This window comes from Pleurodeles waltl, chromosome 4_2 (genome assembly GCF_031143425.1).
Source record: "Pleurodeles waltl isolate 20211129_DDA chromosome 4_2, aPleWal1.hap1.20221129, whole genome shotgun sequence".
Classification (NCBI taxonomy): Eukaryota; Metazoa; Chordata; class Amphibia; order Caudata; family Salamandridae; genus Pleurodeles; species Pleurodeles waltl.
Genome location: NC_090443.1, coordinates 272,205,013 through 272,277,101, shown reverse-complemented (window position 1 = coordinate 272,277,101; position 72,089 = coordinate 272,205,013).

Genomic DNA, 72,089 nt, shown 5'->3' with positions numbered 1-72,089 from the left:
GTACATGCTTCACAAGCTTACAGACTAAAACCCCTAGACATAGCATTGTGTGAAACGGGTGTTGGACTACAGATTCCCCCATAGCATTTTGGATTGATTGCTTCCAGATCTGCATTGGCCCTTAAAGGTGTTCAGGTTTTAGGGGGAGTTGATGCAGATTACCAGGGAGAAATCAAAGTTATTCTGTTAAATAGTGGAGAAGTTGACTTATTCATACAGATTGGAGACTGAATTGCCCAACTTGTCATAAGTGCAGTGTGTGGAGGTTTGGTAAGGAAGAGGACTGCCCCAGCCCTTCTGACAGTGCAAGGAAAGGGAAGCTGTGGTGCAGCAGATAAAAACGTTAGTGCTAAGGTGTGGGTTGAATCCCCAAATGGCCCTCCAGAACTTGCAGAAATTATAGCAAATGACCCCAATAATCTCCTGATGATTATAAAACAAGTAAAGGAAAAAGGAGAGCACATTTCAGATGACAAACGTTATTTGCAACAAAAGTCATACTTATTTCTTTTGCAGATCCTACTACGACTTGCCACTGACCATGAGTGTGCAGTGTGGTCTCCCTTCTGGTGTTTGTGTGTGGGGTCAGGGGAGAGACCGCACCCCCAACCTGAACCTGATTGATAACCCATGGGCAACGCTCCTGCTGTTTTTAAAGTACAAAACCTATGGATCCATTTTGCGCAAATTGCGTCTCCTATTCAAGTTCTACATGGGAACAATACAGAGTACCATGGATGTTCTGTCAACTTGATTGATTACATTCTTCCACTGGAACTAACCCATGGCTTGTTATCATCTGATGACTGCTGCCAGTCTCATTAAGCAAAATTGCCAGTTAGCTGGATGTTTTCGTGTAGAAACCTGACTTTCACTTATATTCCAGCAAACCTTTCAGGTGGACCGTGTACCTTTACATGGTTAGAATTCATGATGTTTCCATCTAATTCTATACCAAATTGCTATCCTAGAGACACTATTCAATCAGTTATTATCCCAAACAGAATATACAGGTTTCAGTCTTTTCATTGTCGGTGTGTCTGATTTAAAGATTTATCAGCTCACTACTTTACTCCACTTCCATCACTTTACAGTGATTGCTTTTATTATTGCATTATGTTGCTGTATACAATGCAAACCTGATTTGCTTATAACGTTTTTGTTTTTTCTTTTGACATGAGAGAAAAGTAAACAAAGTCATTGGTCAAAGCATGGAAATGTATTGAAAATAGGTAGGTTTGACCACTGACTTTGCGTTTCAACACTGTGCATATTAGTTGTTCAGTGTTCACCAGTTGCAGATTACATTTTGTATTCAGTTTAGCTGCCTATTGGCTTTATCGTGTCATTAGACATTGCAGTTGAGACATTGCAGATGAGCTGTGTTTTCCCACATGGTAAACTAAGCTTCCTTCTTCGTATTTCTCTCACCAAGCACGAACAGTTCTTGATAAGAGAGCACATATTTTTTGTTTTCTACAGTGATGGGAACAGGTCAGCCTTGGAAGAGGAGCCTTGAAAGGTTGGCCAGTTGCAACATTTTTCTTCCAACTCTGACCTACAGTAGCCAGCATGTTTTAATATTTCCATCTGAAAGGGGAGGGCATTTTTGAAGGCTCCTTCCATGATTGTTTAAACTATAAAGAGGTGGCCCTGCTCAGTAGCGAGGGAATTTCTTCGACCTCTGTCAGGATTGGACGTCAAATGATTGACATTGTCCCGTGAGGGTGGATATCTCTTTCTCACAGTTGAACAGGGGTCATCTTCCTGCTGGCATGAGAAAGATGAAGAGCTTGGCAGGCCCTACGGTGATGAATTTTTACTTTATCCTTTGCTTTGCAATTATGCTACAATATAATCACATATATTTGCTACGTACATTGCAGTTGAGAGTCACTGTGGTATATTTTCCTTTCATTGCTGTGACTATTTTTAAATGTGTGCCTTCGACCTACTAATCTCCTTCATTTTTTTAGGAACCTCGTGGTGGAATAAATATAAATGTCTTCTTTAAGAAGTGCATTCCAGAGATTTTTGTCACCTCGGTCATTAGTGAAAGCAAAACACACTCATGGACCCACTCACAGACCCACTCGGTGACGCATGCATAAACTCACATAGCCACACAGATACTCAGTGTGAGAAAAGGCCTCTTTTAACATGGTTGCCCCCCACATTTTGCTTGGAAAATGATGTGGTTTCAAACTGTAGGTGCCCTGGGCACCTGCCAAACAGGTCCCCAGGGCCAGATCTCTTTCTCCAAAACTGTACAATGTATTGGCACTTCAGCCACCCTTGTAAGTCCCTAGTAAATTATACCCTTGGTACCTAGGTACTGAAGGGGACCCCCCAGAGCTACAGCACAAATTGGGTCACTCTGGGAGGTCCCACACCGCCTCATGCAGACTGCCATTGTAAGTGCATGACAAGGTGTATTTAAAAGTTGCAAACTCTACATGGTACTCACCAAGAGTGCCCTGTCTACTAACACTGCATGCACTATAGGTAAGTCACCACTCTGGCAGGCCATACAGCCCTAAAGGCAGGGTTCACTGCAATGCATGTGAGGACATATGTTTGCATGAGCAAAAAAGCCTCTACTGTGTCTTTACAAAACCTTGAGACAGTGTAAGTGTACAGGGAAGCCATAGCAAATACATGTGTTGGACACTGGTCATTTGTGAGTTCCCCAGCTACATGATGGGGTCTCTGAATACTGGGTTGCTTGATATCAAACAACTCAGAATAATAAACCCACCCCAATGGCAGAATGGATTTATTATAACATGTACTCAGAGGGTACCTTAAAGGTGCCCCCTGCAAACCCTAACAACACTTGCATGGTTGCTGATTGGTTTTTACCAGCCTGCCACCAACAGACACATATCTGGACTCCTAGGGTGAGAACCTCTGCTCTCAGGAGCCAGAACATAAAGCCTTTCCTTATTGGAGGTGTTCCCCCTCCTCCCCCAGGCAGCCACTCAGGTCCAGTTGTCAGCTTCAAAGGCTTTACCACCTTTGAAACCTGTCATCTTACTCTGTTGCTAGCAGCAGAGATCCACCCAACAGTTTTTCCCCCACTTTGAGTGGCCAACCCAGCAGCAAAACCTAGTCAGAGTAGGAGGAGTGCCCTCTCCTCAGCCCGCACCACTCCCCAGGTATGGCAGGCGAGGTGACCACTCCATTTCATTTTCGTCTACCTTGGATGGCAGGAAAATAGCCAATCAGGGTTAGGGATGTGACCTCTTCCCACTGGAACTGGTAACATAGTGGGTGTAGCCACCCTAAGGTAGGTGGTCCATTGATCACTACCACGTACTCCCCTTAATGCTCATTAAATGAAGCATCTATTGGGCATCATTAGACCTGCAGATTAGATTCAATGGACTCAAGACGATCAGTGACAAAGAAGATCTAAGACTCGAGAACTGAAGTCCTGCTGCACGAACAAAAAGGCACCAAACCATCCCTGCTACACCCAGGACTTGACAGTCACTGAGGGGTTGACTGGACATTGGATGGACTCTAGGAAACCCCCAGATGTTCTCAAACCTTCCAAAAATTAACAAGAACCTCCTTCTGAGTAAAAGCATCACTCCCTGCACCCTGCAGGCAAGAAACCAGTGAAGTCCAGGTCACTGACCGCCGGCTGACCAATGAACCGGACACAGCAGCCTGATCAAATTCTGCTTGATGGACCCAGAGGACAAACCCTGCCAGTGTGTCAAGGTTGGTGGCATTGCTACCTTCAGTGGCTGATACAAGCCATAGCCCGGGTTACTGGATGCCCAATATTGAACACCCAGAAGAAAAGTCCACTCCAGACTCTCCAAGGACAAGAAGCAATCACCAGTCAAAGGGCTTCAGGACACCCAAGAACCACACCCCATAGTGCCCCTGCTGATCTGCAATACACCCTCAAAGTGACCTGCACCTAGCTGTAACGACTCCTTGGCACATGACCCTTGGCTGACCTATCTGCACTGCACCCAGCCTCCCTGCCCCCTGCATCGGAAAACCAGCTGTGCTATAGGAGTCCCTAATCCCTTGCAACCTCCACACTCCAAGGGGACCCACCGGACTTACCTTTAAGTCCACCTGTGCAGTGTGTTTCTAAGGGCCCCCTCCTCCATTCTGCACTAGCTCCAAGACTTTAAGCTGCTACTCCTGCTTGAACTGAGAACCGCCTGAACTTCTTCCCTAACTGGCCCACAGGACATCTCAAATACCTCGAGGTAAAAACAGAAGGTGACACCTGTGAGAGGATTGCCTGATTTTATATGTATTTTTAAAGATTTCTCCCATTGATTCCTTTGGTGCATAATTACGCATAAAAGATTATTTTTGCTAAAATTTGAAAAGTCTTACCTGACTTTGATGATCTTGGTCTAACACGTTTTATAGGAACACGAAGTATATTTGTAAATTAGTCTCAAGCTATTCTTTTGAGTGTCTATCCACATTTATTGGCCCTGTGAGTACAACAAATGCTTAGCACGTCTCCAAGATAAGCCTAACTGCTTACCCGCACTACCACTGAAAACAGAGCATTAGGTGGTCTGCTTTTTATCTCTGGATACCAAAGTAGGGTTGCTTGGACTCTCTGTATGGTGCACATCTTTTTCTTACACTACATAGAGAGCCAACCTACTACAATCACACACCCAGTCACAGTCCTTCTCCGACACACTCACACATAAACTCACTCACATACTCATGCACCTTCTCACAGACCAACTCAGTAACTCATGCACTCACTTACACACCCAAACACCGAGTCACAGACCCACTCAGACACTCATGCTCCCACTCACACACCCACTCAAACACTCATGCACCTACTTATAGACCCACTCACAAACCCACTCAAAGACCCACTCATACACCCACTCACAGGCCAACTCACATAGCCACTTGAGACCCATTCAGACACTCACACCCCCACTCACAGATCCACTCACACACTCATGCACCCACTCACACACCCACTCACAGACCCACAGAGACACATGTAACCCTCTCACAGACCCACTCAGAAACTCACAGACCCATTCACAGATCCACACAGACACTTGTATACCCACTCACAGACCCACTCAGACACTCATGCATACACTCACAGACCACACAGACACTTGCATACCCACTCACACCCCCACTCAGACACCAACACACCCATTCGTAAACCCACTCACACACTCATGCACCCACTCACAGACCCACTCAGTGACTCATGCACCCACTCAAATCCACACTCAGACACTCACACACCAACTCACAGACCTACTCACACACTCATGCATCTTCTCACAGACACACTCACATATGCTCCCACTCACAGACTCATTCAGTCACTCAGACACCCACTCACAGACCCACTCACACACTCAGCACCCACTCACAGACCCACACAAACACTTGCATACTCACTCACATATTTATTCAGACACCAACACACCCATTCACAAACCCACTCACAACTTAAATACCCACTCACATACCGACTCAGACACTCACATACCCTGTCAAAGACCCACTCTCAAACTCATGCACCCACTCACAGACTGGCTCAGACACTCACACATCAACCCACAGATCCATTAACACACTCATACACCCACTCACAGATTCACTGAGATGCTCATGCATCCTCTCACATATCCACTCAGTGACTCACATACCTACTCACAGAGCCATTTAGACATTGACACAGGTATTGAGAAAGCTATTGAGACAGGTATAGATTAAAAAAAAGACATATAATTAATACGTTTGGTGTTGTGCATTCAATGTGTGCTTTTGGATTGCAAATCCACAATGGAGTCCAGAATGTTTGGGGAAAAAAATCAAAGTGTGTTTGAAAATTAACTAGTGTTTGGGGAACAGGGTGCTGTATATTGTGTGTTTATGATTAGTACATATAAAAGCAGATGCAGAGTTTCATGTTGCTCAGAAACACCATGTTGCCTTTGTCCGTGAAGTGAATACCATCTCTTCTATATATTCCATCCGTGTCAAAGTGTAGGTTATTATTTTAGATAGAGTTCATGTTATGGTCTCTGGGGAATGCTGAAACAGGTATAGTAACATGTTTCCTGGCTGTGTCTATCTGTGGACATAATTCAGTTGACCACTTACATTTCTGCATTTGGCATATTTTAGAGCACACAAAGACAGTGTGAGGGAAACGTTCCATTAATTGCACAAAGATATCCTTCATTAGGATTTCCAGTCCCATCCCAGTCAGGATGCCCAGGTCATTATCACTACAGTGCACAATCATGAGGCAATGAGGTATGGAATCCACAATGATTTCAACCAATGAAGTAATTGCTGCCACTTTAACCCTCTCTCACCAACCTAAGTAATATCCACATTAGGCAAACCCTGTCAATGCCACTCTTTCTAGCATACTCACTAACCCAAAAAGCATAGTTATGACCTACAATCCACACTCTAACCATTTTGAATGAGCAGAAGTAGCACACGGGAGAAGGCTGCAGCTCAATGAGGCAGTTTTCAAAATGTAATTTGGTTAAAATGGAGATCTGCTCCTGGTCTAAAACAGCACACATTTCATTGGATGTTGTAAATGCAATGGTAGATAAAAATAGGTTGTGATTTCAAACATTGTCAGCAGATCTGTGATTGGCTCTCATTATTTCACAAACAAGTAATGCTATTTTGGATATGCTTACATTCTGAAACTGTCAATCACACCTGTTACAGAACAATTGAAAGCTAGTATGCTGCTGACATACAGTGGGTGTTGTGAACTTTTCAACTACTGGTACAGTGGAGTGTTCCAAAAGAGGATGCTATGGAAGCTGAAGTGAAAGACTGTCAAATCAAATCATTAGCATTTATAAAGCGCGCTACTCACCCGTGCGGGTCTCAAGGCGCTAGGGACAAAGGGGGTGGTTATCGCTGCTCGAACAGCCAGGTCTTTAGGAGTCTCCGGAAAGCGGAGTGGTCCTGGGTGGTCCTGAGGCTGGTGGGGAGGGAGTTCCAGGTCTTGGCCGCCAGGAAGGAGAAAGATCTCCCACCCGCCGTAGAGCGTCGGATGCGAGGGACGGCGGCGAGTGCGAGGCCAGAGGAGCGGAGGGGGCGGGTGGGGACGTAGAAGTTGAGCCGTCTGTTGAGGTATTCCGGTCCCTTGTCGTGGAGGGCTTTGTGTGCGTGGGTGAGAAGTCGGAAGGTGATCCTTTTGCTGACTGGGAGCCAATGCAGGTGTCTCAGGTGTGCGGAGATGTGGCTGTTGCGGGGTACGTCGAGGATGAGGCGGGCTGAGGTGTTTTGAATGCGTTGCAGGCGATTTTGGAGTTTGGCGGTGGTCCCAGCGTAGAGGGTGTTGCCGTAGTCCAGGCGGCTCGTGACGAGGGCGTGGGTCACGGTTTTTCTGGTGTCGGCGGGGATCCAGCGGAAGATCTTGCGGAGCATGCGGAGGGTGAGGAAGCAGGCGGAGGACACGGCGTTGACTTGCTTGGTCATGGTGAGAAGGGGGTCCAAGATGAAGCCGAGGTTGCGGGCGTGGTCTGCGGGGGTCGGTGCGGTGCCGAGGGCCGTGGGCCACCAGGAGTCGTCCCAGGCGGACGGGGTGTTGCCGAGGATGAGGACTTCAGTTTTTTCAGAGTTCAGCTTTAGGCGGCTGAGCCTCATCCAATCTGCGACGTCCTTCATACCCTCTTGTAGGTTGGTCTTGGCGCTGGCGGGGTCCTTGGTGAGGGAGAGTATAAGTTGGGTGTCGTCGGCGTAGGAGGTGATGATGATGTCGTGCTTGCGTACGATGTTAGCGAGGGGGCTCATGTAGACATTGAAGAGTGTCGGGCTGAGTGATGAGCCTTGAGGTACGCCGCAGATGATCTCAGTGGGTTCTGAGCGAAACGGAGGGAGGTAGACTCTTTGGGAGCGGTTTACGAGGAAGGAGGCGATCCAGTCCAGGGCCTGGTCTTGGATCCCGGTGGAGCGGAGGCGGGTGATTAGGGTACGGTGACAGACGGTGTCAAAGGCAGCCGAGAGGTCAAGAAGAATGAGGGCGACTGTTTCACCGTTGTCCATCAGGGTTCTGATGTCGTCTGTGACTGAGATGAGGGCGATTTCAGTGCTGTGGTTGGTTCGGAATCCGGTCTGTGAGGGGTCGAGCAGGTTGTTGTCTTCCAGGAAGGTGGTCAGCTGTGGGGAAAAGGGAGTTAGTAAAGCATAGATAAAAAGTTCAAATAAGAGTTGAGACTCCAGCAGCATGCACAACCAAATTGGGCTTCTAAGACTACAAGAAAGGGTTAACAGCCACTAGCCATTCAGATATGGGATAAGCAAAATAAAATCTGAAACACATCTTTTGATTTGTTAACTAAGACAGTATCGCTGAGAGCAAAGTTGAATAGGTTGCCATTAATGGTTCCTTGGTGTGAGAGTGGTGTACCATTCTTATGCTGAGATTTCATGCTTATAAAAAGAAAAAATTTAAAGTGATATTGTGACAGTATATTATCTAGTCACGAAAGCAATTTAACAGGTATGTGAAGTAGAGTGTATGTTTACTACAAACCTGTATTAACAGCTATGTCAGTAGATAAGAGGGATAAAAGTGTATATGATGTAGACAAAAGTATAGTGTGTCGGACACAGCCAGTGAGGTATTGATAATTTTATTATTTGCGAAAATGATTAAAACTAGTCGATTTTAAACCACACCTTTTTGCATGGTACAGCAAATTTTATATGCAGACTTCTAGTTCCAAGTTTTTGTGGCATTTATAAACACTTTCCAAGACTTAGTAGTCCCTTTTTACAAGATATAAGTTAAGTCTAAAGTAGGATATATGCAGGTTATAGGGAGGGTTGTAGGTGCTTCTAAAGTAAGAGATATACTTGGAAGTTGTAGTTTATCACTTCTGCACTTTCAGTTCCAAACTGTGCACTATAGGTTCACTGTCTAACGTATTCTGTGTGCGACAAACCTGTTCTGAAAAGCATAGTCGTACTCACCCACTCAGACAAAAAGATATTTAGGAAATTATGGGCCAGATTTAAGAGAAGTGGTACTACATTACATGTAGCGCCACTTTTCTTGCGGCCCCTTGTGCCCCCCTACCCACACTATGTGTGTGTCGCAGAGTAGGGGGCAATAGCATCAGAATTTCTGGCACTATTGACGTACCTTTCAGAGTTAGCGCCAAAATATTGGCACTAACCCAGAACAGTGCACAGGGGTGCCATTAAAAACAATGGCATGCCCCCATTTAACACCTGCTTTGAGCAGTCATTAAAAATGCCAAAAACATGACACAAGGAAATCTTTTCGATTTCTTTGCACCATTTTTACGGTCCCACTAACAAGGGAACGCCCCTCCTGCATACATTATTCCTGGTGCAGGCATAATGTGGAGCAAGGGGTTACAAAGTGGCCAAATGCATGCATTGCATCACTTTTATACATATGGCACAGTGTTTTTGGCCTAGTTTGCCACATTAACATAAAAATAAATGACACTAATGTGGCACAAGGAGGCGCTAGTGGCTCTTAAATATGCCCCTATATATTTTAGAACATATTCACAGAGAACATCCAGGCACCCACTCACACTTACATTAAGGAAGCCAGGGACACTCACACCACCAGGCATATACTCCTACATATACTAACATGCAGAGACACACTGATGCATACAGCTACACCACAATATACACACTGATATATACGATGACATACCGTGGGACACACTCATATATGCACTGAGACAACCAGGCACACAATTATATATACAGTGATACAACCAGGCACACACTGATATACAGTGACAAAACCAGGCACATATTCATGAATCCATTGATACACTTAGGCACACACTCATACATACAATGGTATTCCTAAGCACACAGTAATACATACACTATTACACCCTGACACACACTAATACATACAGTTACACACTCAGGTATAAACTGAAACATTCACTTACACAATCAGGTACACACTGATGCATACAGTGACACACTCACTCACACACTCAAGCATACACAAACACACTCAGACACACAATCAAGTATACAATGACACACCCAGGCACTTACTCAAACATGCTGACACACCCAGGCATTGATACATTAATTGAAACAACTAGACATACACTCATGCATACACTGACACACCCAGGCAAACACTGAGACACACACTGACACACCCAGGCACACTCTGATGCCTATGCTGACACACCCTGCCAGATACACATACATACACTGTCATCCCCAGGTACATACTGATGCATATCCTGACATACCCAGGCACACCTGTTTTCATACACTGAGACTCCCAGCAAAATGTTAATGGTTATATTGAGACACTTAGTCAGACACTCATGGATAGACTGGCCCACCTAGTCACATACTGATCGATACAGCAACACAGCAAGGCACATACTCTGTCACACCCAGGAATAGATGTACGCATATGCTAACACACCCAGACTCACACTAATGCATTCACTACCATACCCAGAGACACACATATTATAAGATACTGAGGCACACACTGATCCATACATTGACAGACTAAAGTACACACTGATGCATATAGTGAAACACTGAGTCAGTGACACATCCAGACACATGCCGATGCATACACTGACAAAGCTAGGCACACACTAATGCACACAGTAACACCCTCAGTCACACACTGAGCCATATTCTAAAACACCGAGGTATACACTGATATACATTAATACACACAAGCAGACACTGATGGATACGCTGACACACCAAGGACAGACTCATGTATGCACTAGCATTCAAAATGACACACATATACATACACAGATACACTCAGTCACCCACTGATCCATGCACTAATACATCTAGGCACACACTGATGCATAGGCTGAAACAACCAGGCATAGACAGATGCAAACACATATGCATACACTAATGTACTCAGAGACATACTGATGCGTGTGATAAGATACACAAGTATACACTGATATATGCAGTGGCACCCCTAAGTTCACACTGCTGAATACAGTAAACACTGAGCCAGACTCTTATGCATATAATAACAGAGGCACACATACTCTACTTTAAATATGAAAACTAACAGATGTAGACTGCCTACAACATAGTGATGTGAATGTTTGTATTAGAATTAAGTGCTTATGATACATAATTGAACAGTATACAATGGCAATGTAAATATATAGCTTTGATTTCAGACATCTATTTGTATGTAAAAACAGGCATCAAAAATGCCAAAAAAACTGAAACACAAAAGAAACCAAGGAAAACATACTATCAACTTGCAACAGAGAATTCAAATGGACAACATGTGGACAATGTGGTTAAAGAGAAAAGAGCTGCTGGTAAGAAAACCAAAACATTTCTTAAAGTTGTATGTGGGAAACAGTAAAGTCTGCAAAATCAAATAAATAAAAAGTCAAGTTTGAAATCAGCCAAAAAAGGCCAAAAATCACATCAGGATAACAGTAAGAAATTATAGAAGAAAGCAGATAACTTAACCAGAAGACAGCAACAGTTTATGGACATGAGAGTTAGAATGTTCTGTGGCATCGTAATTCAGAATCTTATTAAAATTAAGAAACAGAACAAAAGGAGAAGAGAAGTTTCCAACAGAAGCAACATGTTGAGGCTGTAGTTGATAGGGCATTTGCCTTAAAGAGAAAGCTTTTTATTTTGATTCCCACAAGAATGAAAACACTGGATAAAACAGTGTTGTGTATGAATGGATGAAGCCAAAGGAAAAGTCTTGTTAATAAAACTACTGTTGTGACATTTTTAGTGGTGAATGGAAGCATGGCTCCAGTACAGAGCCTTTCTTTAAGGAAGAAGGGTACTTCCAAGAGAACACATAAGTGCATGCAGTTGATTTAACTGGCCAATATTATGTGGTTAAAGATGGTAGTCTTATTGAAAAAGAAGAGATTGTTTCTAGGCATGTTGAAGAAGTGATAGCTGAAGAGGTACAGGGAAAGCATAGAAATGGAACTATAGCAGTATTTGTAGAATTCAACAGCAATCAGTTGATTTATTAAGAACTTTTATATGTGATTTTCCATGGAGACGTCTGAAACAAAAAAATCAGTTTTGCAAGGATTAGATCCATGCAAAGTAAGAAAGTATAGTAATTTACAAGGACTAAACTAGCATGTCTACCAAAGAAAGTGTGCCAAAGCACCTTTCATCTCTTTAGAATGCTGGCAATTCACCAATCAAAATGTGAAATCTATTTAGGAGGCTTCATAATGTGAAAACTCCAGCCTTATGTTTAAGGGAATTTAATAGAGTACTTGTGCACGGTATAGCAGCAGAGGTAGAAAAGGTTTGTGAGGATGTGCAGTTCCATTTCTTTGGTCCAGAAGAGGTGTCTAGGGAAAATTAAGAATTCATACCTACAGGTGTTGAGGAACAGAGTACAGGTATTAGTAGTGAGACCCGGATCCAGAACAGAAGAAATTTATGAGCATTACAGCATCCATCCCTTATATTCTAAATGAGTCATTGGTGATGCTAGTGAGCTCTTTCAAACAAAACAAGCAAAAGGAGCTCCCATGAGTGTGTGAGAAAAAAGTTTGGAGGCTCCCTGTTTTCCCCAATTGCCTCCCACTGGTGCAAGTGGTCGCTATGATGACTGGTCTGTACAAATATCAGCAGCTGATTGCCGATCAACACAATTCTATTCAGAGGATCCAAGATTTGCCAGTGTATTCCATACATAATTCATCTTCTGTTTTGAAGGAGACTTGTCTGGACTTTCATATGCAGTAAATCACATTCTAAAGGAAAAAAGTTAATCTTCAAAATCTCTCTGCAAGATAATTTGTTGACAAAGTTCATGGAAAGGTTGAAAACTTAGAATACAACTTGATGAATTTGATGGTGTGCCAACGCAGCACCAACAAGTATTGGTATCATTGTAATGGAGAACTCAAATGTATGCTGATAAATTAAGGTGCACCTACCTGGTTTCTTACACTCAGTTGCGCTGAGTATACGTGGGGTGACCTGCTTGAATTTGTTAAGAGAGGCAAACTCAAACCGAAAGGACATCAATGTAAAGATATCTGGAGAACATTTCTCACTAAATCCTGCTATTGTTTGTAGATATTTTAATCACAGGTTCCCAGCTAAGCTGGCTTTCATCTGCAACAAAAGCTATCCTCTTCTTGGAGAAGTAACTGATTTCTTTTGACGTAAAGTGTACCAAAAAAGAAGTGCTCCTCATTCTCACATGCTGTTATGGATAAGACTCAAGTGTGAAAAAAATGTTTTTTGTGATTATTGTGAATATTTTTACAATGATTGTTGTTATGTGATGTATGTTAATTATGAGTGTTTGCACTTTAGTGTTGTGTTAAAATAGATATAAAAAGATTTTGACTGGTGACAGAGAAAAGCCGAAAAAGAACAGAAGAATAGTTATAAAAATAAAAAATAGACAAAAAGTGTTTTCTGGTGAGTAATTTGCTTTCTCACTAAGGATTTATATCATATTATTAGATCTATCTCACCTGTATAATTTCATTTGCAAGTTTAATCTCTGCCCAGATACAGTGGAGTTACAGGGCTTCCCCTCTAGGTTTACATACGTAATGGATAAAATATTCACACAAATTTGGAGCAGACAATGATGAGCCTGTACTGCCTTTCATAGAACAGTATGTGACATGCACCATACTGAAATACACAGGTGAAAGAGGTCTCAGACAACACGTTTTGTGTTTCCAAACACATATATCTAGGACGTACTGCTGTCGTATATACAGACCCAAAGGAACATTTTACACAAGATGTTGATTTGGATTTCCACAACCTGTTGTTTCCAAGGGAAGAGTGAACAGCTTTTTGTCTTCAGTCAGACATACACTGACACGGAAATCACCAAAGAACACATATAAACTAAGAAGACCAGAGGCTTTCAAATATATTATTGACTATAATCCTGTGATTATGAAAATGCGGAATGCTAATATGGACATTAAATTTGTTGCAGACAACTCCATCTCTGCGGCTCAGTATGTTGCTTCATACATTACAAAATCTGAAAAAACAGAGTTGAAAGAGATGTGGGAGGAGATTTCTGCAGAAGAGACATTTACTAAGGAAACTGGATCCTATAAAGACTGTGACAGATTGCGTTCAGCAAATTTGTTCTCAAAATCAAAGGGAATTGATTGGGTAAGTTTATGCCTAGCAAGTAAATGAAATGAAATGTTAATGTTGTTCCTAGAAATTCAGTACATAGCGGAATTTAACCAACAAAGTACAGATATTGTGAAATCAAATATGTTGGATACATCAGATCCAAGAAAGAGTCCACATATAGAAGACAAGTGCCTTTGTGAAATTCTACAAAACTACAGATATAAAAGCAATGGTAGTGAAAACCTGGAAGAAGGGAAATATGCAATACTTAGATGTGACGGTTGTTTAGTCAAACACACAAGAGGAAAACTAATGAACTACTGAAAACTTAGTTGCCAAACTCCTGACAAAATAGAGTTTTTCTGTTTGGCTCTTCTTCAACTGTTTAAGCCTCGGCTTAGTGAATTGGAATTGCTTGGAGACTATGACTGCTACAAAGATTCTTTCAATGTTGCCAAAGATACTATTTAGTGGTCAGTTTTCACAAACTATTTACAAATGTTAAATGATGAGATACAAGAAGAAGAAACAAATGTTGCTGAGGCAGGTATGGGTAGTTCTCAAACCAGCCAAAGTACAGGACCACTGAGTCAGGATCCTCTTGGACAACCTATTATTGAAGCTGCAATAGCTATAAATGAAGTGAAAACCGTAATGGAGTAAGCAGACAGGAATCTGTAGCTCTGGAACAGTTAGTTGCACAACTCAGCAATGAACAGAAAGACATTTATATTGAAGTAAAAGACAAAATAGGACACAGGTTTCTATGTGAGAAGAAACAATGCAGTTGCTCATCATTCAAGCAAATACTTTTATATATCAGCGTCCAAACTGGTACCGGAAAAGATTTTTAATTAAAGTTCTCTCCAGTTACCTACACAAGACGACAGAATCAAATGTATTGTGTGTAGTAACAGCACCTACTAGATTAGCTGCACACAGAATCAAAGGAATAACTTTTTATAGACTACTTATGCTACCGGTTGAACACGACAATAAACTGGAATACCAGAAATTATCTGGTGAAGCTTGTCATGAGGTGGCAAGAGTTTTGAAGAAATTGATGCTTTTAATCATTGATGAGGTAAGCATGGTTTAAATGTAATGCTTGCCTTTGTTCACTTGAGAATGCAACAGATTTTAAAAACTTAATACGATGTCTTGTTTGGAGGAAAGCATTTAATTGTTTTTGGTGGCCTACTACAACTTATCCCTGTGAAAAGACAGCCTGTTTTCAAGACCCTTTTACGTGAAGAAACTCAGAACTCATTGGGAAGTATTGGCAATGTAACAGAAAGATTCTAAAGGATATTAGAGGAGGAGTTCTGACAGGGGGAGGAAAACATACCTTTGAAAATCGACTTATTAAGAAACTGTTTTACTCAAAAACACAGCAGCAGAGCTAATGTTTAATTTCTGTAAACAAGGGAGCTCCATAGTTTTTTAAATATCTACACTTCAAGAAGGTGCTGATTTTAATGAACAATTATTGCAACTGGAGAAAGAAGACGTATTGGAAATTACAGCTAATGACATAATGGCACACCAGGGAGTCATAATGCTGCTCAGTGGAAAACTACAAGATAAATTGAACTCTTTGGCGAAATATGTATCCAGGACTGCTGGACCAGAGAAGTGTTTACGTGCCTGCAAAAACTGTAGAGTAATCTTAAAACATAATTTAAGTGTTGAAGAAGGATTAGTAAATGGTGCGATGGGTAAAGTTATTGATTCCGAAAAATTCCCTAACTGTGATGAGGTTGAATACTTAGCTATACATTTTGATCAAGTTGATGGTGTGAAGCAAATTGGTTGATGTGTTGTATGCTTTTTGCTTGTAAAAGGCTTATATGTCCGGAGGAAGCAGTTCCCATTCTGTCTTGCATATGCTATGACCATCCATAAATCACATGGTTTAAGCGTGGTTACTGCATTCGTTGATATTGGAAGTACAGTATTAAAATGCCATATGTATCATTGTCAGAAAATTCGAACATTGTCCGGTTTATTTCTGGTTGATTTTGAGGAAAAAAAGACATATTTGCTCCTCATTTAGGACAGTATCCTGTTTATGAAAAATTGACATTATGGCCCTCATTATGACATTGGTGGGCGGTGGAGGCTGCCCGCCAATGCCATACCTCCATCAGGCCGTCTGTGTGGCCTGAACCCTGCCAGCCCTATAATGGTTTCCCCGCTGGGCCAGCGGGCGAAAACAGTGTTTCCACCCACTGGCCTAGTGGGGAACAGGGACTTAACATTGCAGACGGCTCCTAATGGAGCCGGCTATAATGTGGCGGTGCAGCGGGTGCAGCAGCACCTGTCATGCATTCCACTGCCAATAATTTGGGCAGTGAAATGCGCAATGGGCTGTGCATTGGGTCCCTACACTGCCCATGCCAGGTGAATGGGCAGTGCAGGGGTCCCCAGGGCCCCCGAGGCCCCCACTCCACCAGCTTTTCCATGGCAGTGTTTACCACCATGGACAGGCTGGCAGATGGGGACTCGTAATCCTCAGGGCACTGCTGCATGCAGCGCTGCCCTGGCGGATTACAACCACCGGGACCGCCAGGCTGCTGCTAGCGGCAGCCTCACGGTGTGGGTATGAGACCGTGGTGGCTCCGCCACAGTCATAATATGGCTTTTGGACCGCCACTTCTTAGGTGGTCTGACCGCCACTGTGACCCTGGCGGTCTAGTGACCATCAGGGTCATAATGATGCCCTATGCCCCAAGCACTACATGCAATATAGGTAAATCACCCTTTTGCCAAGCCTTACAGCTATAAGGCAGGGTGCACTCTATTGCATGTGAGGGCATATGTGTGCATGAGCAAATATGCCCCTACTGTGTCTTTGCTAAACCTTAAGGCAGATTAAGGGGGTCATTCTGACCCTGGCGGCCAGTGACCGCCAGGGTCACCGACCACGGGAGCACCGCCAACAGGCTGGCGGTGCTCCCTCGAGCATTCTGACCGCGGCGGTTCAGCCGCGGTCAGAAACGGAAAGTCGGCGGTCTCCCGCCGACTTTCCGCTGCTCGGGTGAATCCTCCATGGCTGCGGAGCGCGCTCCGCAGCCATGGGGATTCTGACACCCCCTACCGCCATCCTGAGGATGGCGGTAGGGGGTGCCGCGGGGCCCCTGGGGGCCCCTGCAGTGCCCATGCCCATGGCATGGGCACTGCAGGGGCCCCCGTAAGAGGGCCCCACTGTGTATTTCAGTGTCTGCAAAGCAGACACTGAAATACGCGACGGGTGCAACTGCACCCGTCGCACCTTCCCACTACGCCGGCTCCATTCGGAGCCGGTGTCCTCGTGGGAAGGTAGATTTGCCCTGGGCTGGCGGGCGGCCTTTTGGCGGCCGCCCGCCAGCCCAGGGCAAATCTCAAAATACCCTCAGCGGTCTTGTGACCGCGGAGCGGTATTTTGACGGGGGAACATTGGCAATGTTAGAATGACCCCCTAAGTGTACAGGGGAGCCATAGCAAATGCATGTGCTGAAAACTGGTCATTAAGAGCTCCCCAGCAACATGATGGGCTCTGAACTCTGGGATGTTTGGTATCAAGTAACTCAGAATAATAAACCCACACTGGTACCAGTGTTGGATTTATTATAAAATGTACTCTGATGGCACCTTAGAGGTGCACCCTGCAAAACCTAACAGCCCTGGCATTATTGCTTACTGGTCCTAACAAGCCGGCCACCACAGGCATGATTCGGGACTCCTGGGATGAGGGCCTGTGCTCTCAGGAACCAGAACACAAAGCCTTTCCTGGGTGGAAGTGTTACACCTCCTCCCCCCAGGCAGGCAACACTGCACCAGCGGGCATCTTCAAATGCTTTACCACCTTTGAAATCTTACCTCTGCCTCTGCTGCTAGCAGAATATGGCTTCCCAATGGTTTTACCCCCACTATAGGCGAAAATAACGGCATGAAACCTAGCAAGGATAAGAGGAGTAGCCTTCCCCAGCCTGCATCTCCCCTCAGGTATGGCAGGCGAGATGACCACTCCATTTCATTTTCCTCCATCTTGGATGGCAGAAAAATAGCCAATCATAGCTATTGATGTAACCCCTTCCCAGAAGAAGTAGTAAGGTAGAGGATGTAGCCACCTTAAGGTAGGTGGCCCATGGCCACTACCAGGTACTCCACATAACAAACCCCCCACATGCAGTATTTAGAGGGCATCCCTAGACCAAGAAATCAGATTCAATGGACACAAGAAGACCGGGAACAAAGAATGGAAATCCTGCTGCACAAAAAAAGGCAGAAAACTCTGTTTGCTGCTCCAAGGACTCTACAATCGCCACTGAAGTGTCCCCTGGAAACCTGAAGGATCTACAAAACTCCAGAGTATCTCCAGCCTTATAAAAATTGCCAAGATCCTCCCTCTGAGTGAAGGCATCACTCCCTGCATCCTGCAGGCAATGAACCCACGAATTTCCGGTAAAGTCACCAGCTGCTGACCAATGACCAGGACCCAGCAGCCCAGCCATATTCTGTACAATAGACCTTAAGGACAAAGTCTGACACTGTGCCATGTTTGGTACCACTGCAACTTTCCAGGGCTCTCAGAGTGGCATACTACTACCTAGGGTAATGGACCCCCAACGTGAGACACCCAGAAACAAAGTCCACTCCAGATTCCGAAAAGCCCAGAAGCAAGCACCAGTCAAGGAATTTCAGAACACCCAATAACCACTCCCCAGAGTGGCCTTGCTGATCTGCAATTTACCCTCAAAGTCGGCTTCCCCTGGCTCCAAGGACCATATGAGGCCCGACTTCTGGCTGGCCTATCTACGCTGCAACCAGCCTCCCTGGCCCCAGCATTGACAAACCAGACATTTTGTAGGGGTCCCTAACCCTTCGCAACCTCCTCACTCCAAGAGGACCCACAAGACTTACCTTTAAGTCTAACTCAGCAGTGTGTTTCTAAGTGGTCCCCTTCTCCTTTTGGTGCCAGCTCCAAGACCTTCAGCCGCTGGTCCCGTTTGAACCGAGAAACCGCCCGATCTTCTCCAGCAGGCCCATTGGACACTTCCACAACCTCAACCTAAAAATAGAAGGTGACATTTGTGAGAGCATTACCTGATTTTATATGCATTTTTAACCCCTTAGCTGCTGGACTTTTTCCCTCCCCAGTGCCAAGCCCTTTTTTGGCTCTTTGAGGTAGTTTGCGCTTAGGCCTTCATAACTTTATGTCCACATAAGCTATCCAAGCAGAATTTGCGTCCTTTTTTTCCAACATCCTAGGGATTCTAAAGGTACCCAGAGTTTGTAGGTTCGTCCGGAGGAGACCAAGAAATTAGCCAAAATACAGCTAAAATTTAGTTTTTTCTGGAAAATTGTAAAAAAAGAGCTGCAGAAGAAAGCATGTGGTTTTCCCTGAAAATGGTATCAACAAAGGGTTTGTATTGTTAAAATCACCATTGTCCCAGTTTCAGGAACAAGCAGACTTGAATCAGAAAACCACATTTTTTAACATAATTTTGACATTTTATTGGGACATATCCCATTTTTACTATTTTTTGTGCTTTCAGCCTCCTTCCAGTTAGTGACAGAAATGGGTCTGAAACCAATGCTGGATCCTGGACAGCTAAACATTTCTGAAAAGTAGACAAACTTCTGAATTCAGCAAGGGGTCATTTGTGTAGATCCTTCAAGGTTTTCCTACAGAAGGTAACAGCTAAAATATATATTTATTTAAATTGATGTAAAAAAAAGAGACATTTCTGTCCATGTGTTCTTCTATAACTTTTTCGAGCTATGGCAGATTTTTATAAGCAATATGCTGGTACGTCTGCTGGACTCTTCTGGTTGCAGGGATATATGGGACTTGTAGGTTCATCCAGAAGCCTAGGTACGCAGAGCCAATAAATGAGCTGCACCTGGCAATGGGTTTTCATTGTATACCAGGTGTACAGCAATTCATTTGATGAAATATAAAGAGCGAAAAATAGGTATCAAGGAAACCTTTGTATTTCCAAAATGGGCACAAGATAAGGTGTTGAGAAGCAGTGGTTATTTGCACATCTCTGTATCCCGGGGTCCCCATACTAGCATGTGAATTACAGGGCATTTCTCAAATAGACTTCATTTTCACACACTGTCTTACATTTGGAAGGAAAGAAGGTAGAAAAAGACAAGGTACAGTAACACTTGTTCTATTCTGTGTTCATCCAAGTCGCCTGATAAAAATGGCACCTCACTTGTGTAGGTAGGCCTTCTGCCCACGACAGGAAACGCAACATGGACACATCACATTTTTACATTGAAATCTGACATGTTTTTTGGAAAGTGCCGAGCTTTGGCTTTTGGCCTCTAGCTCAGCCATCACCTAGGGAAACCTACCAAACCTTTGAATTTTTCAAAACTAGACACCTAGGGGAATCAACGATGGGGTGACTTGTGGGGCTCTCACCAGGTTCTGTTACCTGGAATCCTTTCAAACCTCAAAATTGGGCAAAAAAAAAATTCCTCACATTTTGGTGATAGAAAGTTCTGAAATATTAGAGGAGCCACAAAGTTCCTTCCTCCCAGCATTCCCCCAAGTCTCCTGATACAAATGGTGCCTCACTTATGTGGGTAGGCCTAGTGCCCGTGTTAGGAATGGTTCACATAACGGTCAATGTTAGTCCTTACATGAGGGCAACAGTTGACCCTGGGGTGATCCATTCCTGTTGCAGGCACTAGGTACAGGTAGGGTTTTTATCAAGACAGGTGTGGAAACACTGGGTGGTAGGAATTTTGTGGATCCCAACATATTCCTGTAGTTTGCGTGACAGAAATGCAAGGAAAAATAGAGTTTTTATTCAACATTTCACATTTGCAGGGTATTCTGGGTACGAAAACTTTGGGGAATCCACACAAGCCACACCTCTGTGGACTTTCCTGGATGTCTAGTTTCCAGAAATGTCTGGGTTTGGTAGGTTTCCCTATATGGCCACCAAGCCCGGGACCAAAAACGCAGGTGCCTGCCTTTCAAAACTAGGTTGTTTTGTGGTAGATAGTTTTGATGTCTCCACAATGCGATTTCGGTAGTGGAATTTGGGGCTGAACTAAATTGGGGAGCTCTCAAGAGAGCACTCTCTCTGTGCTTGCCACCATGTGCACCTGCTCTCTGGGTTGGGCTAACCCGCTATTGTCCCGCTGCACAGATTGTGCTTGCGAAGGGATAGCTGGACTGTCCTCATCACCTCCCTCAGAATCAATGGAAGAGGAGTTGTCGGAAAAATCACTCCCAGACTCTGCGCCATTGTCCTATACCTCAGATGCTGTCTCAGTATCTGTTGTCTCGGTCTCTGTTCCTACTTCAGAGCTGTCCTCTATAGCCCGAGTTAGGGCTTGAGCAGCAGTCATCCAACAAGGCTTCATCTCTGCTACTGGCTAAACTCTCTAAAACACTAGCCCACGTAGACAGTCACAAAATTGCTGGTGGGTGTGTGATGCGTGCAACAGTAAAGGTCGGTCACCTTAACTTTGCTTCTTCCCATAATCAGCATGTTCTCTCAAGACACTCAAAAAAACAAAAAAGACACACTATTACTTCACCTTGTCACATACCAATCGTCACAGTCTTTAGCACCTCTGGCGCCCAGTCCAACAATCATTATTTGTGATCCCACACCCATGACCTCCTTCTCGGATTCCCCCACTACTACCCAGCAAAAGTGGGCATCTCTCCGTAGCCCCACTCGAACATACATTTCATTTGTGTTATAGAGCAGGTAATGGCTGGCTTTACTAATCCACTCAGCTATTTACATAAAATACAGATTTGATCTGTGCAGCAGGTATATAAACCTTCTGCCTTACTTTCTGGCATCAAAACTGCCACAAGACAAAAGTCAGAACCATTTGTAGCAGAAACATAATCACAAGAGTTACTTGACTTTTTTATTGCTGCTTAAAAGCTACAGTTGAAACTCTTCAGTTGAAGTATGTGCTTTGCTTTGAAGATGCAAGCTGCAACTGCAAGAGAACTGGTGGCGTATATATATATATATGTTCAATACAACATCGGGAATACGGAGGCTGTGGTGCAGCGGTCCCAGGCAGGCTCTGGAATGCCCTAATGTGCAAAACTCTTCCTCTGCTAACAAGGAAAGCCAGGACACCTCCAATCTGCTGATAATCAATAAAGTTCTTTATTGGAAAATAGACTTTCCTCCAACACGTTTCGGCCATAGGCGTGATCAATTATCAGTTTATTTTTTAATCACTGGGGGGGGTGTAATCGCCCCTCACCCCCCCCCCCCCCAGGGAAAACGCACTTAAAAAAAAATATATATGCCCCCAGATGGGTGGGTGGCCCTGCCCATTTTCAGAGGGGGGTGACACCCCCCAAGTGAAATCCTTAGTTTCTAGTGGGGTTTCCTGGCCCGAAGGCCATGTTTGAAAAGGAGAATCTCCCCTTTCAAACGAGGCCCTCACGAACAGTGGGGAGGCTTGTTTTCCCCAGAGGAGCGGGAAGCGGCCTTACCTCCGCTTCCTGCTCCAGTGGGGAAAACAGATTCCAGTATTGACGTCACAATGGGCCGACACCCGCACTTATGAGGTTAAAGTTTCTTTCCATTGATTTCTATGGTGCGTAATTATACACAAAAACATAATATTTTCTAAAATTTGAAATATCAGAACAGAAGAAGTATATGTATATTGATGATCTTGGTCTTAAAAAACTTATAAAAATCTGAAGTATTTTTTAAAAATTGGACTTGCGTTATTCTTCCGAGTGTGTGTCCCCATTTATTGATACTGTGAGTACAACAAATACCTAGCACGTTTCCTGGATTAGCCTAAATTTTCGCCCACACTACCACAAAAACAGAGCATTAGGTGGTCCGCTTTTTACATCTGGATACCTTGGACTCTCTGCACAGTACACATCATTTTCGTACACTATATAGAGAGCCAGTCTACTACATTTGGTTGATCAGAGGTGGGATATAAGACTTTGTATTTGCCGATACCACCTTGTCACTAAGTGATCACACAAATTACTCTAAAAATTGTCATGAGCCTAATTATATTTTGCAATTGAACAATTTTTCAAATATTTAAACTAATTGCGAGGGCCCTGGTTAGGTTCCTAAAATAGTATTTAGAATTTAAAAGTCTTTGCTATAGTTAGGCCTTAGAAAACGTTTTCAAATTTTTTCTAAAGTTTACAAACGTTTTTCTAAAGTTTTAAAAAGGTCCCAACTTTTGGAAGAAAAATGTCTGATGCAGAGAACCAGACTCAGGATCTTGACCGGACCCCTTGAATGGGACTGAAGTACCCAAGACTAAGAGCTCTCCGCAAAGGATACCAAATTTACACTGGTGCTCATGCTACTGCACAAACTTTTTTTTTTCAAATCTGTTTATTGAACATGGTGAAATTTGCCAGATCAGCCGGCCACCCAGGCGGGTGGACATGTACATATATATCTATATTAACTTATACAGTAAAACAAGCATGTGAATACGGTGTGGGAATATACCAGAGAAATGTGCCACATTAGTATCAATCACTGTGGTTATGTTTCGTGTGGGGCGGTAAGATTTAAACATGCTCTGAGCAAGGGACATGGTAATGCAGTTATTTATGTAAGCCACATGAAGGGACAGGGGCACGCAAGGGATGGTTTGATGAGAGGTGTTCAAAGGACAAGTCCGGGTTAAGAGTAGCAGTAATGTCTGGCTCCCAGGGGGAAATTAAACAAGCCAGGTCTCTATACAAAGTAACCTTGTCTAACGCTAAAAAGCGGTGGGAGGATTCCCTGTGGCAGGAACTATTAGATGCTTCCAGAGAGAAGAATAACAAGCGTTTCTGGGAACTTCTGTCCAAAAGAGAAAATGGAGGCAGGAGCTGTCCCAGCAACCATATTCAACCAGAAAGCTGGGTAGAGCATTTTACTACTCTTTATGCCCTACCAGAAGGCCCAATGGACACTAATGTGGTCCACTCTCCAACTAAATTGTTGGAATCAAACTCCAGCATGGCCCTCCAAGTGGTGGCTCAGTGTGTCCCCGAGGGTTGCCTTATCTTTAAAATAGAAGAGACCCTTGAGGCTATAATTAGCCTAAAACCTGGCAAAGCACCTGGACCAGACAAGCTCCCTGGAGATCTTTATAGATCGGAACCATCCATTTGGTCCTGGTATATTAATGCCATCTCAAATAGCATAGCTGCAGGGGGGCTAATTCCAGATACATGGAAGGGGGCAGAGATCATACCCATTTATAAAAAAGGAAATGCTAATCTTCCAGCTAACTACAGGCCAATTAGCCTCATAGACAACCTACAAAAAATCTTTGCTAAACAAATTTTGCAGAGGCTAATCAACTGGGTCGAGAAGCACCAAATCCTCTCTCATTTACAGGCAGGGTTTCGTGCAAAAACTAGCACGATAGACCAGGTCTTTCGATTAGCCATATTGCATTGGAAATACGTTCTTGTGGCCAAGCAATGCCTGTATGTGGTATTTATAGACCTGCGATCGGCTTTTGACCTGGTCCCAAGAGCCAAGCTGTGGGAAGTGCTGGGTAGATTCGGAGTCCCAGAGGATCTTTTACTCCTGTTAAAACGACTACATGAGAACACCTATGCCCAAGTGAGGTGGGGTGAACAAGGCGAACTGACAGAGCGGATCCCAATTAGACGAGGAGTTCGCCAAGGTTGTGTGCTAGCCCCCCTACTGTTTACCGTATTTATTAATGAAGTAGTAAAGACTGTGTCCATAGGCCAGAATGATGCCCCTTCCCTGAATACACAAAAAATTCCCATCTTGCTTTTCGCCGATGACTCACTTCTCATCTCTAAGACACCAATGGGGTTGCAAACCCTTGTTGACCGGTTTAGCCAATTTTGTAGTGATCATGGGTTGGAGGTTAATATTAACAAAACTAAACTGATGGTGTTATCTAAGGGACCTAGGAAAAAATGTTCCATCCATATTGAGGGAGTATTGTTGAAGGAAGTAAGCTCTATAGATTACCTGGGAGTTAGGTTAACTAACAAACTATTATGGGAAGAGCAGATTACAAAAAGTGCAGGGCTCCTACAACACAGAGCCTCATCTATATTGCGTTTTTATCAAAGCACCTCTACAAAAGTAGTTTCCCCAGCAATAAAAATTTATACAGCTAAGGCTCAAAGTGCAGCCCTGTACGGAGCGGAGGTATGGGGTTACGCTAACTGTAACAAGATCAGTGTGGGGGAAAACAATTTTGCAAGGGCCTTAATTGCATGTCCACGTACCACACCCTTGCTCCCATTATTTCTAGATCTGGGGTTAAGCCGAGTAGCAGATCTAGCTACTCTAAGACCTCTCCTCTATTGGATTAGGTTGTGGACAACCCCCGAACTAGATATATACAAGACCGCACTACTCGATCTATTGAAATGCCAAAACGCTAATACTCTTCCCTGGGTTCGCCATGTGGCCCATTGGCTCCGGCTATTGGGTCTGGGCGATTACTGGGATAATCCCCATAAATTAGAGAGACGGCACAAAAACGTTTTAAAGTTAACCTATTGGTCTTATGTTAAGGATAACTACATAACTCACAAATCCCATGGTCGCTTAACTAATTCCTTCATTGATATTAAATGGTCCCCAAAGTTTGAATCCTATTTGGATGTGATACCGGATTCGCAGGGCAAGAGCTTATATGCAAGGTTTCGCTTTGGCTCTTTGCCCTTGTTGTCACTGATTCATAGGTGGGGGCCGACTAATCTTCCCGATATATTCCCTGCCTGTGGCAGTACTTTCGAAACCATTGAGCATTTCATGTTCTTCTGCCCAGCCTATGCGATTCCACGTTTAAAATGGATTCGCAATATTTGCAGGGACATGGGATTCAAGAACTGCTCTTTGGCTCTACGGGTTCTAAAAAGCCATAATTCAACCGATGTAATTCTCTCAGTAAGCAAGTATCTAGCAACAGCTTGGCGCATACGATGCCGTCTCCAAAAAGTAATTCAAAGTCCCATCCCTTTATAGATAAGTTTTAGAGCCACATGTGCAATTCAAGTTATTGTCCTAATGTTTTTACACCAAGTTAAAGATGTGTACTTATTTATTCCTTAAGAATTATTTATTATCTTGTTTTATGTGCTTTTATGGCCATGGATCGAACAAAGTTGATGATGATGATGATGATGATGAATTATTGACCATGTGGTTTAGACAGGGCTTTGGAACAGATTTTTCTTAGATAATACGTGGGTAATCATTTTGTGGTTCTGCTACTGTATCACTAGTGTTAGCCGCAAAGAGCTATTTTTATGCACTTGTCTGGCATTAGTGCCATTTTAACATGAATCTGATAACCATTTTAAGTTACTATATAAGCTTTTATTACATTGTGGTTGTGTTTTTAATGACTTGACAGTGCCTAAATTTGCCTATACGATTGTGCCGGTTGCAGGCGCCCTTACTAAAGTATGCCACTTAAACTACCAAGAAACTGTACTATTATGTAACATCAACTCAGCACTCTAAAGCTTAAATCATGGGCCTGATAGCTTGCACTTATCTTGGTGATGGTACCACCTGGGAAACTTGAATCTGAAACCATCTCATATTGTTTTAAGAGCCTTAAATATTTGTATTATTTTTAACACTATGAAGCAGATGTTCAGAAACCTTGGCATCTAAATGTTAAGTTATGTATCGGGAACAATGGTGGACTATAGTAGGCCATGGCCTATAGAAGCTATTTTTATTCTAAACTCTATTTTATGCCAGTGTGAAAGTATAATGGAACAAATGCACCTTCTTTGTATAATTTAATGTGTAACTTTTATGACCCATGGTCGAATAAAGTATATATATATATATATATATATATTATGTATATATGTATACATACATTGGGGACCCATGGGTAACCCATTTTGTATTTCTAAACATGGTGAGGGAATTTGCCAATCGGGGAACATTCTGGCCTCGACATGGTCTGCCCCTTTACGGGAGGGCAATATCGTTAGTAGTGTCCCATACGTGCGGCATCTGCTTCTACCCCATTCAGCATGGCGGGCAAGACATGTAGGTGACCCCTATCAAGGCGCAATTGACCCGAGGATAGGGGGGAACCATTTGTATGTCCAATACCATGTGACATACATATAGTTCAAGGTGGGTGAGTATCTTTCTTGGCTTCCATGGTAACAATAAAAGCGAATTTCAGACCCTCCCTGGGCTAATCCTCTGTATTGTAGTTGATGTAGTGTGTATGCCTCCGCGTAGGAGTTGGTGTATCCCGGAGTATGTGAAGCCTTCCAGTGAGTCGCTATTAAGCGCTTAAACACTATGAAGGCCAAATCGATAAATCTGTGTAACTGTTTATCCCCTTTGGCATGGCGGCACAGGCCTAGCAGGCATGATTCTGGTTCCATATGTGCAGTATGATCAGTAATATCGGCTGTGGTGTCAATAATACGTTGCCAGGCTGTGGCTAGTGGGTGACATGCCCATACCATGTGGTAAAAATCTGCTGATGGCTGCGCACATCTAGGACATAGTGGGTCAGATCCTGGGTATATCCGTTTTATGCGGGATGGAGACAAATAAGAGTGATGTACGTAATTAAACTGAGTGTATTAGAGTCTAGAATTGCGAGAAACATTTTTGACAGCGGATAATGCAGCCATCCAGGCGTTTTCAGACAATGGAGAGGGGAGCACCTTGTCCCAACGGGCTTTAGCGCGCATCAGTTTGGGGCACACCTGAGCTAATTATGTCAAATATAATCTTGATATTGCGCCCCTTGTGTTTCCGATCGAGAGGATCAGTGTAAGCAGTTGTGATTCTTGCGGTTCAGCACTACCCTGTTCCCACGTGGCTCCCAGCAAGTGTCTGATTGCTCAGTATGTGATGAAAGTGCAGGCCTGAATCCCAACGGTCGTCATAAGTTCATCGAAAGACCTCAGTTTGGAGCTCACATAGAGGTCGCCTGAGTTTGCAATGCCTGCTCCGCGCCATAAAGATTCGTCATGATGTTTTCTCAGAGCTTGGGCCCTAGGTAATTGTGTCCATGGGAGCGGAGGAGAATATGGTGCCGGGTTGCCTCTGCAATGGACATATCGCTGCCAGCACGATTTGGCAGCTTCTTGTAAAATGGAGCCGTGTGGTGGACGGTGTGATCAGAATAACAGCCAAGTGCGCACCGAGAGCGGCGCTAGCATTTCCATTATCGCTGTACTTTCTGCTGAGGGGGTCTCACCGAGCCATGAGGCCGGCCATTGTAATTGGGCAGCTGCATAATACAATTCGAGGTTGGGCATGCCCAGTCCTCCCTTCATCTCTGGGTATTGTGTTATGGACAGTGCTACTCTATGTCTGTCCCTACCCCATAATAAGTCAGTCAGTATTGATTGCATGGCCTTGAAAAGTGAGCGAAGTAGGACAATCAGGAATGCTGTGAAATAGTATAGAAATCTCGGGAGGATGAGCATTTTTGCGATGGCCATCTGCCCCATAGGTGACAGAGGGAGAGCCACCCAAAATGGTAAAGAGCCGCGGACTGAACAAAGAACCCTGTCGATGTTGCCTTCCCTGAGGTCATCTACAGAATGATATATCTGTATGCCCAAATACTTAAAAGTAGAGGGCACCATGGTAGTTGATAATTTGGTAGAACCGAGTGGAACTCCGATGGTACAGGGGAAAGAGGAAAGATGCAAGATTTGGACCAGTTGACCCGTAGGCCAGAGATGATTGCAAAGTGTCAAGTGGAAGTAGTATGAGCACGCAAATATATCAAAGCATCATCCGCGTACAAAGAGATAATATGATGTGTATTAAGTTCCGGGATGACCCACATAGGTGCTTGCAGGCGCAGCCTGACAGCAAGCGGTTCCATGGTGATTGCAAAGAGTAGGGGAGACGATGGGCACCCGTGTCTGGTGCCTCTACATATTGGGAAGGACTCAGAGATAACTTGCCCCGTTTTCACACGGGCCGTGGGCTTAGCATACAATGTCTTAATCCATTTAATGTATCCTGCCCCAAATCCCATCTCTTCTAGCGTGCCGATAAGAAAATCCCAGCTCAGCGTATCAAACGCATTTTCTATAGCCAGGGACAGGGCTACCACACCGGTGGGGGACTCAGAATTGGTGCTGTGTATTATACAAAGTAGTCTTCTAATATTTAGGAAGGTATTTCTACCAGGTATGAACCCTGATTGATCCTCATGGATCAGATGTGGTAAAAAGGGAAGGAGTCTGTTGGCTAAAATTTTCCCCAGCAACTTGCAGTCTGTGTTGAGCAAGGAGAGGGGGTGGTATGATCGAACATCCAGGGGGTCACGGCCAGGCTTTGGGAGCACAACTATAAGAGCCTTGTTCATCGAGTCAGGTAATTGCCCCCTATCATATGCTTCATTGAACACTTGAATCAGTGGCTTTAGAAGGTGATTGGCTTGAGATCTCAGGTACTCCACTGGTAGGCCGTCCGACCCAGGTGCCTTGTTGCGGGCCATCTGTGATAGCACTAGGCGGATTTCCTCTGTACTAATTGGACCATCCAATGCGACTCCGGGGAGCAGACTAAAAAATTAACCATCTGCACTGCAGGTGGAGGAGGAAGAGGTGAGTATAGGGACCAATAGTAATTGTAAAAGGCATCATTGATTTCTACTTGTGAGTTTACTATCTGCCCTGAGATTAAACAGATTGCTCCTATGGGTGAGGGCTGGGAAGTCTGTCGGACAAGCCAGGCCAGCAAACGGCCCACCCTAGCTCCCTCCGCATATTTATGTGTCATATATTGTCTATCATCATGTTTGCTCAATCTGGTGTCCACTTCTCTGTGACTTGCCCTTAGCGAGTGTCGCTCCTCTACTGGCATCACATTACTTGCTACTGCGATCTCCACCTCGCGCAGCCGGGATTCTAGCCCTGCAATCTCCCTTATCAACACCCGCCGGACCCCCACCGAGGCAGCCATGCAGTGGCCCCATACCACCACCTTATGGGTATCCTATTCAATTGCACGGTTAGACGCTGTGTTATCATTTATAGAGAAATAAGTGGATAAGCATTGGACAAGTTCAGCACAGAAAGAGGGGTCAGATTGTGCTTCTTCCTGCAGGCGCCATGTCGGGATCCGTGCGCGCGGTCTACCCCAACCCAGCACAGCGGACTATGGTCTGATATGGTGCGAGCCAGGTAATCCGACGCATGGATCTTGTGTATTACAGCCGGCGATGTGAGAAGTATGTCTATCCTGGTGTGCAGAGTGTGGACGGGGGAGTAAAAGGAATATTCCTGCTGTATCGGATGTTCCAGTCGCCAAACATTACACAGGCCATTTTTCGACTTCCAGGCTACCAGCTTGTGCGAGATACGGCTGCTCGGGGCAGTCAGGAGTGGTGTAAAGGACATATCCATGTGAATGTCCATGACACAGTTGAAGTCTCTACCCCAAATGCTGTCCACTGCTGGATCGTGGAGCAGTCCTGGTGATAATGTGTGTAAAAATCCATGTTGATTAGTATTGGGAGCATACAGTGCCACTACTGCCAGTGACGCACCATCCAGGCTTCCCTCCACCACCAGATATCAGCAATCGGGATCAATCCGTGTGTGAATGACCACTTAAGGCACCCCCGGATTGATCCAGATCGCTATCCCCGGGCAAAGGATGAGAATACCATGCCTAACAATTGCCCCTTCCAATTTGTCTGAGTTTTATGCAGAGTGGCATCTGATAGGTGTATTTCTTGAAGCATGGCAAAATGCACCTGGTGACGTTTTAAGTATGCATGTATGCGTGGATTTGCCATCGCCCTCACATTCCATGTAAGCACATTATATCTTGGTGTATGCGTTTGTCCTTGTGTGGTCATGAAAATGCGGGGAGGTAAATTGGTGGGGGAGCGCAGGGATCTCAGCCCATGATGACCCTAAAGAGCATCCGGAGCAACCCACCCTGACGTGTTCACCCCGAGAGCCTACAGCATGCTCGCCACCCACTAGGATAAGTGTGATGTGTGGCATTGATGTAACAAACCCACGTAAGAACAGAGGGAAAACCCATTGAAAAATAATAAAAGAAACAACAACAATAATAAACAGTAGCACTGAATGTGCAAAAGCAAAACAGCCATGTGCCCCACACCTCGTCTCCGTCAGATCAACAATGGCACCTACGGCCAGCCGCGTGGAAAGCCCAGGGTCTTGGTACATTTAGGTCCTCATTACAACATTGGCAGTAAATCCCGCTTAATGCCGTGCAGAAGACCACCAACACACCAACGCAGCCGTGGAGTTCCGCTACAGCAATTATGACCCACAATTCTGAATCCGCCAAAATCTAGACACTCACACAAGTCCGCCACACCAAAGGTCAGTGATAAACTGGTGAAAACCAAACCTCCACCGTCACGCCAACAGAAATACGCCCACACTATCACGACCCACGAATCCACGCTGCGGTCTTTCAACTGCGGTATTCCATTGGCGGTACACACCGCCGCGCTCAAAATAAACATACATTTACAAAACACAACCACATTGGACTATTCAAAATAAACACACCTGATACACATACACACACCACTCCCACACACCCAATACAATATAAAACACACACCCACATCACCCACAAACCCTTACGACAACAATTCATGAACGAAAGCCAGAGAGAGACACCACCAGCAAGAACAACAGCATACACAGGCACACAACACCATCACCCACAGAACTTCCACGCTCCTCACACAACACCCCACTACATATCAGCGCACTTATAACCCCACACTCCACCCCACACATCACCTACACCACCCCATGGCATGGCAAAGACACCCCAGGTTCTCGGAGGAGGAGCTCAGGGTCATGGTGGAGGAAATCGTCCGTGTAGAGCCACAGCTATTCGGATCACAGGTGCAGCACACCTCCATTGCAAGGAAGATGGAGCTATGGCGAACAATAGTGGGCAGGATTAACGCAGTGGGACAGCACCCAAGAAATCGGGAGGACATCAGGAAGAGCTGGAATGACCTACGGGGTAAGGTGCGTTCCGTGGTCTCAAGACACCACCTGGCGGTTCAGCGGACTGGCGGCGGACCCCCACCTCCTTTCCCACAATTAACAACATGGGAGGAGCAGGTCTTGGCGATTCTGCATCCTGAGGGCCTCACAGGAGTAGGTGGAGGATTGGACTCTGGTAAGACAAATCTTAACTATTACATCCCCCACCCTACCTGCATGCCAGCACATACCCCCACCCTCACCCCCAGCACTCCAACTCCTCACAAATGTCCCAACATCACAAACCACACATCCCAACACCAAGCCCTGCATGCAACAACAAAGCATGGACACCCATCACCAAAGCATGCCCACTGCACATACCCATACACCCCCCTAAACCATCATCACACGATGTCCCACACAGGAATGCAAGCATTGGGGTATACGGTCACCCACCCATTGCACACCATGACACACACTGATGTAATAAACATCTTTTTATACCCCTGCAGGACCCCTACCCAACATCACCGGACAGGAGGGTCCACACATGTCCACGCCACCAACAGAAGAGGCCCACAGTGATGACAGCACCTCTGTCCAACTGGATCTAGGTGACCAGCCCGGCCGATCGGGGACCTCTGGACAGTCGGTTCCCCTCACACAGCCACAGGCCACCACAGAGCTTCCCCCCTAGGGAAACACCAGCACAGCACCCGCCCAGCGGGCCCATACCTCCGTCCCCAGGACATGTCGATCAGCTGTGTGTCCACCACTACAGGGAACCCAGGCTAACCCACCACCTCAGCAACAACAGGGACCTGGGGGCAGTGGCAGTGGGCACATGTTCCAGGGGACCGAGGCCCAGGAACACAGGGGAACTGGGAGGGCTGCTGTGCGACAGGGGGCGGACAGGCCAAGGGAACCCACTCTCCACGAGGCCCTCTCCTCCATCATGGGAGCCTACCACCACTCCCAGGAGACGATGGCAACAGTACTGGCCAAGTTTCAGGAGACCCAGCACCTGCAGGAGGAACAGTATATGGGCTTCAGGGAGGAACTCAGAAACATCAACTCCACCTTGGGCACCATCGTAATGGTGCTGAAAGAAGAACTCAACACCAGGAGGGACACTGTGGCACTACAAGGGCCCCCTGACACTAGCATGGATGATGAACTGCCCACCAGCTCCGCCGGCGCTAGTGGACAGGACTCCCCACCACAGGACCACCACACCAGCACCCCACCCCCTGCAGAGGGAGAACCACCTCGCAAACGGTCCCTGAGATCCAGGAACAAGACAGAGCACGATGCCAAGACCCCCGCCAAGAAATGAGACCACCCTGATTGTCATCCTACTGTCCCACTTTGTCACCCTGTCCATCCTTAAACTGCCCCAACTCCACTTCCTATGCCCCTTTGTACAATGCACCTGTGAGACTAATAGACTGGACTCTGCCATGGACATTCCTCCACCATCACCCCTCACCATTTTACTACCCCCTCCAATATTGAGCACTTAATTAAACACACTTAAAGCACAAAACAATCTGGCGTCTGTCTGTGATTTTGAAATAGTGTATTAGCAATTACAGTGGCAAAATGTTAATTCAAGTGTAATGTCAACATATCTATGTCACACAGCTCTAGTCCATGATGAATCTAAGCAGATGTCACACAGTGGGACCCACATCTGTTAAATCGTAAGAGAAAGTGACAACTCAGTGACCATACACTGGGTGAAAACGACAGACAGTAGAGAGGTAGTAGTGTTAAAGTACATGTAGTATTCAGGTCTGTACTCTTACCTGTGTCTCACTGGAAATATTGCTGGATCACTGAGTCACTGTTGTTCATGTCTTCTTCCTCTGCTTCCTCGTCTTCACTGTCCACAGGCTCCACAGCTGCCACAACACCGCCATCTGGACCATCCTCCTGCAGAAAAGGCACCTGTCGTCGCAAAGCCAAGTTGTGCAGCACACAGCAGGTCACGATGATCTGGCACACCTTCTTTGGTGTGTAGAATAGGGATCCACCTGTCATATGGAGGCACCGGAACCTGTCCTTCAGGAGACCGAAGGTCCGCTCGATCACCTTCCTAGTTCGCCCATGGGCCTCATTGTAGCGTTCCTCTGCCCTTGTCCTGGGATTCCTCACTGGGGTATGTAGCCATGACAGAGTCACCTGCAAATGGTGAGGGACAACTGTTAGACACGCACTAACCTGTAGGTATATCCCCAGACCACCATTCCCACTGACTAGCTTCCTGGTGCTTACCTAATAGCCACACACGGTGCCTCTTGAGTTGACCCATCCCATAAGGGATGCTGCTATTCGGCAGGATGTAGGCGTCATGCACTGAGCCAGGGATCATGGTATTCACATGGGAGATGTACTGGTCTGCCAAACATACCATCTGCACATTCATTGAATGATAACTCTTCCAGTTTCTGTACACCTGTTCACTCCTGTGGGGGGGGGGACCAAAGCCACATGGGTCCCATCAATGGCACCTATGATGTTGGGGATATGTCCCATGGCATAGAAATCACATTTCACTGTAGGCAAATCCTCCACCTGAGGGAAAACGATGTAGCTCCGCATGTGTTTCAGCAGGGCAGACAACACTCTGGACAACACGTTGGAAAACATAGGCTGGGACATCCCTGATGCTATGGCCATTGTTGTTTGAAATGACCCACTTGCAAGGAAATGGAGCACTGATAGCACCTGCACTTGAGGGGGGATTCCTGTGGGATGGCGGATAGCTGACATCAGGTCTGGCTCCAACTGGGTGCACAGTTCCTGGATTGTGGCACGGTCAAGCCTGTATGACATAATCACATGTCTTTCCTCAATTGTCAACAGGTCCACCAACGGTCGGTACACCGGAGGATGCCGCTATCTCCTCACATGTCCCAGCGGACGGTGCCTATGAAGGACAACAGCAAGCACAGAGTCAAACAACTCAGAGGTACGTACCTACAGTTTACACAGAACACCATTCATACACAAAAAGTGGCCTGTATGTGTGTTGAGTCTAGGCCTAGGTATGTGTGACGCAGTTGAAAATGAAGCCATGTGGGCCCCTGAAATGGCGGTTGCCTGACCTCTAAAGTGGGACAATGGGATGTGAGGTAACTACGCTGGCATTGTACACCGTCGCGGTAGGCGGTCGAAGACCGCAGCGCAATGCTGCATTGGTTAACATTGGACCCTATGGGTTCCATGAGCTAATGACGGTGTACGCCGGCTGTGACGGTACGCACCGCCACGGACGTGACCGCCATTTTCTATCTGTTCAATCACTCAATACCTGATCTTCGACAGGAGAGGACCTACACTGCAAGTGCTGCTGTGACCTCGGTCTGGAAGAGACAATGGCTCGAGTGTCTTGGGAAAGGGCCCCTGCCTTCACATCGGAGGAGTTGGAGAAACTCGTGGATGGGGTCCTCCCCCAGTACACGCTACTCTACGGTGCTCCAGAAAAACAGATAAGTACGCTGGGAGCATGATGTATGGGCTATGCCTGTGTGGAGAGGGCTGGATGTAAGAGGGAAGGGGGGGAGTGCGGCGTGCATGAAACGACGGGGAATGCATGTGCCACATGGCAAGGGTAGGGATGGGGGCCAATCACTTTGACGGTGCATTTGGTAATAAGTTTCTCTTCCCCCTGTACAATTCATGTAGGTCAGCGCCCACCAGAAAAAGATATTTGGTGTGCCATCGCCAAGGACATCCGGACCCTGGAGGTCTACCACAGACGGAGCACCCACTGCTGGAAAAGATGGGAGGACATTCGCCGCTGGAGCAAGAAGACGGCGGAGGCTCAGCTGGGGATGGCCTCCCAACGTGGGAGCGGTGCCCGTTGCACCAAGACCCCCCTGATGTTCAGGATCCTGGTGGTGGCCTACCCGGAGTTGGATGGGCGCTTGAGGGCATCACAGCAGCATCAAGGGGGTGAGTACTCTCTCATTCTGCTGACTTTGCGCACAGTGGAGGGGTCTGGTTGGGGGAGGTGGGCTGTGGGTTTCCCTATGCCAGGGCGAGTTCCGTAGGCAAGGTCCCTCCGTAAGGCAGGCCATGTGGCACCCCAGCCCACCTCTGTAGAGTGCCAAGTACACCTAGTCATGCCCCTGTGTCATCTATGTGTGCAGATGTCGTCCATAGCCTTGTAGGCCATTTCCCAGGAATTGAACAGTGGAGGCCAAGAGCGCGGTGTAGTGCAGGGGGCTTCTGTGTCTGTCGTGTCCGCCAACGGTAGCGGTAATGCATGCACTCAACATGTCTTTCTTCTGTCGTCCTCCCCCTTTTTGTGGTCTCCCTGTTCTTGTGTGCATTAGCATCATCAGGCGGAAGAGCATTGGCACCGGAGCACCAGGGGGCTGCATCCCACATGGCCATGGAGGGCCACACTACGGAATCAGACTTCACCAGTGGGACGGAGGGCGAGGGGAGCTCCACGGCGGGGACAGGAGCTGAGACCAGTGACACGTACTCGTCCTCTGATGGGAGCTCCCTTGTGGTGGCGGCAACATCTGTGCCCCCCCATCTACAGGTACAGCCTCCACCCCCCCTTCCAGCACCGCCCTCCCAGCAGCCCCTCAGCCTTCGCCCCATGCCTGCTCACCCGGGAGGGTGGGCATCACCTTCACCCCAGGTACCTCAGGCCCTGTCCCAGTCACCCCTGCTGCCCTCAGTGAGGAGGCCATTGACCTCCTCAGTTCCCTCACTGTCGGGCAGTCTACCATTTTGAATGCCATCCAGGGTGTAGAAAGGCAGTTGCAACAAACAAATGCATTCTTGGAGGGCATTCATTCTGGTCAGGCTGCCCTTCAGCGAGCTTTTCAGACTCTGGCCTCAGCACTGATGGCAGCCATTGTCCCTGTCTCTAGGCTCCCCCCTCCAACTTCCCCCACCCAGACCCAATCCCCTCTACCTCAGCCTATCCCAAGCACACCTACAGACCAGCATGCACACACGTCAACACACAAGGGAAGCTCAGGCAAACATAAGCACCACACATCCCACAGGCACTCACGCAAGCATCACACACATGCAGACACACCAACATCCACTGCCTCCACTGTGTCCCCCTCCTCCTTGTCTCCCTCCTCCCTTCCTGTCTCGTCTACACTCACACCTGCATGCACTGCCTCTACAGCCACTACGTCCCTCTCCAGCACACCCGCCACCACACCCCGCTCACGTGCAGTCACCACCCCCACTACCATTCACACGTCCCCTGTGTCCTCTCCCAGTGTGTCTGTGACGCCCCCTCCCAAGAGACACAAATGCAGGCACACACCCACCCAACAGCCATCCACCTCACGACAGCCTCCAGCGCATGCACCTTCACCCAAAGTCAGCAAACTAACACCTCCTACAGCCACCACCTCTTCCTCCACTCCCAAACCCCCTCCAGCTACCCATCCCAGTGTGTCCAAAAAAAATTTCCTGTCCAACCTTGACCTCTTTCCCACACCTCCCCCACCCCGTCCGTCTCCTAGGTCCCGAACTAGCACCTCAGCCACAACATCTCCGGGACCAGTGGTGCCTGTAGTCACCGGAATCTGTAGTGCACCGGCCAACGGGGCATCCAGTGTGGCACGGAGCCACAGCACAGACAATCCCCCATCTGCGAAGCATCAGAAGTTGGCCAGTGCCCGGCGGGAGAGGGGGAAGACTCCAGCCACCAAAGCCGCTCGCAGGGGTCCCGGTGGGAGTGTGGAGTCAGCTGTGACACCTTCCAAGGTGGGGATGGGCTACAAGAAACCCGGCAAGTCTGGGAAGAGCAGCACGGCGGAGAAGACCGCCATCATCCCCGCTGCCCAGGAGGCCACTGCCATCATCCCCGCTGCCCAGGAGGCCACCTCCAGCACCAGCCCAGCTGCCCAGGACAGGACCGCCAGCACCAGCCCACCTGCCCAGGACAGGACCACCAGCACAAGCCCAGCTGCCCAGGACAGGACCGCCAGCACCAGCCCACCTGCCCAGGACAGGACCGTCAGCACAAGCCCACCTGCCCAGGAAAGGACCGCCAGCACCAGCCCACCTGACCAGGACAGGACCGCCAGCACAAGCCTACCTGCAAAGGAGGCCACCGCCAGCACCAGCCCAGCTGCACAGGAGGCCACCGCCAGCACCAGCCCCGCTGCCCAGGAGGCCACCGCCAGCACCAGCCCCGCTGGGCCATGAAGGACTGCCAGCAAAAGCCCCGCTGGGACATGAAGGACCCCCAGCAAAAGCCCCACTTGGCTATGAAGGACCGCCAGCAAAAGCCCCACTGGGCCATGAAGGTCCACCAGCAAAAGCCCCGCTGGGCCATGAAGGACCGCCAGCAGCTGAGTCCCTGCAATGGAGACCGCTACCTCAAGCTCCGCTGAACAGAGCACTGCCGTCTCAAGCACTGCTGAACAGGGCACTGCCGTCTCAAGCACCGCTGAACAGGGCACCGCCATCTCAAGCACCGCTGGCCCATGAGCGGCAAGGGCACTGACGCTACTGAGTCTGTCACAGGGTGAATGAAGCTCTCTGGCCACCATACCCCCTTCAGAACCAGTGGAGAATGTCATCCACTACCTTTGTCCTTAGCAAGATGAAGCACTCTGGGCACCATGCCTCCTCCAGAACCAGTGGAGAATGTCATCCACTACCTCTGTCCTTAGCAGGATCAAGCACTATGGGCACCATGCCCCCTCCAGAACCAGTGGAGAGATCCATCCACTACCTCTGTCCTTAGCAGCATGAAGCACTCTGGACACAAGGCCCCCTCCAGAACCAGTGGAGACTGTCATCCACTTGAGAGACGGTGGTTTTGCACTCCCCAGGATGTAACAGTAGGCAATCCACCCACTGTATAGACTTGAGAGACTGTGGCTTTGCACTCCCCAGGATGGAACAGTGGGCAAACCACCCACTGTATAGACTTGAGAGACTGTGGCTTTGCACTCCCCAGGATGGAACAGTGGGCAAACCACCCACTGTAGAGATTTGAGAGACTGTGGTTTTGCACTCCCCAGGATGTAACAGTGGGCAAACCACCCACTGTATAGTCTTGAGAGACTGTGGCTTTGCACTCCCCAGGATGGAACAGTGGGCATGTGGCCCCATCGTGGATTTGGCGTCGTGCACTCAAGCGGATGAGGTGCCCCCCCTTTCGCTCCCCCTGAGGTGCCTGTTAAGTTGCTCTCTGATGCCCCTCCAGTGTTCTCCCCGTCATGGTCGGGGATCTTGTGTGGGCCTCACCCATACCGTGTAGTCCCAGTGTTCCACAAACTTAATTAGAGCACTACCTGGACTACTATGCTTGGTATATATTTTGTACATGGTGTATATATTTATATTTCTGCCTACTTGCTTTTAATATATTACAATGGTTACACTCATTTTCTATTGTCTTTGCATTCTTCCGGGGAGTTTGGGGGGTGTAACTGTGATGTATTGCTATGCATTAGTGTGTGTGTTGTAGTGGGTGGGGCTGTTGCATGATGCGTGTGAGTGTCACTCTCTTTTCCCTCCCCCCTCCCCTGTGTCGTAGGTGCAGTACTCACCGTGGTCTTCGCAGCTGGCATTCATGCTCCTGGTAGAGGAGCTGGAAGACTATTGCAGGTAGAATTTGGAGTTCCGGCTCCATGGTGTCCTCGTTCCTCGTGGGGTGTGTTGAGGTGAGCGTTTTTCCTTTGGAATTCCTGGTTCCGCAGTGTTTTTATCCGCAGTGAATCCGCCCCGGAAAAGGTGGCGGATTGGCCTGTCATAATAGTGTGGGCAGTACATTGTCCTCCGCCTGTCTGTTGGCGGTGACCGCTATGCTGTTTGTTTGTACCGCCGTGGCGGTCGGAGTGTTAAAGTGGCTGTCTTTGTTGGCGGTTTCCGGCACGTTCGTAATGGCAAATTGTTTTCCGCCGGCCTGTTGGCGGTCTTACCGCCGCTTTATCACCGTCCGCCAGGGTTGGAATGATCACCTTAATGTTGTGTTCACGAAGGCGCTCCTTTACCTGGTAGAAGGAGCCACGTTTCTTCTGGACTTCCGTGGTGAAGTCTGGATAGGCTGTGATTGATGCATTCTCAAATTGCCGCGGGCCTGACCTGCAGGAACAGTTGTAGTATTAGGTCTCTAACCCAATAATTAAGTAACCTGGGGCCAGTTGTAGGAAAGGAATTGCAACTCGCAAACGGCAAAAACTACCAAATCACATTTTCCTATGCAGAAATGCATTCTGCGAGTCGGACCGACTCGCAAAATGCATTTCAGAATCGCAAATAGGAAGGGGTGTTCCCTTCCTATTTGCGATTCCTAGTGGTATGCAATACCATTTGCGACCGCATATGCGGTCGCAAATGGTGTTGCAGTTACCATCCACTTCAAGTGGATGGTAACCCACTCGCAGATTGGAAGGGGTCCCCATGGGACCCCTTCCAGTTTGTGACTGGACCCAAAAACATTTTTTCAGGGCAGGGAGTGGTCCAAGGGACCACTCCCTGCCCTGAAAAAATACCGAAACTAAAGGTTTCGGTTTTCTTTTTAAGTGCAGCTCGTTTTCCTTTAAGGAAAACGGGCTACACTTAAAAAAAAGAAAAACTGCTTTATTTAAAGCAGTCACGAACACGGAGGTGTGCTGACTACAGCAGGCCTCCATGTTTGCGAGTGCCCATAGTCGGTATGGGGCCGCAATTTGCGACCCACCTCATGAATATTCATGAGGTGGGTCATTGCGACCCCATACCGACTTGCAGACGGTGTCTGAGACACCGTTCTGCATAACATTTTGCGACTTGCAAACAGCGAGTCGCAATGACTCGCTATTTGCAAGTCGCAAAATGTTATTTTGCTACATCTGGCCCCTGGCTATCCTAGGGTGAGGATGTGCTCCCGACGGTGGTGGTCTGCCCGGGACTCTGTGAGCCCGTTCAATCAAGAAGAATTTCAGGATTTTGTCCCATAAGACAGTCTCCGCTAGCCATTTTTCTACAAACAGTTTTGCATTGGGGCCCTCGGCTCTCTCTGGGAACCCCACCAGGCGGATGTTGTTCCGTCTGGATCTACCTTTGGTATCTTCGGCTTTGCGTTTCACCCCATCCACCTCTGTTGACAGATGCAGCACCTTTTCCTGTAGTGTTCTGACTGTTGGGACCAACTCAACCAGGTCCTTTTCCGCATCTGAGACCCGGTCTACCGGCGCACAATGGTCGGTCCTGAGTAGCCTGACATCTGTCACTACTTCTCCAATCTTTGACTCCAGGGTGGTTTTGGTATCTACAATGGCCTGCAACACTCTCTCAAACTGCGAAGTATGGTTGCGCAGAGTGAGCTCCATCTGCCGAAACGCCTGAATAGTCATGTCCTGCTCCTTGGTTGGGGCGTCTAGAGCGTCCATGGCCCCTGAGGGTGCCTTCACCATCTTTGGCTTGCCCATTTGGCCCCCACAATAGTGGGAGAGGCTGCCAGGGGAGGGCCTTCTGACCAAAACCGCCTGAAGTGCGTCCCTTCAGATTAATGACGCAGGAAAGAGGTCATCCAGCACCCAAGCAACCGACCTCCCGCGACAGCAACAGGTCCCCGCCTCCATGTATATATACTTTGGTCCACTGGGTACCTGTCAGGCATGTAGTGGTGAATGCAGACCACAGGATGTAAATCACAACCACACCTGCAGGGGCAAGTGGCGTGGCCAGGCACTTTTTCTGTTGCCCCACTTTTGTTGGGGGTGAACTTTGTCCTTAATAGCGACAGATGCCTCACCTCCACCCGGTCTGATTTGGGCCAAGCGCTCCTCTGTTCGGCCTCCTTGACTGCTCACGCGTCCGACCATGTCCGGGGCACCTCTGGAGGCACCGGGTCAGCAGGGAGACATGCGATCCACCAAAAAGGATCGGGGATCGCCTGTTAACAGGAGACTTTAATCGGCCGGGGTCGGAGCTGCAGGTTATGCTGCCGCTCCGGTCGCCATCTTGGCCACGCCCCCCACCACAGAAACTCTTAAGAAACTTGTGGCAGAATATAAGACTGAACACCCAGTGGTTGAGGGTGAAACCTCAGGAGCAGAAACTCAAGGAAACTCCCATGAAACAGAGGAAGAGGAGGTAAGATCCTTTGTCTCAGAAGTAGGAGCCCCCTCAGAGTAGGATTTGGCTCTGGCAAGATTGAACAGAAGGCTTGCTTTAGAAGTTCAACTTTTGGGAATAGAGATAAAAAGAAGAGAGTTGGGCCTAGGACCCTTCTCTGGTGGCAGCACTCACGTAAGTAGGGAGAAAGAGAAGAATTTAAACCTAAAACTCCCAAAAGGAGCTGTCCCACCTTCTACAGAGGGTGATGATATTACCAAGTGGTTTTCTGTCTATGAGAGAGCCTGCTTAGCCATGGAAGTAGATAGAAAACAATTGGGGCTCTCTGTTGTGGGAACTGTTCTCAGGCAAATCCAGGATAGACTCCTGACATTGAATGAGGCAGATGCCAAGTCCTATGACCTCATGAGGGCTACCCTGATTGAGGGCTTTGGGCTAACAACTGAAGAATACAGGATTAAATTCAGGGAGACTAGAAAAACCCAGAGTCAGTGCTGTGTGGAATTTGTGGACTGTTTGGAAAAAAAGCTATGAGGCTGGTTAGAAAGTAACAAGGTACAAGATTTTGATGGGCTTTATAATTTACTTATGAAAGAGCATCTTTTGAGTAATTGTTACAATGAGAAATTACATCAGTTTCTGGTAGACCTAGACCCACTTTCTCCTCTAGAACTGGGGACAAAGGCAGACCACTGGGTCAAAACAAGGCTGACCAAGACTACCACTGGTGGAAGAGACCAAAAGAAAGAGGCCAAAAAGCCCCCGCAAGTGATAGATTGGAAAGAAAACAAAAACAAGGAGCCTTCATCAGGCCCCTAAAATGCCTGCTCACAAGGGTGGGTCCCGAGACTCCTCCCAATCTAAGGGTGGGTACAAAGGTAGACACTTTGATACCAACAAGTTTTGGTGCCATGATTGCAAAACCAAAGGACACCAAACTGGAGACCCTAGCTGTAAAAACAAGAAAAATGCCTCTAGTCCACCAGCCGTAAATGCAGTTAAAAATATCCAGATTGAATCACAGGTGTGGCCCGACCATGTCAGTGAACACAGAGACAACACTAGTCACAGAGGGAGGGGTAGCCTTATCCTGTGCTGCCTGGCCTACTAACATGCAAAAATACAGGCAGCACCCTTTGATTAATAGAACTAAGTTAGAAGTCTTGAGGGCCACAGAGGACAGTGTCGCCATGTTGAACCAGCACCTGATCCACTCAGATCAGTACCTGATAGGGAAAACTTATCCTGTCACCAGTGCAGACAGTGTCACAAAGATCCATCCCATGGCAATGGGATCTTTTGACTGAGGGGAGTAGTTGGATAGAAAGAAGTGGTTGTGTCCCCATCCATCCCTGTAGACTGTCTGCTTGGAAATGATCTGGAGAATTCTTCCTAGGCTGAAGTAGAACTGAGGACCCATGCACCCATGCTAGGCTCCCAAAATGGGGTTGTGTCAAAAGAAGGACACAGAGCAGACTCCAGAGTGAACAAGAGGTGTTAGATCCTGGAAGAATGAACCAACCCTCCAAGGGAAAAGGCAATAAGACTGGGAGACCAGCTTCTAAACGGACCACAAGTCAGAACCCCTCTTCCCAGGAAGAAGACGTGTTAACACCAGAGGGAACTGAGCCTGAGGAGCTTGGCCCTTACCACCCATAGCTCTTGGGACCGGGGGACCCTCTAGGGAGGATCGGTACCACTGACAAAAAACACCTGTCCCACTCTTGAAAGCCTGAGGCAGCAAGCTGTACAGGAAGCTCCAAAAAGCACTGATATGGCCAGAAAACTGCTATGGTGGAGTTCCAACCAGGGCAGAATGCTTGGGTGTTGGAGCCTGTGGCTCCTAGGGATCTCCAAGACAAGTGGTTTGGCCCCACCCCATACTTGAAAGAAAAGGGGAGGTTACCTACTCAGTTGGCCCTGTCAGTTGCAAGAATCCCAAAAGTATAATACATGTCAACCGTCTGAAGCCCTATTTTGACAGAGCCATGCTCATGGTTACAGATGAGGGACAGGAAGAAGAGAGTGAACCTCTCCCTTAAAACCTCTTCAGTAACCCAAAAGATGGTTCTCTGGATGGAGTGGTCTTGTCAGACACCCTCACTGACCAACATCGCAGGCAAGTCCTCAACTAGTATGCTGAATGATTCTCTCTGATCCCTGGTAGGACTAGCTTGTGTACCCATGACGTGGATACTGGAGACAGCTTGCCTGTCAAGAACAAAATTTAGAGACAGTCAGACCATGTCAGAGAAAGCTCCAAGTTGAAGTTATTAGGATGCCGGATGTGTGTGTCATTGAACCCTCTGAGAGTCCCTGGGCTAGCCCAGTAGTTTTAGTCTCCAAACCTCAATCCGAGGGAGAGAAAAAGGAGATGAGGTTCTGTGTGGACTATAGGGGTCTCAATGCTGTAACCAAAATGAGTACACTTCCAATTCCAAGAGCTGATGAACTCATAGAAAGATTAGGGGCAACGAAACACATGGGTACCTTTGAACTTTCATCTGGGTACTAGCAAATTCACCTGACCCTTGGAGCAAAAGAGAGATCAGCATTCTCCACCCCAAGTGGGGGCTATCAGTTTACTGTGATGTTCTTTGGATTAAAGAATGTCCCTACCACCTTCCAGAGGTTGGTGAACCAAGGCCCAGCTGGGTTGGAATCCTTTAGTGATGCTTATTTAGATGATATTGCTGTCTACAGCTCCATCTGGCAGGTTCACCTGTTCCACCTGGTCCTTGAGGTCCTGCAAAAGGCATGCATGACTATCAATGCCAGTAAGGGCCAGGCAGGGAAAAGTTGTATACTTGGGCCATCTGGTAGGCGGTGGCCAAGTTCAACCACAACAGCCCATGATCCAGATAATTCTGACTTGGGAAGCTCTAAAACCTCAGGTCAGGGCATTCCTTGGCTTTCTTGGGTGCTATAGGATGTTTGTGAACAGGTTGTGGCACCATAGTGTCCCCCTCATAGAACGTACCTCTAAGAAAATGTCCAGAAATTAACTGGACAGTGAGTTGTAAAAAGGCTTTTGACATTCTGAAGGATGCAATGTGCTCTGCCCAGTCCTGAAAGCTCCAGGTTACTCTAGGCAGTTCATTGTCGGAACAGATGCCTCTGAACTTGGGATAGGAGCAGTCCTAGCCCAGACAAATGAAGAGGGGTGTGAGCAGCCTGTTGCTTTTATAAGCAGAAGACTACTCCCAAGGGAACAAAAATGGAGTGCCACAGAGAGGGAAGTCTTTATTTTGGTCTTGGTCTTGAAGAAGCTGAGGCCACACTTGCTTGGCTCTCACCTCATAGTTCAGACAGTTCAGACAGACCACAGGCCTCTCAGGTGGCTTCAACAGATGAAAGGTGAAAACCCCAAACTGCTTAGGTGGTCCATATCCCTACAGGGCATAGACTTTAAAGTGGTACACAGAACCTGGGACTGCCAATGCCAATGCAGATGGCCTTTCCAGGTTCTCCCACTTAGAGAATGAAGACTCTCCAGAGGAAGGGTAGTTTTATCCCCTTTAATTTGAGTGGGTATGGTGAGAAACAGCATCTTTCAACATGGTAGCCCCCCATTTTTTGCCTCAAAAATGATGTTTTCCAACTGTAAGTGCTCTAAGCCCCTGCTAAACGGGTTCCCAGGGCCAGATCTCTTTCCCAAAAACTATATTGTGTTTGGCAGTTCAGCCATCTTTGTAAGCCCCTTGTAAATGGTACCCCTGGTACGTAGAGCATGGGTACTGAAGAGAGCCTCTCAGAGCTGCAGCACCAATTGTGCCACTCTGAGAGGCCCCACACTAGCCTCATGCAGACTGCCATTACAACTGCATGACAAGGTGAACCTAAAGTTGCAAACTCAAGATGCCCTCACCAAGATTGTCATGCCCACTAAGACTGCATGCAATTTAGGTCAGACACCCCTCTGGCAGGCCTTTACATCCCTAAGGAAGGGTGCACTATAATACACACAAGGCTTATGTGTGCATGAGCAAAAATGCCCCTACTGTGTTTTTGCTAAACCTTAAGATATAGTAAGTGTAGAGGGGAACCATAGCAAATGTATATGCTGGACACTGCTTAATATGAGCTCTCCAACTACATGATGGCTTCTTCGAACCCTGGGTTGTTTGGTATCAAACAATTGAGGATAATAAACCCACACTGGTGCCTGTGTTAGATTTATTCTAAAATGTACCCAGAGGGCACATTAGAGGTGCCCTCTGCAAAACCTATGAGCCCTGGCATGGTTGCTGTCTCGTCCTAACCAGCCTGCCACCACCAGATACGATCCTTGATTAGAACACACAGCATTTCCTAGGTGGAGGTGTTACACTTCCTCCCCCAAGGCAGGTACCCTGTACCAGCGATCAGCTTCAAAGGCTTTACCACCTTTGAAATATGACCTCTGCCCATGCTGCTAGCAGCGGATGGCTGTCCAGTAGTTTCACTCACACTTTAGGTGGGAAACCTAGCAAAGATAGGAGGAGTGGCCATCCCCAGCCTACACCACTACTCTGATGTGGCAGGAGAGGTGGCCACTCCATTTAATTTCCCTCCAACTTGGACGGCAGGAAAATAGCCAATCAGGAAAGGGATGTGACCTCTTCCCACAGGAAGTGGTCACTTAGTGGGTCTAGCCACCCTAAGGCAGGTGGCCCATTGGCCACTACCAGGTACTCCTCTTAATACCCACTAAATGCAGTATTTAGAGGACAGCCCTAGACCAAAAAAATCTGATTCAGTGGACTCAAGAAGATCAGGAACAAAGAAGACCCAGTGAATGAGAACTGAAGTCCCGCTGCACAAAAAAAGGGAACCAAACCCTGCCTGCTGCTACAAGGATTCAACAATCGTCTATGAGGTGTCACCTGGAAACCTAAAGGACTATACAAAACCCCAGAGTAACTACAGCCTCCTACAAATTGCCAAGAACCATTCTCAGAATGAAGGCATCACTCCCTGCACCCTGCAGGCAAGGAACCCACAAAACCTGGTAAAGTGACCAGCTGCTGACCAATGACCTGAACCCTCTGCGGACCCTTGTGGAGTATTTGAACTCAAACCAGGTACTTTGTGCTTGCAAGAGACACCTGTTGCTTTTTAAAGACTAAAGATTCTTTTTATCATTTTCTTCTGTGATAATTCAAAGTGTACTTATCAAATCTTGATCGTTTTGACCTGCATTTAATCAGATAAATATTATATTTGTTTTCTAAACACTGTCTGGTGTACTTTTGTGGTGTTATACTGTGTTATTGCATGATTTATTGCATAAGTACTTTACACATTGCCTTCTAAGTTAAGCCTGACTGCTCAGTGCCAAGCTACCAGAGGGTGGGCACAGGATAATTTTGGATTGTATGTGAATTACCCTGACAAGAGTGACGATCCTTGCTTGGACAGGGGGTAACCTGACTGCCAACCAAAGACCCCATTTCTAACAGCAGCCATGTTGGGACTCGGTTTCAACATAGTCCCAGAAAAAAATGATGAAAAAACTAAAGGGGCCAAGGAAGAGACACCTTGCCCCCTTGGCTCTTGTCCTGGGGTCCCAGAGGGACCCTCCAGAGGAAAAAAGCATTTTAAAAACATTTTTGGCAGACGTCATGGCGGATCCACCAAAAAGAAAAAAAAACAAGAATGGGCTCCCGCGCTTGTTTCTGTGAGGCTCCAGGTTGTGGCAGGTCCTGGGGGCATTGAAATTATCAATGCAGGGGGCCGCCCTCCCCCCACCACAGCCCCAGGGACTGCCACCTTCCTGGGGCACCAATCACAAACAGTGCAGGGGTGCCTGGCCCCCCCGCAGCCCTGGGGGACAGGCACCTCCCTGGGGCTCTATACCAATATATTGGGGGGCACCTGTCCCCATGCAGCCCTGGGGACCACCGCTTGCCTTGTGCTCTATTCCAAAAGATTGTAGGGGGCAGTCCGGCCCGCTCAGCCCTGGGGACCACCACCTCTGGGGCAATGCCCCCCTTATGGAGTCCACAATGGCCCTGGGGACTACCACCACCCAGGTCTGGCTCCTGCTATGCTCTTAGGTGCCCACCCCTGGGACATAGCTGTTTGCTCAGACTTGGCGGTAGCTTTGACAGCTGGTGCCAATTCCGAGCAAACTTTCTGCTTCCAGCAGGCGAGAGCTTTCAAAGTGCTCTTGCATGCTGGATGCAGAGGTTTCATCTCTTTCCATGCTCACAGACATGTGGGCAGGGAAAGGGATGAAACTATTGCTTTTGATGACAGGGAGCTACATGTTTAGCTGCTCTCTGCATGGAAAAGAAATGCCGGCTACTGCAGGAGGAGGGGAGGCAGCTGAGATCCTGAAAGATTTGAGGCGCTACCCCTTTTTCCCCTTACTGGCTTAGTGCTCTAGGGGACACCCAGGATGTTGGGGCCCCTGGGAATGGGATCCCCAGGGCTAAAATTGGCCAGAGCAGGGGGGCTGTGCAGCACCCCTCCTCCATTTATTTATGGCCAGGCCCCATGGGATGAGGTCCCCAGGCCTAAATTGGTACCTTCTTCCCTAGGGTCTGTGGGTCTCCCTTCAAATTCCTACGAGTATTCAAGTGTGAAAATCACCTGAAAGCTCGGCTCATTTGGCCCTGCACTCTGTACCTCGGTAGTATGCAAACGTCTTCCTGCCTTTTACCAAGATAATGTACAGCTTACCAAGAGGCCCCCCACTGCATTTCCCAAAGATTTCTGGTAGTGTGTTCTTGATACCGAGAAATCTGAGGACTTCACAAAACAAAGAAGCGCATATGTCAAATAGATATAAGGTGCACCCTGGTTTGGTGGAGATTTACGTCTTTGTAGTCTTGTTGACCTCTTTATAGCAGGATTCATGTTATCACAGAATTCTGGACACGCACAAGGAACAATCACATTACTAAACGCGCACAAAGTCGCTAGTGACATTTCCTTGCAGTCCATTATGCAGCTGTAGTGTAGAATGCACACTGGGCATTTACCCAATGAGGTAGAACGTACTGTTTTGTGCAAAACTGTGGACTCTTGTTGGGAAAACAGGCCGGTGAAATCTTTTGTGGCTGAGTCACTCACACAGCTACTGACACACCCACACAGACACTCACAGATTCACTGAGACTCATGCACTCACTTACAGACTACTCACTTAAAGACCACTCAGAAACTCATTCACTCACTCACACATGCCCTTGGAGACTCATGTAACCACTTACAGACACAGACACTCATGCACCCACTCACAGATCCACTTAAAGCCTCACTCACCCACTTACAAGCCAACTCAGAGACTCACGCATTCACTGACATTCCCACTCAGAGACTCACGCACCCACTTACAGACCCACGCCGACACTCATGCATCCACTCACAGACCCAAACAGACACTCACACACCCACTCACACACCCACTCACAGAGACAATCTCACACCCACTCTGATACCCAGAGACTCCCTCTGACACCTATTCTGACACCCACACAGACACTCTCACACCCACTTTCACACCCACATAGACACGCTCATGGCCACTCTCACAGAAAGGCAGACACTGCCACACCCCCTCTCCCACCCAGAGACACACCCTCACACCTATTCCCAAACCCAGAGAGACAAGTCCTGTGGCTAATAAATGCTGCACACAGTCAAAGGTCGTGCTTGGTGTGGGGGTGGGTGGTTATAAGGGGTTGGCTGTAGGGCTTGGCTGTAGGCAAGTCCCTGTGGTCAACCCCTGCAATGCACGGCCAAAGGGCATGCATGGTGGGGGTTGGATTAAAGTATAGTAATTTAAATTACTTTACGTTTAAAAAACCTTAGAAATTCACTGAAAAAAACTAAGGTTGCATGGATGTTATAGTTAGGAAATAGAATTAAAAGAAACATAAAAATTCACTGAAAAAAGCAAAAGTTAAACTGATGTTACAGTAAAGTTCTGACTTCACTCATACAGAACCTTAGAAATTCAGCAGTTAGAGTTATTTCAACTACAACTTGTGCCCAAGGTAACTGTAACTTACACCCTCACCATGCACTGCTAATTACCACAGATATTACAGCACTCACAATAACTTCTATAACAGTATTCAAATTATAAATGAAACATAGTTACGTTAGGGCATGAGTTATAGTTACTGGAAATGACTAACTATAAATGCTGAAACTCTAAGGTTTTGCGCGAGTAGATTCAGAATCTAACTATAATTCCTTGTAACCTTTGTTTTTTTTAGTGAATTTATATGGATATAAATATATATATATATATATATATATTTATATACACATATATACATATATATATATCTTTATAGACACAGATGCAGGTCTATATATTTTTTTATATATATATATATATATATATATATATATATATATATATATATATATATGTACACTATATTAGTAGGTATGTGATATGTGATTGTCTGATTGTGTCTGTGTGTCTATGATTGCATGCGTGAGTGCCTGAGTGGGTCTCTGAATGGGTGCATGAGGGTCTGACTAGGTCTGTGAGTGGATGCATGAGGGTCTGAGTGGGTCTGTGATTAGGTGCCTTAGTGGGTCTGTGAGCAGGTGAGTGAGCCTCTGAATAGGTCTGGGAGTGGGTTCATGAGTATCTAAGTGGGTCTATGAGTAGGTGCATGAGTGTCTGACTGGGTCTGTGAGTAAGTACATGAGTCTCTGAGCATGTCTGTGAGTGGGTGCATGAGTGTCTGAGTGTCTGAGTGAATGAGTGCATCTGTGAGTGGGTATGTGAGTGTCTGTGTGGGTGTGTCAGTAGCTGTGTGAGTGGCTCGGTCACAAAGGAACCTCACCTACCCTTTTATCCAACAAGAGTCCACAGCTTTGCACAAAAGGTCTACCCTTGTGGAGTTTTTTCTGCCTCCTTGGGTAAATGTCAAATATGTATTCTATACTGCAGCTGTGTAATGGAGCAAAAGGAAATGTCACCAGCCTACTAAGAGGTAAATCTCCACCCAACCAAGATCCTTCCTCTAATCTATATGAGGTAAGTGATTCTTTGTTTTGTGGAGCTGTCCTCATATTCCTTGACATCAAGAAAGTGCCACCAAAATCAGTGAGAAACACACTGGGGGCCTTTTGGTAAGCTGTCCATCATACTGGCAAAAGGACAGGAAGACATGTGCATTATACTAAGGTGGGTGGGGTAGGGCCAAGTGGGTGAAAGCTTCCAGGTGATGTGCGCATTTACAATCTTGTAGCAATTTAAATGGTCTCTGCTGTCACCAGGAGAGGACACAAAAGAACCCACTTGTCATAGTCGCATACAGATTGAGCTCCAATAGATCAGTAATGCATTCACCTCCACAAAGAATTTCAAATCTTTTTTCAATATGGAACCACACCCCCAATCATTTCTTTTTAGTCTATGGAGATGGTGAACTCTGGGGGCCAGAGGTCCATTACAGACCCCTTATCTTATTTTATTTCAGCCCCAAGAAGATGGTAGTCCTTGGGGCTGCAGTGGTATCCTGCGGCCCCCTTTTTTTTTATGAAATAAATGGGTGACGGTCCCCGGGGCTGCAGGGATCCTCACTGGCCTACTGGATTAATTTACTATAATTTGACCCAGAGTGGTGGTGGTCCCCAGGACTCGGGCTCGGGAGGGCCCAGAGGGCCAACCATCATACTTAAACTAAGGTTCCTGGGGAGGTGGCAGTCCCAGGGGCTTTAGGATTGCTGTGCAGGCCCCCCTGCATTCATTTATTGAGATTTGCTGCAGGGAGGTTGCGGTCCCTGGGCACAATAAGCCCTAGGTGGAGCGCCCCTGTGCCCCCTCCTTTTTTTCAGTCCCTAATGCCCCTGGGACCTGGCCTACCCAGGGGGCAAACGAAAGGGAGACTGCGCTTTTTTTAAACAAATCTCAGAAAAATCTGTGGATGCAGCTGAAGTCCTAAAATGGCTGCCAATACTTCCTTGTTATATTGTAGGCAGCCAATCAGGTATCAGTCTGGGGACAGTTGGATCCGCAGAGGAGCCGCGTCCCTAGCCATCTATATTTTTTAAACTCTAATACCTAAAAAACAAATTAACAGATTTTCATCATGTTTAAGCTGGAGTTGTGTTAAAAAATCCTATGGTAAAATGCAGGGGGAAATGTGTTTTTTGGACCGCCCTTTTTCTCAGCCCGCAGATCACCCTGAAACTTTTAAGACAGCAGCTGAGTCGACTAAACTATAAGTTTTGAAACTTTTTTGAAGATTCATCAAGCTGTGCCAAAATTATTGACAAAACAAAAAGAGCTCTTTCTGTGGAAGCTAGGCCTTAGCTATACCTACTGGCAACCACCAGTAAGTAATATATACATATGTATATCATCATACCACCTAAAAATCCCTACCCATCCTAAACCCTAAACATACAGTTACCACTCAAAAACCCAAACCCACTGTAAACCCCAAAAATATCCTTGCCACTCAAAAGCCCATACCCACCCTAAACACTAAGCCCTAAAAGTACCCCTATTACCAAAACCCATACCCACCCTAAACCCTAGAAACCTCTTACCATCTAAATGCCCATACTTAACACTGAAAAACTTAAGAGGCATTTCAAGACATTTCTAAATCTCCAGAAATGGTGGGCTACTGTTGACACTGGACATCTGACATTTCCCTGGTGGCCAAGCCCTTACAGAGGCTGACACAAAAGGATGTGTTGGATCCACTGCCATGAGATAACAATTGCTTGATTGCCTTCCTAGATCTGAGGGAAAGTCTCTGTCGTACCCCAGCAATGGGAATGCATTGTTACAATAAGGCTTTTACCCTTTTCTGCAGTGAGAGGGAGAGCTGCGCTCTCTCAGTGCTTACACAGATGCATGGGAAGCCTCGAAGACTTGTGGCGTATTTTTCTGCTACTCTTGATCATGTAGCCGCAGGAATTCCCAGATGCCTTAAGGCTGTAGCAGCAGTAGGTGTCATCATGGAAAGATGGGAGAATATTGTGATGGAAACTCCTCTAACCATCGTTTAATGGTTCTACTGGCCCACTCCATTGAAATATTGATGAGTACACACACTCAGCACTTGACCAACAGTGATCTGATCAAATATTAACAGATCATACTTGCGACTGAGAATGTGACCTTAAAATGATGTGCTTCTTTGAACTCTGCTACATTATCACCATAACCTGAGAATAAAACTGGTGATGGGGAAGTAGAGCATGACTGTCTCAATGTCACAGAACTATGCTCCAAGCTGAGACCAGATATACAAGATGAGCCACTGTTGGAGTCTGATTATGTACTGTTTGTGGATGCGTCTTGTTGAAGAGTTAATGAGGGAACCCTGGGAGCTGCTTATGCAGCATGTACAGTTACAGGAGTCCTCAAAGCCTCCTGGCTTCGAGGGGTGTTTTCTGCACAAGTCGATGAGCTGATTGCTCCTCCTGGAGCCTGCTGTGTTTCTGAACAGCTAACAGTGACTATTTTTACACATAGTCAGTATAGCTTTGTTGTTGTTCATGACTTTGGACAGTTATGGTCACAACGGGTTCATAACGTCATCATGTTTTCCAATAAGAAATGGGGAACATGTCATGAGATTGTTAGAGGCATTACAGTTGCCTGCAAAATTGCTGTAGTGAAGGTTTTGGCCCATAGACGTGGAGGTGACTACGTAGCTGTCAGCAACGGATAGGCTGATGAGGTTATGCAATATTGTTCTCATGGATCCAGAACATTTAATGGTGAATATGTAAATGAATCTGTAGATGAGAAGTATTACAACCTTTTTTTCAACAACTGATACCAAGGGATTGCAGGAAGAAGTATCAGAGGCTGAACAGCAAAGTTGGGTCAGAGAAAGTTGTATTAGGAGAGATGATGACATCTGGGTTTTTGTGGATGGAAGATCAGTATTACCACATAGCTTGCTGCCTCCAATGGCTAGACACTTTCATAGACCTGCACATGTTGGGAGGGATGCAATGGTCAGGTTATTTCGGCAACATCAGTTTAACCCTTGATTTAGATTGGTGGCTGAAGAATTATTTCACAGATGTGTTATATGTCAACAGATGGATGTTGGAAAAAGAACCCCAGTGACACTAAGATATGTAGGGAGATGAGGAGGGCCATTTAAAAGGATTCAACTGGACTTCATCAAGATGCCTATGTGTAACGGACAGAGATCTGTCGTGGTGATTGTGTGCATCTCCTCACATTGGGTTGATGCTTATCCAACTAGGAGAAATGACAAGCTGTTATTTAGGGAAATAATCCCCAGATTTCTTTTCCCGATTTTCAATAATAAGGTCCTGAAAATGTTGTGTGTAGTATTACACGTGGAACAAAGACTACATTGTAGTTATTGTCCAGAGGCTTCAAGATTTGTGAAGCAAGTAAATGGAACATTGAAATACGGATTGACCAAAGTGTGTTCGTCAAAATATTTGAAGTGGTCTCATGCTGTGCCTCTTATGTTGATTAGTCTTTGCAGTATAACTGATTGGAGAACTGGACTGTCTCCTAAAGGGGCAAGTAATGAGACTGCCTGCAGTGCCTGCAAATGCCCTTGTGATTACTACGATTGACGTGGTTCTTGATTTTTCCAAGGGAATAGCTGATGTGGTCCATTCTGTGTCCTGTCAGACTGAAGCTGCTACCACCTCTCCACGTTTGAAGCAGTACCATGATCTCAGTCCTGGTGACTGGATCTTGGTGAGGAAACACATTCGGATGATATGTCTGGAACGTCGATCGAAGGGATTGTTTCAGGTCATTCTTGTGAGGAAAACTGCTGGTAAATGTAGGAGTTTTCCCAATTGGATTCATGCAGCCCACATGCGTAGAGTCCTCTTGATGATGTGATTGTACTTCTCCTTATAGTGCAGCCGAAATTGAAAGACAGCAAGAATAGGTTGCACAAAGTACAGAGACTCTGCTAGAGCCTGTAACAGCACAACCTCAGCGTAAGGGGGTCTTGATGAGCCAGCATTTGAAGAATCTTGGCCTGTAACAGTAACTGAGCCAGACTTAGATCCTGCTGTGTCAAGCCCCTTAGATACTTGAGACAACTGGTTGAGAAGGAAAGAGAAGGAGAGAATAAATTTGGCAGCAGAATGTGTTCTGTGCCAGAGGATACTGAGGACTCTGGTCTCAATGACGGTGAACACAAGCAATCTGCACTCAAGGTTACCTTGTCAGAGATATTCATCCCCTGTAAAGGACATACTTTGCAGCAAATGACTTGTGATTTGAAAGACAGTAGCGAGACCCCAGTTGAACCTCCTTGAATTTGAATTTTATGCTGAACTGTGCTTTGAACTTGTTTTCTCATTGAATTAACTGCTCTGAGTTGCTATATGCATGATCTTTGAACTGAACTTTGATCTGTGTTCTTATGAGAGACATTAAATGGACTTTGTTAAAAGGATTAAGAAGATTCCCTAGGTCCAAGGCTACAGTAAGAACATAAAGGTGTCATTTAGAAGAAGACAGAGTAGGGTTAGGGAATACTCACATAGACTTTGTAAACATTTTCATTATACATCTCACCAACTTTGTTTTGCAACTCTGTTTTCTGCAAATTTCTCCTCAACAGTCTGATTCTATATTTATATTAGTTTGAGTATTGTTAGCTATTGTTACAGTACTGATTGTTTTGCTTTTAGGATTGCCTTCACCTACATTAGCTGAACTTAATCCTAACATCACCTTAAAAAAACCAAATTCCATAGATGATAGTTTGCATTCAATTGATTATAAACAAACAAACACAAATAATGGATGGAATGTTGAACCAATCAAACATTCACCCCAGTCACAGCTTTGGGTTTAATCCATCAATTCTTTTGCTCACCATGCCTCCCCAGCTTGGACCCAGCCATATGCAAATCAGTCTTGATCCTGTTCCCCATGGTAACAGTCCAGCCCGATCTACAAGGCCAGGTCCTCCCATGGGGAACAGGGTCAAGACTAATTTGCATATGACTGGGTCCAAACTGGGGTGGCGTGGTGAGCAAACAAACAATGAATTTAACCCAGATCTTAGTGACTGGGGGTAAATGTTTGCATTTTTCAGCATTGCGTCCATCATCTGTTCATTTTGCATTTGTTGCTGTAAATGGGAAGGGTATGCACAGACGTAGGTCCCGTGCTCATTGTGCCACTGGATTCAAGTTATCCTGGCTGATGAAGGGTGATACCCTGAAACCGATCCTAGGATGCTTGTTTCTTCTTCAGGGAGGATCTTGCTTGGCAGTTTCGAGCTGGACTGTACCATGGGGAACAGGTCAAGACTGATTTACATATGGCTGGGTCCAAATTGGGGTGGTGTGGTGATCTAAAAACAATGGATTTAACCCAGATCTTTGTGACTGAGGTGAATGTTTGCATTGTTCAGCTTTCTGTCCATCATCTGTTCTTTTTACAATTGATTATAAGGCATTACATGTAGATTTGTAGAAAGGATATTTCTCCTGAAACTCTTATGTTAAGTTGCTTTCTAACTACATTGACACTATGGATGCTCTAGACTGTCATGTCTGCCCACAGATACCTGCGACAGCTGCAGAAAGAATCACCTATCACCATATTCCTCTTATGTATGTTATAATGTGTAGCCTTTTATTGAGTCTTTTGTATGGACAAGGTAATTTCCAATATAATTTTTTCATTATGATTTCGGGCTTGATATAGATTTCAGTAGACAGGTTACTCCATCACAAGGGTGACTGATATCCCGTCCGGCAAAATATAAATCCCGTAGGGGATTTATATTTTGCCGAACGGGATATCCTTCACCGTTGTGACTTAGTGACCCATCTGCCAAAACCTAAACCAGGCCCTTAGTTCTTTCTGAAGTGCCTATGTTTAAACATTTGAATTGCCATTCCAATTTTTAAATGATGGACACAATTTCTTTAAACCTATCATGAGATTAGCTACAGCGTATGCTAATAGACATAGGGCCATATTTATACTTTTTGCCACAAAACTGAGCTAATGCAGTTTTCTGGCAAAAAGTTTAGCACCAGCTTGAGTCATTAAACAGAAACAGTCAGGCGCCGTATTTATTGAATGGAGCAAGCCTGTGCTAAACTTGGGCTAGCGTCTTAGGAAAAGACACTATCCGGGTGGGGGTGGAGGTAGAGAAGGAGGTGGTTGATAGCCTGCTTAGAGGCAAAAAAATGCCGCTAACCAGACTAGTGCCATTTCCTGGTGCACTACCACCAAAAACATGACTCCTGTTTTAGGAAAGACAGGAGTCATGCCCACCACCCCAATGGTCAGCACAGGGGACAAGTGTCCCCTAGGCATGGCCATTTCACCCTGTACCAGACAGGGGGGCCCAAGTTAGGGGCCCTGATGGCAAAAAAAAGAAATAACAAATATTTACCTGGATTTACCTGGGATGGGGTACCCCATCCTCCGGTGTCCCTCTTGTGGGGGTGTTCCTGGGGTTTGGGGAAGGCACCTGTGGACACATTCCATGGTGTTTAACCATGGAAATAGGGCCACAGGTCCCCTAACGCCTGGTCTGACCCAGGAGCTAAATAATGGTGCAAAGCAAGCTTAACACCATTATTTAGCCCCTTCTTCCACCCGTGTGTCATTTTAGCATCGTGGATAAATATGGGACTTTGGCGCTAGCACCGTTTTTTAGATGGGAATGCCTACCTTGCATCTTATTGGCGCAAGGTAGGTGCACGCATCCAAAAAATAGTGCAAACTCCTATATTTTGACGTTAGATGTTTCTAAACATCAAAATATAAATATGGAGTAAAACAATTATGCAAATTCAGAGCAACTGAAGTATAAATATGGGCCCTAGTTTGACTTGTTCATTAATTGAGGTTGAGAAGAAATTTCTAGACGCAGTAGAAGAAAGGAAGAAATTTGATAGATGCACAGAAGAAAACAGGATGGGATCCAAGGTATAAGAGAAAGTGGTCTAAAAAATAATTAAAACATCAAGGGGCATATTTATATTTGCTTTGCGCCATTTTAGCATCATTTATTTTGTCGCTAAAATGCTGGAAAGTTAACTCCATATTTATATTTTGACGCTAGATCCGTCTAGCGTCAAAATATATGGCTTAACGCCATATTGTGGATTGGCAAATACATTGCGCTAATTAGATGGAAGGTAGGCATTCACGCCCACAATATCACGCTAATCCCTAATGCCTTATTTATACTCCGGTGCAAAAAGTATGCGCACAGGGTAGGCGGACCCAAATAATGGTGCTTAGCCTGCTTAGCATCATTATTTAACACCTTGGTCTGACCAGGCGTTAGGGGACCTCTGGACTCATTTTAATGGCTAAACACCATAGAATGGGCCCACTGGTGCCCACCCTAAGCCCCAGGAACACCCCCACCTACGCCAGAGGGGTGCCATAGGATGGGAGACCCCATCCTGGGTAAGTAGAGCTAAGTATATTTAATTTCTTTTTTTTCAGTGCCATTGGGGGCTCCTTACTTGGGGCCCTTCACCTGGCCCTGGGTATAATGGCCAGGCCCAGGGACCACTGGCTCTCTGTGCTGGCTATTGGGGTGGTGGGCAGGACTCCTGTCTTTAGTTAGACAGGAGTCTTGTTTGGGTGTTAGTGCGTCAGGAAATGACACTTGGCTGCTTAGCTGCATATTTATTGCTACTAACCAGCCCAACAACATTCCGAGCCCACTAACGCCTTTTCCCCTCCCTCCATCCCCCCAGCTAGCGTCTTTTCTGTAGACGCTAGCGTGTCCTTTGAGCCACCGTGCGGCATTCCATTAATATGGTGTCAGGCTGGCGCTCTGGAATGGCACTAGCAGGCACTATGGATTTTGATGCAAGACTTCGCTAATGCTGTCTTGCATCAAAATCCATAAATATAGGCCAAAGATTCAGGGATTATTTCTTCACTAATTTTAGAATAGCAACCCAAAGGAAAACTACGTATGTGTAGGGTCAAATCTGTTGTTCACACTAAAAATATTGAAACGAGTGAAGGAGATCACATTTTTAAATATGGGTGGAACTGGCCTTTATTCATGGACGGTCAAGATCCTGTTATTCCTGGAGTCTATTACATTTGTGAGGAGCATGCATATTTTACATTGCCCTGAGGATGGCATGGTACATGTTATTTAGCTGGAGGTTTCCAGAAGATTTATCATGTAAAACGTTTAAATGATCCTGTGTGGGACTCATGATTTAGAACTAAGCGAAGCATAGTGGTGCTGAAAACACTGGAGTTATTTTTGGTCCAGTGATTCCTAATGTTGGAATGATTTTAAATAATCTCAAACTTTGAAAGTTGTCTACTATGGTTGTTACGTTAGCAACTAGTACAGCTAGGTCATTGTAAGCCGTAGACACTGAAATTATAGCTTTAAGGTCTATGGTAATGCAGAACCGCCTCTCATTAAACATCCTTCTCCTGAAGGAAGGCGGAGTCTGTAATATGGTTAAGGTTCAGCAATGCTGCACATATATCCATGATGAGAATGAAGAGGTCAAAAAATGCATTAAGAACATTACAGAGTTGGAGGAAGAGTTAAAGGAATTGGAAGATGCAGTTGCTGGATAAGCAGTTGGAAATTAATTTGCTACAGTTGGCAAATGGTTCGAAAATCTGTGGCGGGATATTAGGTTTCATTTTGAGACCTCCAATAGTTATTTCCCTTTGTATGATTTGCCTGTTTGTCAATTTGTCAAGATATTTTTTATTGGTTACAATTAGAACATAATAGTAGTGAAACAACCAATAAATTCTGCCATTTCCCAACTTTTGACATGTATCCTGAAGTGATTGTCGGTCCATTTTCACACAGTAATTTAAAAAGGATTAAATTGACAAGTTCCAGCATTCTTCTCTTATGGTGCTGTCATGGAAACATCATCAGTATCTGTAGGTACCGAGAACTCATCTTCAGAGGAGTCCTCACATGTGCTCCTCTTCCGCTCCAAAAACATATGAGGTAGGACTTCCCAATCATGCAAATCATCATCCACTTTATCATTCTTTCTGCATTTCCAGAGGCACAACACCTCTGCAATTGCCCACTCACTCACTTCTTTCACCCATCCTTCCGCACTGGGGCCATTTAGTGCAATCCAAGTGATAACAACCCTCCACTTTAACAGGAGTAGTAAATGGTGCAAAAATTTACACTCCATTTTCTTACCCTTGCATTTTTTAAGGTCTCCTAGAAGGCATGACATTGGATTCATGGTAATTACAATCCCCACTGCTGTCGTCACCTAGTTCACCACAGCATTCTAAAAGGAGTTGACGAGGAGGGCAGTGCCAGGCAAGGTACAAGAATTAGGTCACACCCCTGTGACAACTGCCAGGCTTGCTAGGATCTATCTCATGCAGTGGCACAGTAATATAAGTCAGGTGCAAGTAAGTATATGGACTAATTTAAATCATGCATTGTAAGACACAGTCCGGGCTATAGAACAAGTCCTGCGCCACAGGATATCGTCAAGGGGAGCCTCTAGGAGGCTGGCCTGGCTTATAGTGGGTGCCAATGGTACTTACACCATTTTGCCAGGTCCAGTTATCCCTTATTAGTAGAGTAGTAGTGTTCTAGCAGCTTAGGCTGATAGAGGAAGCTATAGCAGAGCAGCCAAGGGAGACATGCAAAGCTCATGCAATACCACTGATATCATATAGGTACTATATTATAAGAAAGACAATACTCAGTGCTACTAAAAATAAAGGTACTTTATTTTATTGAAAATGTGCCCAAAATATCTCAGGGGATATACTCCTTTAGGAGGTAAGTAAAATACACAAAATATAAACACAAACCAAATCAGGTAAGTAAAACAGTCAGAAAGTAGTGCAAACCCTGCAGAATACAATAGGATGCAATAGGCCTAGGGGCAACACAAACCATATACTAAGAAAGTGGAATGCGAACCACGAATGGACCCCTAGGCTAGTGTAGTATGTAGAGGGTCACTGGGAGTGTAAGAAAACACTAAGGGGGTAAAAGATACCCGACCCCAAGACCCTGGAAAGTAGGAGTAAAGTACTACTATTTCCCCAGAAACACACTAAAGTCGTGATAAAGGATTTTGCAAGGAGCACAACAGACTGCAAAGCACTGAAGACATATTCCTGGACCTGAGGACCTGCAAAGGAAGGGGACCAAGTCCAAGAGTCGCAAAAGTGTCTGGGGGGGCAGGAGCCCACTAAACCCCGGATGAAGGTGCAAAATGGCCCCCTCTGGTTGGAAGAAGCTGAAGATTCTGCAACAATGAAAGGAGGTAGGAAGTTCTTCTTCGTGCAGAAGATGTCCCATGGCATGCTGGAGGAAGCAGAGTTGTTTCCTTGGCAAAATACTGCAAACAAGCCATGCTAGCTGCAAGAGTTGTGGGTGAAGAAAAAGGGTGTTGGCTGGGCCAGGAAGAACTAGGATGTCGCCACTTAGGAGAGGAGACGGAGGAGGCCCTCAGCAACATGGAGAGCCCATGCACAAGCAGGAAGCACCTGCAGAAGTCCTTGAACACAGGTTCAAGAAGACTGAACATGGCGGTTGTCTCAACACTGCAAATAGAGGTCCCACGACACCGGAGATCAACTCAGGGAGCTGAGCATCGCAGGACGGAATGCTGGGGACCTAGGCTCAGCTGTGCATGTAGGATTTCTTGGAAATGTGCACAAAAGCCCTTGTAGCTGCAGATCAGGTGGTGCACAGGATTACTGTCTAAAGAGGGGAGGCAAGGACTTACCTCCTCTAAATTTGGACAGTTGGACCACTGGACAGTCTGGGTCACTTGGGTCTACCACCTGTGTTCCAGGGGCCACGCTCGTCAGGATGAGAGGGGTCCCAGAGTACTGGTGACTCGGAAGTTTGGTGCCTGCTGAAGCAGGGGGAAGATTCCATCGACCCACAGGAGATTTCGTTGTGGCTTCCAGTGCAGGGTGAAGGCAGGCAGCCCCCAGAGCATGCACCACCAGGAAACAGTTGAGAAAGCCGACAGGATTAGGAGCTACAATGTCGCTGGTAGTCTTCTGGCTACTTTGTTGCAGTTTTGCAGGCGTCCTGGAGCAGTCAGGGGTCGACCCTTGGCAGAAGTCAAAGAGAGAAGTGAAGAGGAGTCCTGCTGGATTCTTGCAATTCGTAATCTGAGAAAAGCCCACTGGAGAGACCCTAAATAGCACTCAGAGGAGGATTGGCCACCTAGTCAGGTAATCACCTATCAAGAAGGGTCTCTGATGTCACCTGCTGGCACTGGCCACTCAGAGGCCTCCAGAGTGCCCCCACACCTCTGGAAACAAGATGGCAGAGGTCTGAGACACACTAGAGGAGCTCTGGGCACCACCCCTCGGGTGGTGATGTACAGGGGACTTGTCACTCCCTTTTCCTTGGTCCAGTTTCGCACCAGAGCAGGGACTGGGGGTACCCCAAACCAGTGTAGACTGGCTTATGCAAGGAGAGCACCATCTGTGCCCTTCAAAGCATTTCCAGAGACTGAGAGAGGCTACCCCTCCCCAGCCTTTAACACCTATTTCCAAAGGGAGAGGGTGTAACACCCTCTCTCAGAGGAAATTCTTTGTTCTGCCTTCCTGGGACTGGGCTGCCCAGACCCCAGAGGGCAGAACCCTCTCTGTGGGGTGGCAGCAGCTGTAGCTGCAGAGAAAACCCCAGAGAGCTGGTTTGGCAGTACTGGGGGTCCATAGTGGAGCCTCCAGGATGCATGGAATTTGCTCCCCAATACCAGATCTGGAAATGGGGGAACAATTCAATGATCTTAGACATGTTACATGGCCATTTTCGGAGATACCATTGCGAAGCTACATATAGCTATTGGCCTATATGTAGTGCACATGTGTAGTGGTGTCCCCACAATCACAATGTCCGGGGAAATGGCCCTGAAATGTGTGGGGGCACCTTTGCTAGTGCAAGGGTGCCCTCACACTTAGTAACTTTGCACCTAACCTTCAGCAAATGAAGGTTAGACATATAGGTGACTAATAAGTGCAGTGAAAATGGCTGTGAAATAACATGTGAGTTATTTCACTCAGGCTGCAATGGCAGTCCTGTGTAAAGGTTTGTCTGAGCTCCCTACGGGTGTCAAAAGAAATGCTGCAGGCCATAGGGATATCCTGGAACCCCAATACCCTGGGTACCTATGTACCATATACTAGGGAATTATAAGGGTGTTCCAGTATGCCAATTGAAATTGGTAAAAGTGGTCACTAGCCTATAGTGACAATTTTAAAGGCAGAGAGAGCATGATTAGCAGAGCCTCAGTGACACAGTTAGGCACTACACAGGTATACACATTCAGGCCACAAACTATGAGCACTGGGGTCCTGGCTAGCAGGATCACAGTGACACAGGCAAAACAAACTAACATACATTTAAAAATGGAGGTAATATGCCAGGCAAGATGGTACTTTCCTATAGAGCCCCTAGTTCCTCCTCCCAGGCAACCCTAGCCAAGAATGGACTACAGGGTTTGTCATCAATCTATGCCCTGTACAGGTAGACGAGTGCCCCCCAGCTTCAATAGACCCAACAACAACATTGACGTGAGGGAAGCGGCATAAAATGCAGGCCATATTTCTTTTGTTATGGTTGCGATACTGGTGTAGGTTAAACATTGTCCTGGCAGGGTACAAGTCCCCTAAAGTCTTGCATCCTCCCTTACTCCAGGCAGAGACACCAACCATGGCTGCCAGAGTACAATAGGCTGGCAGTTCCCTAAATTGTGGCTCCAGGGCAAAAGGGGCTTTCCCCAATATTGTCTTGACTGCACGCTGAGAATGACCCCATTTGTTTAATGAGGTAAGCCACCGGTGACTCAGTCAACCCCGCCATAAACAATAGCTGAGTAAGGACAAAAACCCAAGCCAAACTGACCTATGACTAACGTAAGTTGCACAGGCCGCACGAAGAGTGGCCGGACGATTCGCAGCCCAACATCTGTGATACTGAATCTGAAGTGGAACCAGACATCAACCAAATACTCACAGCCATGCAACATAGTCTGGCCACGATTGATGGTAAGATCGATTTATTGTCAGTACGGATGGATAGAATAAATGAACGGCTGGATAAACACGCTGAATGCATCAATGCTACGGAACGCAGGATATCGAACTTAGAAGATGACCATGCCACGACTAGCACATCACAGTCCCGGATGGACAAATGCTTGTTGCTCTCCAGGCCAAGGTGGAAGATCCGGAGGCCTGATCCCACAGGAAAAACGTAAGTGTAGTGGGATTGGGGAATCAACTTCCATAGCCAACATGAAAAAGCACATTGAACAATTGCTCATTACCTTGCTGGGCCGCAAAACATTCTTAGACATATTTGTGGTGGAAAAAGGGCACTGATCGCTGGCACCTAGACTGCCGCCAGGGGCATCGGCCTGGACAGTTGTGGCTAGACTATTGAAATATAGAGACAGAGACGCAGCCCTTAGAAAGGCATGGGAGCTCAAATCACAGCCACATTTAGGTTCGGATATAGCACTTTACCCTGACTTCACCCAGCACGTCCAAGAGGGGCGCAGACTGTTTCTTCAAGCCAAGCGCCAACTTCAAGACTTTCATTTTTACTACCGCATGCTATACCCGGTCAAGCTTCGAATCATAATTGATGGGAAACCCATGCTTTTTACAGATCACAAACGTCTTTCCCAATTCCTGAAAACAAGGGCTGCCATGAGTTGTGAAAGGAATTCACCCACATCGTCGCCCTAATGGGAAGCCTTGAATGTGTTCAACTGTGTTATGGTTCTGCCTATTTCATCTCACCACTTTTTCTTTGCAGGTGGAGTACTGTATTGGCACTTGACCGTTGGTGGGATGGCTCTTATGTTGTTGGCTCAATCTTTACTTGGCTTGGCGGTTGAGAAAGCATACCTCAGGCGGGTAGAAGGTATCCTGGAGAGATTGGTACTCGCTGATGAGTTCAATGCCCAACCCCATATGATGCCTCTTGAGCCCTCCAGCTGCTCCCAAAGGGGGGATATAGGAGATGGGCAAGTCCTGGTCCTTCATGGATTAAAGGGGGGAAAGTATTTTTTTCATTCATTAGGGCTCTGATGGGTATAACATGGGGATCAGCCTGGTAACATCTTCCCCATTGTGTGTCCCACATAAGAAACTGGGTGATTTCATTGAGGGTTTTGTGGGAGGGTGTGGTGGGAATCAATTTTCATGGACGGGCGGGATGGGGGTCTGCTGTCGTGGGTGAGTGGTGGGTCTTATCTTAGAGGTTTTGTATAATTATTTTTTGCTACAAGTGGCAGAGACTGTCACAATTTCGAACCTCAATTAGTAAGGTTATCTGTACCTTTATTGACAACACAAGATAGCACATACCACAGTATACAGTAGTTTGAATGGTGCGTTTGCACTGCGATTATTGACGTGGAATGTGAGAGGCCTTAACGACTGTAGGAAGGTACAGAAGATGAAGGCCTATTTAAACCGTCATTGTACAGACTTTGCAGTACTTCAGGAGACACATCTTGCCCCTGATAATACAATGTTCACTCCACGCAGAGTGCAGGGTCAGTTTTAGCAGCAGAGCTCACCTCCCAAGCACGGAGTGATGATTTGGGTGGCGAATAACTTGAGGATAGACTTACAGGAAGTGATAAAAGATGTTGGAGGCAGATCTAGAGGGGATCTTGTATTCCTGTTGGCCGGACATTATGGCCCAAACTATGACAATCCTGAATTTTACCACAGCTTGTCTGCTGGATTGGCTAAATCGGGTAGGTTCCCACAAATTTGGGTCAGGATTTTAATTGTGTGCTGGATCCGACTGTCGATAGATTGGCAGGTCTCCCCAAGAAGCCATCTGCTGTGGCACGAGTGGTGACTAACGTGGAGGCCAACACAGGACAGGTAGATGTTTGAAAGTACAGATCCTCAGCGAGCAGGGGCTAAACCTTACTCTGCAGCCTGTGACTTACACAGGCGCATTGATCTTTGGCTTGTAGCAAAGAGCATGGTGCACTGGATCCGTTTGTGTGAGCACTCACTAAGAACGTATTCTGACCATTCACCTGTGCTTATGTCCCTAGAGGTTCACAGCCAACGTGTGGCACCGTCCCCGTGGCGGTTCCCGCCATACATACTATTTGACAAAGCTTTCTATTGTGATCTAGCCCAAACTATAGAAGAATTCTTTCGAATTAACGTAGCCTTGGTCCCTAAATTTGGAGTCGTATAGGAACTATTTAAGGTGTACATCCGAGGAATAGCAATCGCTAAGTATGCTGGGGTTTTGAAAGCACAGCACCGCCGGTTACCCACTTTGAAACCGCAAAAAGCGCAACTGCAATGTGACCACCTAGTCAATGCAGATAAACGATTGCGTAGCCTTATCCATGAGAAACTCAAGGACTTTCAAGAAACCACACATTATGAAGTCCAACACATGGGGAAGTATGCCATGGAACGTGCATATGGTGAGAGTGATCGTTCCGGTATTGTGTTGGCAACCATGATGCACCTGAGGAGGGAATTAGATCTTAGAGCTCCAGGACACAGATGGCCACTGATTACGGTTCCGGCAGGTCTTACTAAGATCTTAGAGCTCCAGGACACAGATGGCCACTGATTACGGCTCCTGCAGGTCTTACTACCCACTTCTCAGAGTGCTACAAGGAACTCTATGCGTCTAAGATTGACCCGGACACTGCTTCAGCGGCAGATTATCTCAAACATGTTGCCATGCCCTGGCTGACAGCTGCACATACAGAACACATAGGTGGTCATTCTGACCCTGGCGGTCTTTGACCGCCAGGGCGGAGGACCGCGGGAGCACCGCCGACAGGCCGGCGGTGCTCCAATGGGGATTCCGACCGCGGCGGTAAAGCCGCGGTCGGACCGGCACCACTGGCGGGGTCCCGCCAGTGTACCGCCGCCCCATTGAATCCTCCGCGGCGGCGCAGCTTGCTGCACCGCCGCGGGGATTCCGACCCCCCTACCGCCATCCAGATCCCGGCGGTCAGACCTGGCATGGGCATTGCAGGGGCCCCCGTAAGAGGGCCCCTACATGTATTTCACTGTCTGCTGCGCAGACAGTGAAATACGCGACGGGTGCAACTGCACCCGTCGCACAGCTTCCACTCCGCCGGCTCGATTCCGAGCCGGCTTCATTGTGGAAGCCTCTTTCCCACTGGGCTGGCGGGCGGTCTGAAGGCGACCGCCCGCCAGCCCAGCGGGAAAGTCAGAATTACCGCCGCGGTCTTTCGACCGCGGAACGGTAATCTGACGGCGGGACTTTGGCGGGCGGCCTCCGCCGCCCGCCAAGGTCAGAATGAGGGCCATAATGTCATCACTGCAACCGGCAGAAATAGGGTCGTGCCCTCAAGGGGATGGTGGTGGGAAAGGTCACGGGGACATATGGGCTCATGGTAGCCTTCTATAGGGCCTATCAGGACCTGTTAATCCCACATCTGCAAAAGCTGTTTGAGACAATGGCCAGGGACAAGAAAATGCCACTCTCCATGGAGAAGCATTGATTATTATGCTTCTGAAACTGGGTAAATCCCCTCTATAGTGCTCTTCCTATAAATCACTATCCCTGATTAATGTTGACACCAAAATCCATGGTAAGATTCTGGCCAAGCAGCTGGCGCCCATTCTGCCATTAGTATTGAAGGTGGAACAAGCGGGATTTATCCCGGGTCGCAGTCTCACCATGATTCTCAGAACACTGTTTGGCACTGTATAACACAGAGATCTCGTGGTGAGAGCAGTAGCAGTTTTCCTAGATGCCGAGAAGGCATTTGACTCTGTCGAGTGGCATTTTATGCTGGCAGGGTTTCATCGTATGGGCGTGGGTGAGCTGTTTCTCCAACTGGTGCAGACTCTGTACTCCTCCCCAGTGGCTCGGATACTGGTCAATGGGGAGGTCTTGGAACCAATACCTATCACTAGGGACACCAGACAAAGGTGCCCATTGTCATCAAAACTATATGCGCTGGTTGCAGGTGAATACCACAGTCATAGAGGGATCCGTTTTCCCGGCTACAATTTAATCTGGTCTGCCTAGGTGAACGATATGTTACTATACATCCGTAACCCAAGCCGCAATATGACACCTGTATTAAGAGAGGTCATGAGATTAGGAGGCCTTTGAGGGTTACAGATTAATTTGTATAAATCTATAGCGTTCCCTCTGACTCTGACCACATCGGCTGTGTCTTTAGACTTCCCTTTAAAGTGGGCAACTGATTCAATAAGGTACTTTGGCATATATGTCCATACCAACCCGGCCATTGTTCTGTCTGATAATTATGAGCGAGCTATATGAAAACTGATGGTGGGTGTGGACTATTGGATCTCGGTTCTGCTTTCCCTGCTGGAGCACATTGCTATTATTAAAATGGTGGTGCTGCCACAGTTTCTTTTTCTATTTCAGAATATTCCTATGTTATTACCGGCATCAGTGTTTTCTACACTGAGGGTGCTTTTAATCCACTTGACATGGTGGGGAAACAGCCCAGAATACAATGGCAGGTTATTACTTTGCCGTATCACATGGGAGAACTTAGGCCCTCATTACAACCTTGGTGGTCAGTGATAAAGCGGTGGTAATACCGGTAATAATGGAATTATGACCACGGCGGAAACCACTCAGACAGACAGCCACTTTAACACACTGACTGCCACGGCGGTATCAACAAGCACCATGGTGGTAACCGCCAACAGCCAGGCAGAAGACCATGTACTACGCACATTATTACAACAGGCCTCTCCGCCACCTTTTCTGGGGCGGTACCAACGACATCAAAAGCTCAGTGGAAACAGAACACAGAAGTCAAAGGACTCACCTCTGGAGACTCAGGGAACAACCACAATGCCTTGGAGCCGGAGCTGCACATATTTCCCATGCTAATCTACCTTTTCCTGCATTATGAGCAGCAACGCCGGTGAAGACAACCACAGTGAGTACTGCCGCCTAGCACACAAGGGAGGGGGGAAGAGAGTGACACACACACACACACACACACAACACCCCCACCCCAACATAATACACACAATCAGATGCACAAACATTACATATCCACCCGGTACCCCTCAGGAATAATGCAAAGACAAAATGATTGGAAGAAAGTGAGTGTAATATGATAAAATAACATGAATAAGTGCATCAAAATACAAACGTATATACATATTTACAAATGCAGGGACACTGCCCAGTCCTCAATGTCCATGAACCACAGGGCCACATCACAGAGGGGGCACTTCAGCCGGAAAATGGTACAACACTACTGGTCCTGGAGGGGGCTACATGCCTTGTGCTCGGTCCTGGGAGTGCAAGACTACAGTCTCTCTAGTGGGTGGTTTGCCCACTGCTTGGTCCTGGGGAGCCCAAGGCCACAGTCCCTCAAGTGGGTGGTTTGCCCACTGCTTGGTCCTGGGGAGTGCAAGGCCACAGTCTCTCTAGTGGATGGCTTCTCCACTGGTTCTGGAGGGGGCATTGTGCCCAGTGTGCTTCACCCTGGGAAGGATAGGGTGAGTGGATGGCTTCTTCCTCTGGTTCTGGAGGAGTCCTTGTGCCCAGTGTGCTTCATCCTGAGAAGGATGGGGTGAGTGGATGGCTTCTTCCACTGGTTCTGGACGGGGAATTGTGCCCTGTGATGCAGATCTTGGGGAGTGCAAGGTCACAGTCTCTCACCTGGGTGTCAGACCCACATACTTTGCACGGGCCAGGACGCACAGCAGCCCATGGAGGCAGGACTACACACAGTCCGCCGAGGGTGACGGCTGCTCAGTGGTGGCAGTGGCGGTGCTGGTGTCAGGGCTGGTAGTGGTAGGGGGAGGCTCCAGCCCATCCCCTGCAGCCTCAGACACCTGCCCACTGGGGCTGCTGCTGCTGGCAGTGGTGCTGGTGGCGGTACTGGCAGTGGTGGGGTGAGGCTCCAGCCCTTCCCCTGCAGCCTCAGATGGCTGTCCACTGGGGCTGCTGCTGCTGGCAGTGGTGCTGGTGGCAGTGCTGGCACTGGTGGGGGGAGGCTCCAGCCCTTCCCCTGCAGCCTTGGACGGCTGTCCACTAGGGCTGCTGCTGCTGGCAGTGGTGGGGGAGGCTCCAGCCCTTCCCCTGCTGCCTCGGACAGCTGAACCACCATGGTTGGTGGTGGGGGCTCCGAATGAGTCCCAGCACCAGGCCTCCTGTCCTTTCTGCCTGCTGGTGCAGGCCCCTTGCCCTTCCTGTCAGCAGCCGGGGATTGCCCCTTGCCCTTCCCTGCTGCAGCTGGTGGTGCCTCCTTGCCCTTCCTAGGCGCTGCTGGTAGTGCCTCCTTGCCCTTCCCTGTTGCATCTGGTGGTGCCTCCTTGCCCTTGCTTGATGCACCTTGTGCAGGCACCCTGTCAGTGTTGATGCCTGGTGCCCGGGATCCTCACCCACCTGCAGTAACTGTCGACACTACTGTGGCCATGGACTGGGTGGCTGAGGTGCTCGCCTGGGTTCTGACCACCCTAGCCTGACAGGAAGGATGGGGGGAGTGGTAGACAAGAGGTTAACAGTGGAGAGGAAAAGCTTCTTAGGGGCATTAGGGTGGGAAGAGGGTGAAGGTTTGGGAGTGGAGGAAAAGGAAGTGGTTGTAGGTGTCTGCTGTGTTTCGGTGCAGGTGACTGGGCTGGATGCTGTTGTGAGGTGGATGGCTGTTTGGTGTCTGAGTGCTTGCATTTGTGTACTTTGGGAGGAGGGGGCACAGATACAGTGAGAGAGGACACTGGGGATGTGTGCATGGATGTGGGAGTGGTGACTGCCAGTGAGGGGTGTGTAGTGATAGGCATGATGGTGGTAGTGGATGAGGATGTAGTGCATGCAGGTGTGAGTGTAGATGCAACTAGGATGGAAGTGGACGAGGAGGAGGAGGGGGTGACAGTGGAGGCAGTGGATGTTGGTATGTCTGCATCTGGATGGTGTTTGTGTGAGTGCCTGTAGGATGATGTGTGGTGCTTGTGTTTGCCTGAACCACTCCTGTGTGTTGTCCTGGGTGCACGCTGGTCTACCTGTGTACTTGGGATAGGTTGGGCTTGAGGGGGCTGGGATTGGGCAGAGGAAGTTGGAGGGGGGAGGCTAGAATCAGGGACAATGGCTGCTATCAGGGAGGAGGCCAGAGCCTGGATTGATCTCTGTTGGGCCACCATGCCAGAGTGAATGCCCTCCAAGAATGCATTTGTTTGTTGCAAATGGGCTGCCAGCCCCTGGATGGCATTCACAATGGTTGACTGCCCAACAGAGATGGATCGCAGGAGGTCAATAGCCTCCTCACTCAGGGCAGCAGGGCTAACTGGGGCAGGGCTTGAGGTGCCTGGGGCGAAGGAGATGCCCACCCTCCTGGGTGAGCGGGCACGGGAAACACACTGAGGGGATGCTGGGAGGATGGTGCTGGTACTGGGGGTGGTGGCTGTCCCTGTAGTTGGGGTGGGCACAGAGGTGTCCACCACCACCAGAGAGCATCCATCGGCGGAGGTATCACTGTCAGAACTGTCCCCCCAGTCTCTGCCGTGGTGCTCCCCCTCGCCCCCTGTCCCACTGGTGCCCTCACCGTCGGTGGATTGGGCCTCCTGGGCCCTGTGGAATGCAGCTCTCACCGTCGCCGGTGCCTCTGCTCCTTCACCAGATGATGCTAATGCACAAAAGGACAGGTTGACAAAACAAAAATGGGGGGGAAGAGACAAAGGATACCTTTGGTCTATGGCGGCACAACACCACCGTTGGCATACACGACACACACATGCACAGGGAACAGCCCTACGCACTAGGCAATACACTAACAGTTACAATGGAAGTCACCAGCCCATGGACAGGGATACCTAATGCCAATTTCAGCATACCTGAGACCCACAGACACCTGCCGAGTAGTGGATGTCTACCAGCTTGTTTGGAGGAGGTGTACATCAGACCCTGCCCAACATGGGCCCTACCCTGCAATGTCCTCCCTGGCCTAGGGGCACCCA